Here is a 72089-nt window from a genome sequence, read left to right on the forward strand (position 1 = left end):
CTATTTCTAAAATTAACCAAAATAGCTGTTTTTTCATTTTGTGTTTCTCCAAGGCCTTTTGACGCAGCTCCAGAAGTTACATATTTGTTCTGGCAAGTCCAAGATGCTCTTTCTCAAATTATCTACCAAATCTTTTAAATGGTAATGTAGATCAGGGAATACACCAGCCCTTCTTTTCCAGCAGCTATTCTTCCAGCTAAAATGCTTGGTCTGAGTCCCTACCAAGATTATACTTAATTTTAAACGTAAACAGTGAAATGCATTTCATTCTAATATTTATTTTGCCACGACGCTCCCTCCTCAAAGTATTTTATTTGCTAAAAGCTAGATGTATTATTTTAAAAAAAATATGGGCAAGCAGTCAACGTAAACAATGTAAAACAGGCTATAATGCTCAAGGTGTTCAAATAAATTTTTATAACTTTGTCACTTGGAGCATCATTAGCCATTTATTACTTTTCTCTTACCAGATAATTAGGAGACAGAAAGTAGACAGAGAGGAGTATATAAGGAAATAAATGGCCTTCATAGAGGCTTAAATGCCAAAGGGAGGCATGACATAACTACAACCTTGTTTTATCACTGCTAAGAGTCCTTTCTTTGCCCTTAGTGGTGTGCTATTAACCGGTACGAGGAAAGGAAATTAACAGGAAATGCATCCTTAAGAAACAACAGAAAACAGTTGATTAGGTTAGAGGCTTCCTTTCTCTCTCATGTCTTTAAACTATATTCAAAAGTATAGGCTGCTTCATATTGGAGACAGTTTTTAATTACCCAGTAGAGCCATAATTATTTCTTTTCTTAAAGGAAGATCCAAGATGTTTTTGTTGCCTGTTATTAAAAAAATGCTATTTAGAACATAGAATAATAAAATTGGAAGGGATTTTGGAGGTCTTCTAGTCCAACTGCCTGCTCAAGCAGGAAATCTCCCCTACTCCATCTTCAAAAGTTGATTTGTTGCCTACTTATTATGTACCCTTATGTCAGGTTACCAACTACTACACCTAATGTACCATGTAATCATTCAGAGTCATTGGGAGTTAAGCAGTGTATACATTTAATAAATTACTATGTTTGGTCACAGAGATATTTAGCTGGATTTGGTATATTGGTCCACCTATTGAATCCTTCCCAAGGACCTGGGATAAGATTCATCTTCCTCTTCCTCCTCCTCCTCCTCCACCACCACCATCACCACCTCCCCTCCCCTCTTCCTCCTCCTTTCTTCTTCCTCGCCCTCATCATTTTCTATTGTCTATCCCCTGCAGGATGAAGACCTCTTCTGTATGTTTCCAACCAATGTGGTCCTGAGCTTTCTTTCCAATTGGGCGTACAATACTTGCTGATGTCATTGATCCATCTTGTTTTAAGTCTCTTTCATGGATTCTTTTTATCAAGGGGGATCCATTCTATGACTACCTTGATCCACCAGCCATCAGTTATTCTTGCTATGTGACCAGTCCATTTCCATTTCAATTCTTTAGCTCTCTTGATGATATTGTATACTTTCGTTTGTTCTCTAATTCATATGCTATTTAATAATATTAAATATATTGTCACAGGATGTAAAGCTGTTCCAAGTAAAGCTGCCTTTTGCAGTTGACTGAGGGGTGACTTTATCAATGCCCATGTTGTTCAAGTGGTATTCCAAGTGTTTTGGGACAAGTATTACTATTGGTACCGTCTTTGCTTTCTTTTGCCACAGTTGTTCTACTTCCATTTGCAGGTCTCTCTATTTTCTGATCGTCCTCTTCTTCCTTCATAGAATAACATCTGGCTTCTTACACCTGATGATTCCTAAATAGGATAAAATTGATAACATTATGTTTTCAAATACATTTATCAGCAATGTGTGGTTTTATAAGAGGTATTAGTACTTCATGTGATCTTATATCTTAATATTTTATTATATGCCTCTGTTTATACACCCCAGGATTGTATTAGCTTTTTTGACTGCTCCTGCACACTGCTGGCTCATATTCAAGTGATCATCTACTAGGACTCCAAGGTCCCTCTCACATTTACTGTTTTTGAGCCAGGTCTCGCCTAATCTCTTCGATTTTTCCTGCCTAAATGTAAAACTTTGCTTTTGTCCACATTGAAATTCATTTTAAATACCGTCATCATCTGCTATTATTCTTGAAGCAACTACTGGTTGGTAGGATCATCCCTGCACTTTTTTGGTTTTTGCATTTAGGTAATTGTATGCATCATTGTTTCTTCCCATTGGGTTGGCCCTTTCGTGGCACGACAAAACCGCGGTCCACTAAAGTGCGCCCGATTAAAGCGCGTACCTGACGTCATCAGCAGCATGACAACAGCGACCGCGGAGAAAAAAGGGTGCTTTAAAAAGCGATTTGAAAGCAAGCCGATTCACGTTAAGGTAAGGGTTAGGTTTAGGGTTAGGGTTAGGTTAAGCGTTAGGGTTAGGTTTAGGGTTAGGGTAAGGGTTAGCGTTAGGTTTAGCGTTAGGTTTAGTGTTAGGTTAAGGGTTAGGTTTAGGGTTAGGTTTAGGGTTAGGTTAAGGGTTAGGTTTAGGGTTAGGTTTTGGGGGGTTAGGTTTAGGTTTCGGGGTTAATTTTAGCTTTAGCGCTCACAGCGTATTTTTTTCATTGCGCTGTGATGACGTCAGGTACGCGGTTTCATCGAGCACGCTTTAGTCGACCGCGGTTTTGTGGTGGAACTGGCCCTTTTTCTGTCTGTGTGCACTGACAACATGCACTGAAAAGCTCAGGACAGGCTGCAATCAATTCAGCCTAGATCAGGTGTGTCCAACCCATGGCTCTCAGGCCACATGCAGCCCCAAAAAGCTGAGTAATGCCGCCCCATAAAATTGTAAACTTTTAATATTATTATGTGATTAATTACTGTATTTTTCCAAGTATAAGAAGCACTCCCCCCCCCAAAAAAAAGAGGGTGAAAATCTGGGTGCATCTTATACACTGAATACAGCATTTTAGCCTCCCCAAACCCAACCCTCTTCACAAAAATGGACATGCAGAGGGTTTGGGAGGCCTGCAAAGTGCTCCTGGGGGCTGGGGAGGGCAAAAGCAAGCACAAAAAATGAGATGTGCAGAGGGTTTGGGAGGCCTGAAGAGTGTAAAAACTTTTTTTTAAATTTACCTCTTCAAAATCTTGGTGTGTCTTATACTCTGGTGCGTCTTTTACTCCCAAAAATACGGTATATTAATGTATTTTATATGTGGCCCAAGAAAATTCCTTTCTCACTCATTGTGGCCCAAGCAAGCCAAAAGGTTGGACACCTATGGTCTAGATCAGTGATCCGCAGACCCTAAGGGGGTGTGATGTCATCCCCCTTTGAAGATTTGAAGAAATATTTTGATTTAAATCTGGAATTAAGTCTTGGTGGTCCATGGCCACAAAAAGGTATTTAAAGAAGGTCTGTGGCAAGGGTGACATCCTACCAAATTTCACAACAGGTTTGCTGAGCGCATACTTTGCGTGCATGCATGCCTGGCGTCAGTGGCGGGATTCAATTTTTTTTCTTGGTCTATCGCTAGATGGTTCTGTGGCTTGGTGGGCGTGGTATGGTGGGCATGGATTGGTGAGCGTGGCAGAGGAAAGATACTGTAAAATCTCCATTCACTCTCCACTCCAGGGGAAGGCAACTGCAAAATCCCCATTTCCTCCCGATCAACTGGGACTCAGGAGGCAGAGAATAGATGGAGACGGGGCCAGTCCGAGGTGGTATTTACTGGTTCTCTGAACTACTCAAAATTTCCACTATCGGTTCTCCAGAACTTGTCAGAACCTGCTTAATATCAACTCTGCCTGATGTGTGCTGTGCGCGCATGCACAGTCCACGGGAAAACAGCTGAGACGTAGCAATCCATTCTACCATGACGATCAGCTGGGCTAAAAACAAGGAAATATAGGTAAATATAACCCAGGGGTGGATGGGTGGGTGCACCTGAAGGTCAAAGCAAACCGATTCACTCTCAGCAGATCTTATAGGCTACCAGTACGCCTGAACCGGGCGGAACCGGTAGAATCCCACCTCTGGTCTGTGGTGAAGAAAAGGTTGAGAACCACTGGTCTAGATTATATCATCAAAAGTATTTTCTTCTGTCTACTGCCACTTTCTATCTATTTTGCCAACATTTTCTTGCATATATTTACCTGTCCTTTCCTCTCTAAACCCTGCTTGTCAGTTTTAGAAATTGATATATACGTTGATTTCAAGTCCCAGAGTTCCTCAGTCAATGTGTTGGAGAATTAAAAGTCCAAACATCTTAAAGCTGCCGTACAAAAAGTTGCTCTACGCCGATATTTTAATCGAAAATATCCAAGGTTACCTGATGGTTGGCGTGCCCTTTTCTGCACCATGCCTCCACGTTTAGAACTGGAAGATTTATTTGATAGTTTCCTTGTTATGCTTTGCTTAAGACTTACAAGCTCAGCATACTTCAGGAGAAAAAAAAACAGAACTGCAATCTCAACTCAGTTATTTGATTGATGGATTGGCTGCCTAGGTCCAGTGGACTTTAGGCTACCTGTGTTTTTGGCAAAGATCTTGTGTCCTTTAACTACTGCGAACCCGCCATCCTAGGCCCAATGTTTGGGAAGCCAGTCTCTGCCTGTCACAAGCCAGGACAAAGAGTGAGTGATGAAGGAGTAACACCTCCTTAAAAAACCTTGGTCCAGCTGGCCCGGGCTGGTAGCACCTCATATGGGCCCCTTTCCAGGGTTACAGTTTGAAGGCGGAAGAGGGCTCTACGCCCCAATGGCAGATAAAGCGGCAGAACCATCTTCTAGGACAGTGATGAGGAATCTTTTTTGGCTCGTGTGCCAAAAGTGGAGTGCAGAGGGGTCGTGCATGGGCGTGCCACACATGCACATGCTTCCCCGCTCTGCATGCATATGTGCACAACCAGCGCTCCCCCCACATGTTTAGCACTCTTTTTTCGCTCTCCCCAGGCTCCAGAGGATTTCTATGAGCCTGAGGAGGGCAGAAACAGCCTCCCCGCATCCCTAGAGACCCTCCCTAGAGACCCTCCAGAGACTTCAGGAAACTTCCAGTTTGCTCGTAGGGCTGTTTTTCGCCTTCCGGAGCCTTCAAGGAAGCCTCCTGAAGGTTCCAGAGGGCAAAAACTACCCTTCAAGGAAACTGGAAGTCAGTTCCTGAATTTCTGGTTTGCCCGTAGGGCTGGTTTTTGCCCTGAAGCCTTCGGAGGGTGGAAAATGGCCTTAAAAGAAGGCGAAAGTCAGCTGGCCAGCTCGCGCATGCGTGCTGGAGCTGACAGAGCAACGGCTCACATGCCCTGACAAATTGCTCCGCGTGCCACCTGTGGCATGCACGCATAGGTTTGTCATCACAGTTCTAGGAGAAGGGAAACTCTGATTACAAACCTCTACTGCTTTGTGGCTATATCCACTACTGGAAAAGGCTTCAGGAGTCAACCTCGAGGCAAAATCTGGAGCCGGAATCCCGGAAGCAGTTCATGACTGTGTACAACCATGTTCTGGTAACTCCTGTGACACAGCTGGAACCAATCATATGGGCTCTGCCTTTCCACTGGACTATTTCAGTGACGTGGAGAGCGGGGGGATCTGCTGCTTGGGTAACAGTCTATCTTCCATATTAATCTATCCGGTCTCGTGCTGGAGAGGACGCTCCAGCTTTGACCTCTTTCCAGAGCACGATACCATGGTCTTTTTGAGACTGATGGATGCCAATGCAAATAACTACTGCACTCCTGTATCCTGCAGATATATTAAGCCAATTCTTTAATGCTCCAGTTAATTCCACATTCACTATACCTGGTTTGCATTTCCCCCCCTCCCACTTAAAGACATAACAACTAAGAAGCACTTGCCTATTGTTCCATATGTTGCTCAGCATTGGCAGTCTCTTAGCAGCTTCTGTGAACCTGATTCTGAAGACGGTTCAGGGTTAGCTGTGAGCAGGACTGCTTGCTTCATAAGTGGAGTTTGACATTGTGAGCATCTGGAGCCCGTCAAACAGACTACCAGATAAAAACCTGTAATGGCTTCTGTTCACAAGCAATCGAGGAATTGCTTTGCTCCATTAGGTGGCATGGTGCTCCAATTTATATGGGGTAGACTTCTATGTAAGATGTCACGAAGCTGATGAACCATGAAAAGGGAGATGTGAAGATTCTTGTCTGTTAGGATTAAAACAGACAGCTCTGCTGTTTATCTTATTCTGTGAAGGAGAAATGCTTTTCAAAGTTTAAATTACAGCAATTATTTCAAAACCTCTAAATTAGTACGTACAGGTAGTCCTCGATCTGTGACATTTAAACACAATAAACAGAAACAGAAACAAACAGACCGCAAATGGGACCAAAATTTATGTTGTTAAGTGTAACATGTGTAAGCGAGTTTTGCCCCATTTTACAACCTTACTTCCCGCAACTGTTAAGTGAATCACAGCAGTTGTTAAGTTAGTAACCTGGTTTACTGTGAAGGAAGTGAAGGAAACGAAGTGAATCTGGCTTCCCCATTGACTTTGCTAGTGAGAAAGTCACAAAAGGTGATCAGAATAGAATAGAATAGAGCTGGAAGGGACCTCAGAGGTCTTCTAATCCAGCCCCCTGCACAAGCAGGAGACCGTATACCATTTCTGATAGGTGGCTGTCCAGTCTTTTCTTGAACAACCTCCAGTGATGAAGCACCCACAACTTCTGAGGGCAAGCAGTTCCACTGGTTAATTGTTTTCACAGTTAAGAAGTTTCTCCTTAATTCCTTGTTGCTTCTCTCCTTGATTAATTTCCATTCATTGTTTCTTGTCCTGCTTTCTGGTGCTTTGTAGAATAATTTGGCCTCCTCTTCTTTGTGGCAGCCTCCCAAATACTGGAATACTACTACCATGTCGCCCCTAATTCTTTTCTTTAGCCAAACCCAAATCCTTCTTAAATATGTTTTAGTCTCCAGGCCTTTGATCACAGGATCTTGAGACACAGCAATGGTCATAAATATGAACCAGCTGCCAAAAGTCTGAATGTTGATCACGTGATTATGGGAATCGGTGGTGGGTTCCGGACCCCATTGCAACTGTATCGGGGCGTGCAATGGGGCCCGGCGTCCACCACATGAATGTGTGCAGCACGCATGCACATGCATGCAGCACCTCTTCCAACACCTCCACAAGCTTTTGCGATGCTTCAGCTGCTCAGCGGAGCATCGCGCAGGCGCCGTATGTTCCATGTGCATGTGCAGAAGCACTGAAGAGCTCAAATACAGGTAAGGAGCTCGGGCAGGCAGGTAGGCCCTCCGGAGCACCGTACTGGAACGGTACCTGATGCTCCAGGCAGGCACCGGTATGCCCGTACCGGGGCGTACCGCCTGCAATCCACCGCTGATGGGGATGCTACAAAGGTTGTAACTGAAAAACAGTTTGTAGCTTTGAACGGTCACTTAATGAACTGTTGTAAGTCAAGAACTATCTGTACATATTTTATATACATTCATCTCCACCTTTTTCTTTTTTTGATGATATACTTTTTCTGGAACAATCTGATGGGTGAAGGATTTTGAAGCAAAATGTAACTCCTGAGTAGAATCTAGAGGAGGACTATTTCTTGATGCAACATTTGGGCGTTGTATTCAAAAATGTTTTGCATCAAAGCAGTGATCTGTTTCCCATCATTGTCATGGGTTCCAAAAATATTTTCCAATGAAAGATTGAGACTTCATCTATGTGATCTTTGGAGGCATTTCTCCTTTTTGTTTTGGGAAATATTTTCTAACTATCCTTTCACCCAGTTCCCAAAATAATTTATGAAATGAATTAAATGGTCAAAACGTAAATAGAAAACAATTCAACAACAACAACAAAAAATCCTAGTCATACAGCCACAATAAAAACAGCAATAGTTTTAGAAGGCAGAGATACAATGAAGAAACTGCTTTATGCCATAGAGCATTGATGTTTTTGAACATTGATGTTGGAAAAGACTCCTGCAAATACTGTAGACAGTACAGTACAGAAAATAAACAAATGGATCATTGAGCAAGTTAACCCAGAGTTCTCATTCAAGGTACTGTAGGAAGTTAGCACCAACCCTCTCCTAGAAAAAATGAAATATTTTAGGAAATATTAAAAGGGCAGAATATTTCCCTTTGTTAATGGGCCATTAAGGCCTGGACCAGTCTATTCTACATAACAAACATCTACTTCCTTCAGGCAGAGCTATAGTAGGCATTGCCCAAAGCCTTTCATTACATCATCACCCAGTAAGGCTCAACCAAGCTTGGGACTCAAAACTCAGCCTAGAGAGTTGTCCCTGCATGGCTCCATAGGAGTCTGACAACCAATCAGAATACAAGCTCAAATTCAAAAGCCCAGAGAGGGCATAAATCCCAGGCATTCTCAGCATCTCTGCCCTTTTTTTTCTTTGCCCAAGATCTTTAAGGAATGTGATGCTGTCCACCATTAAAACCATCTTTCCAAGCAATTTCCATGTTTCCAGTGTCTTTCTCCCCACTTAGAACCGAACCCAGGAGGTTTTTTCTTCCAACAATACAAGTGACAGAAGTTAAATTACCCTACTTCAGATACATTAAGTGAAGATCTGGTTCTCTGGAGAAGACTGAGAAAGTTGGAAGGAAAGTGAAGAACAGGAAAACTCGGACCACAATGTATGGAGTCACTTATAGTGGTGAAGGACGCATCACTGGAAGACCTGAAAAAACCAAGTTTGAGAGTGATTGCCATGGAGAAAACAGAGTTAACATTGACTTCGTGGCACATAATCAATTGCCCTTCTACTTTGCTCTGCTAAAGAAAAAGATTTTGTTGATAGCTTCTCCCCGGTTTCATACTACCCAAAATAACAGGTTGGATGTTAATCCATTGCATTACATATTCTCTTTTTTTTCTTTCACTTTTTAAAAATAAAAGTGGGCATTGGTTTTGCTCAGAATGTGTGAGGATTTGTATTCGATGTCTCTTGGCAGAAAGAAACTGGCAGGTGATTTGGGGTTTTTTTTAGTTGACTTGTTGGAAATGGCAAAAGATGCTAATGCTGGTGATGTTTCTTCGGTTACACCTCTCTCTGCACTTGGAAACTCTCGACCTGACTATATTTCTTCAATCTGAAAAGCCTATAGGGAGGACCTTCTCCTAGAACTTAATTGGGACGTGGGAGACTGCAAATTACAGGAGAAAGGACTGCATAATAAAAGACAAGCTAATTATATATCTGGTGCCTCAATAAATGCAATTGTCAATTTCTCCCTGATCATTTTCTCCTTTAAAATAATTTCTGAAGCATCCTCTCTTTCATTAAATTAATGTGATAGGAAGAAAGCCAAGAAACGTTTTCACATAGCATTCTCTGTGTCTCCCTAGGATTGGGAAGTTTATTTATTTTTATTTGTTATGTATTTATTAGTTTGTCAAACATGTACAAGATAGCAGGTATGAGTATGAACATGGTCATGAGCTCTACATGGGGCTGCCCCTGAAAAGTGTTCGGAGACTACAACTCGTCCAGAATGCAGCCGCGCAAGCGATACTGGGTGATCCAAGATACACCACATTACACCTATCCTCCACGAGCTGCACTGGCTTCCTATCGGTCTCCGAGCGCAATTCAAGGTGCTGGTCATTACCTTTAAAGCCCTACATGGCCTAGGACCCGGATATCTGTGAGACCGTCTTCTGCTGCACACCTCCCAACGGCCGATAAAATCGCACAGGGTGGGCCTTCTCCAGGTGCCGTCAGCCAGACAATGTCGGCTGGCGGCTCCCTGGGGGAGGGCCTTCTCTGTAGCTGCTCTGACCCTATGGAATGAACTACCTCCAGAGATCCGGACCCTACCCACTCTCATGGCCTTCTGAAAGGTTATCAAAACCTGGCTATTCTGGCAGGCCTGGGGCTGTTGACCTCAGGACTGAGGTCCAGCCCCGATTAGACTGGGTGCATGATGTGGTTTCTTAATCTGTTTTCCTCCGTTTTTTAACTCTTCGCTTTTTAAAATTTATTTTCTGTAAGCCGCCCGGAGTCCTTCGAGATTGGGCGGCCTATAAATTTATTAAATCAAATCAAATCAAATCAAATCAAATCAAATCAAAAGAAATGAATACAAGTAAATGGGGACAGTGGTACAGGGACGATAGGCATGCTGGTGTACCCCCTTTACAGACCTCTTAGGAATGGGGTGAGGTCCACGGTAGACAGTTTGAGGTTGAAGCTGTGAGGGTTTGAGGATGTAACAACGGAGCCTGGTAGAGCATTCCAAGCATTGACCACTCTGTTGCTGAAGTCGTGTTTTCTGCAATCGAGTTTGGAGCAGTTTACCTTGAGTTTCTATCGATTGCTTGCCTGTGTATTATTGTCTCTGCTATGAGGTGTACACTGTAGATTATGGAAGAACCCACAAATGTTAGTTTCTGCCATTTCATTGATTTTTGAGAAATTAAAATGAAAATCCTGGACGCCACTGTAAGCTCCTGTATTATACAAATTGAAGTTCTAGATCTTCTTCGAATGACCTAATTCAATAATGATATATGATATTCTCTTCCGGGTTATGTACTCAGTATGGACTTTCATTTATATTGGGGAATTGCATAAGGCTGAGGGGTGCATTCCTAGGTTAGGCCCAAGTTCTGGAAGGTTGCACAGAGGGGTAACATGCTTGGCTTATGTCCTGCATGAATTCTCTGGATCCGCAGAACTTGGGTTAAAGGGCAATAGGGTGAAAATTTTAGAATTGCTGTCATCAGATAAAAGGAATAGAAGACATTTGTGAGGCTGGTCTGGAGTTTTATTACATAGAAAACAGGTAGTAATAGTGGGTATCCCAGACCTCAAACGTAGAAACTCAGTCATTGCTGACTGTTATATTGAGCCAAACCATTGACCGCTAGATATGTATTCTAATCATGAATTATCATTTATGGTTCTAAATTCTGACTGGGATTTATGGAAGCTGAAGTACAGCCAGGAGTTTTGGAGGTGGGTGGGTGAGTAGTGACCATGTTATATTATTGTGCAAATGATGTGACATCGATATGGATGCACTTGGACGGCAATAAATTTGCCATGTTTGGGGGATCAGATCCAAAACCCTTCGGGTATTTGGAAATAGCAATTCACCTAGTCTTTTTTGTATTATTGTTCTTTTTGTTTCATTTTAGCTTATTTCTGTTCTTCTATCTTCAGTAAAGAGTAGAGGCTACTTTTGAGATCTGGAAGACCCACTGTTCTAGCCCTTTATTACCTGTTTTCCATATAATAAAGCCTCACATCAGCCACAGAAACATCTTCCACTCTTTGAGAAGAAATGATGGTTGCCAGAAACACAATGAGTCCATATGGCCAACACATTATATGCACATTATTTGCAACATATATATGCCCAGTGATCAGACTGAAATCAGGTTAAAAAATATGTACAGATAGCCCTTGAATAACAACCACAAACTTGCTAAGCAAGGTGGTTTTTGAGTCATGTCCAAATTTATGACCATTTTTGCTATGGTGTCATTAAGTGAATCCAGCTTCCCCCGCTTACTTTGCTTCTCAGAAGTCAACTCAGAGGTGGTATTCAGTTGGTTCTGACTAGTTCTGGAGAACCAGTAGCGGAAAATTTGAGTAGTTTCGAAAACCGGTAAATACCACCTCTGACTGGCTCTGCCCCTATCTATTCTCTGTCTCCCGAGTTCCAGCTGATCGGGAGGGAATGGGGATTTTGCAGTTACCGTCCCCTGGAGTGGGAAGGGAATGGAGATGTTACAGTATCCTTACCCTGCCACACCCACCAAGCCATGCCCACCAAGCCACGCCCACAGAACCGGTAGTAAAAAAAATTGAATCCCACCACTGAGCCAACTGGAATGTCATAAATAATGATCATATGATCCTGGGATGCTGCAATCATGATAAATATATGCTAGTTGCAGTGGTGGGTTCCATACTGGTTGGTGGTGTCCACATGGTGGTGTTCACATGGATGCGCGCAGCGCGCACATGCATCTTACTGCCTCTGCGAGTCTCTGTGATGCTCCAGCTGCTCAGTGGAACATCGGGCAGGCGCTGTACACGCCACGCATGTGCATGGAAGCACCAAAGACTTAAAAGACTGGTAAGGAGCTCGGGTAGGCGGGTGGGCCCTCCGGAGCACCATACCGGAACGGTATTTGGTGCTCTGGGCAGGCTCCAGTATGCCCGTACCGGGCGTACCACCTGCAACCCACCACTGGCTAGTTGCCAAGCTCCCAAATTTTGATCATGTAACTGTGGGTTGCTGTTACAGTTGTAAACACAAGGACTGGTTGTAAGTTATTATTTTTTTAGTACTGTTGTAACTTTAAACAGTTGCTAAACAAATGATTATAAATTGGGGACTACCTGTACATAAAAACTGTGGAATAAATTTTCCCCACAATATAGTTAATCTTGAAGTGCAGTAATATTTTACACTGACAGAATCAAACATTCTACTGGTATCACACTGTCTATTAAATTAAGAATCACACCTGTAAGTGACATGGCTTTGTAGTTCTTTTTAATGGAATTCAGGTAGACCCAAAATAAGTTCTTTAGATTAAATAAGTTCCTTGCTAATCAATCATCTAAATAACTTGAATAACCATTAACTGAACCAATGAAAGGTTGTCACTGCAAGTTTTCAAAATTTCTTATCACCCCCTCCTTTTTCTGTCATAAAAGACCAATTGAAAATATGGCTTTAGCCATAGATAATTGTTAGCCTGAACTCGCAGTGGGCTTTTTGAAATAAATCACTGGCTATTTCTTTGAGAAGTGATGTTTTTTAAACATGACCTATTCCAGCATTGCCCTTTATCATTAAGGATATTACTTCTGGGCTGCAACAAACCTGAAGGCAGGACAAGAAGTAATGGATGGAAACTAATCAAGGAGAGAAGCAACCTAGAACTAAGGAGAAACTTCCTGACAGTTAGAGTAAGAACAATTAATCAGTGGAATGACTTGCCTCCAGAAATTGTGGATGCACCAACACTGAAAGTTTTTAAGAAGAGATTGAACAGCCATTTGTCTGAAATGATAGGGTTTGCTAGTAGGGGGTTGGACTAGAAGACCTCAAAGGTCCCTTCTAACTCTATTCTGTTAATCTGGGTTGACAATACATTTCAGTAGATTTTTATTCCTTGAGCCACCTAATGGATATCCAGATTCTTATACCCCAAATCTGAAATCCATCTTTATACTGAAAACCATTTTCTGAATTTCTTGCTCCTATCTCTTGTTTCTGAACCTGTTTATAACTTGGAGAATTATATTTCCACCAAAACGAAGCTACATTTTTATCACATTCCAGTACTTTAAATCTGCTTTTCTGTCCCATATTAGTCTGAGAGAGGCTGGCAGGCACTATCATTATTTCTAACATGAATTAGAATATGAATTTAAGTTGGATATAATTCCATAACCTGTCCTCTGACAATGAATACATATTCATTTTTACAAGCCAGCAGCCTGTAATTTTACTCTGGTAATTACATATTTTTGTGGTGATTGCAGATTCTAGGTTTGTTTATTTGATGCTAGAGAAGGGTGGAAGAGACCATTAACTATTTTAATGCTATTTAGCAGAGTAAATGTTAACTTGAATGTAAGTTATTATATAGTAAAACTGGTTTGGCCAGTTTTGTTGAATATAACTTTAAATCAAACTTTCCTTAGCTTTTTTATCCCGTTTTGTTTTCAAAGGAAAAATTTGTCTTTTCTTTGTATATTTTAATCCATCACTTTTCATATTTTAGTCAGTTGCTTCTTGTTTATTTCTTAACTCAGCAGAATGGTCGTTCTATTTTTTTTTTTTTTGGCCTGAGTTTTGTAAAAATAAAAATACATTCTGCTTGATCCTTTACCTCAGAGGTGGGTTCCTACCGGTTAGGCCCCGTTCAGCCGAACTGGTAGTGGTATGACGGCCTGGGTTGCAGCGACCCAGGTCTGCCACCCCCCCCAAACCGGTTCCCCAGTTGCCGCCGTCACCATCGCCATCTTGTTTTTGAGTTCTGCACATGTGCAGAACAATTTTAATTGAACTGCACATGCACCTGTGTGCATGAAGTGCATGCACGAGCAAACTGGCAGTAAAGCCGGCCAGAACCCACCCCTGCTTGACTTCAACCAGTGGTGGGATTCAAAAATGTTAGCAACCGGTTCTCTGCCCGGTTGCTGGGTGGGCATAGGCTCGACCTCCTGCACCATGGCGGTCTTTCCTTGAGCCTCCGGGAGGGCGAAAACAACCTCACCCCAGGCTCTGGACGTCCTCCAGAAGCTGGAAGCAGACATAGCAATAGCAGTTAGACTTATATACCGCTTCATAGGGCTTTCAGCCCTCTCTAAGCGGTTTACAGAGTCAGCATATTGCCCCCACAGTCTGGGTCCTCATTTTACCCACCTCGGAAGGATGGAAGGCTGAGTCAACCTTGAGCCGGTGAGATTTGAACCGCCGAACTGCAGCTAGCAGTCAGCTGAAGTGGCTGCAGTACTGCACTCTAACCACTGCGCCACCTTGGCATGTTTTCAAATTTCCAGAACTTCTGGAAGGCCGTTTTTTTGCCCTCCCAGACCTTGCATGGCGGCCCTGTACTTACCCGACATGATGAACAGGGTGTGTGGAAACTCCTGGGAGGGGAGGGTGGCCTGGGCGGAGCCAGCCACTTCTTGTAACAACCAGTTTAGCAAACCAGATGCAAAAATAGCATCTGGGAAAACCGAATTGATTCGAACTGGTTGAATCTCACCTCTGATCGCGACGTTTTTCCCCTTCACAGAACTGGGGTGGGCATGGCCTGCCCGTGATGCATCAGGCCTGCAGGCTGCCAGTTTGACACCCCTGTTTTAAAAGGAGGCCTGTTGCCACATAATAGAGAAAAATAGGAGAAACTAGGCCTGTTGTTGCCATGTAGTAAAGAGAAAGTAGAAGGAACTAGGCCTGTTGCCACATAGTAGTGTTGGAAGAAATGTCCTGGGTTCGGCTCCAAGTGGGGAAAAAGACACGGGAGACATGAAGGCTGCTTGGAAATATGGTTTATTGGTGGACAGGACCACATGGCTTGAGTCCTGAACAGAAAAGGTGATCACATGCTTCAGTGTTGGTGGAGAAAAGAGAAGGAAGGACTGAGATGCTGAGTCCCTGGTTTTATGCTCTCTCTGGCCTTTGATCTTGAGCTTGTATTCTGATTGGTTGTCAAACTCCCATGCGGCCATGCAGGGACAACTCTCTAGGCTGCATTTTGAATCCAGGTTTGGTTGAGTTCTCAGATGCCATGTGGCGAGTTGGGTAAAGGGCCAATATTATCATGCCTTAATCCCATCCCATCCCCCTGGAGCTGAAATGGAGAACTCTTTATTATGTAAAGGGAATAGCTTGGCCTTCTTAATGGCCCATTGACAAAGTGGGGATGGGCAGGAAGCTACAGGGAGCTATTCTGTCTTTTAAAACATGTTTCTTCCTTTTCATATTCAGAGAAATATTCTGCCTTTTCAATATTTCCTAGGATATTTCATTTTTCTGGGAGAGGGCTGGGTGATAACTTCCTACAGTAGAAAGAAAGTAGGAGAAACTAGGCCTGTTGCCACATAGTAGAGAGAAAGTAAAGGAACTAGACAGAAACATCTAAAATGTGTTAAGGAAAAATTAAAACATTTCCAATATATGTCTATTGAGATTCTCTGTCACCCAGGTCATGGTTTTTCAAGAGGCAACTGGACTTTCTGGTTTTTCTTTGAAGACATTTTGTTCCTCATCCAAGAAGCTTCTTCAGTTCTGACTGGAAGGTGGGGAATGGAAGGATTTATACTTCTTGCAGACAGTTGGTCATTTGCATTCTTTTAGCGAGTCACTAAAAGCGCAGTTGCCTCTTGAAAAAGCACCTTTGGGACATTACCAATACAGAATATATTGATCTCTCTGGTCAGAGGCTTCACATGACATGTTGAGCCAAAACTACATTACCAACTACATTTTAACCTAGCATGTTGCATTAATTCAACCATTATGGCTATGTATGTATTTGGGTGTGCATGCATTTGTGAGGGAGGGAATGCAACGCAAAACAGAGGCCTCTTTACAGAAGATAAGAAACCATATTTAGTCCACTTGGATTTGCACAACATTCTGCCTCATAAAAGTTTGCAAAAGCTACTGCAGTGTGCTATCACAAACCACACACTCTGTAAATGTCTGTATTTATATGTGTGTGTATACATGCATGTGGGTGTAGAGAAGAGCAAAGATTAAAAGCTGGGAAAATTAGTAAGAAAATAGTGTTATGAGAAAAAGTGTCTCCTTTATCTCCTTTACACATTCCAATTTTTTATGGACCATTCATCACTTGATCTTGAGTAGCGCGGTGGCCTAGGGGTGGAGCTCTCGCCTCACAATCAGGAGGCTGGGAGTTCAATCCTAGATAGAGGCAGATATTTCTCTCTCTGGGCACCCTGAGAATATATCTGCTGAATATAACTCCTCATTAGTGACAGGAAGGGCATTCGGCCAGTAAACACTCAGCTCCATTCAATTGCCCAGACTCCACCCCGCAAGGGATTATGGGGTTGTTAAAAGAAGATGATTCATCATTGTTTGATCTTGTCAATAAACACATTAAACTTCTGAACCAGCCTGGAATGCCCAGCAGTTTAGGCATAAAACTTGGAAGCAGGGAGAAACATGGTTACAGTGCTATTATCTGCGGAATAACAGAGATAAACTGAGTGTGCAGCTTTTCCTCTGAACTGAACTCTCGTTTCTTGCATTTCTACACAAGGTATATAGTCTATCCTTGTGCTGAGCCCCAATTGCACAAATGATTTTCCAGTCTCCTCTAAAGGCCAGAGCCTGTCATAAGCAATCATGTGGAGAAAAGCAATCAAAATACACGAACCAGCTTTCCAGAGTGTCTTTTGTTCCGTTTGGTTCTCTGACCTACAACCAGATGAAAAAGAACAATTCCTGCTTTCTTGTGGCCAAGCCTCATACTCTATGGTACCAGCGCTACAAGCCAAAAAAATAAAAGTTAACTTCTGGAAATGGGCTACGGGTTGACAGAATTGTCCATGTGTTATCTATAGAGCTGTGGAATGTGCTCTTGTGGTGTTGAATTTCTTTGCCACAAACTGCAAGAGCAGAATTAGTGTTTTGTATCCATGACATACTCCGTTATCTCCCACCAACAGTGAGCTCATCCAGATGATACCAAGGGAATTCTTACATTTTATCAGTGGCGCCTTCTTGCACCATTTCCAGTTGCTTTCTTGACGATATAATAAAAGATTTATGTCTGGGGGACTCAGATGTGGTTTTCCATGGAAAAGCCAAACTATTTCTTATTTTTTTATTTTTTTATATATATAAAAAAAATTCCGAAAAGAATGCTTAATTGTAAACAGTGTCAATGCGTCTTAAGACCTAAAACCCTTCTCCTTCTCCTTGATTTTTAAATGTGCTTAATAAAAAAAAAAATGGAGGGACATGGTGGCTCAGTGGCTAAGACTCTGAGCTTGTCGATCAGAAAGGTCGGCAGTTCGGCGGTTCGAATCCCTAGCGCCACATAACGGAGTGAGATCCTGTTACTTGTCCTGCCAACCTAGCAGTTTGAAAACATGTAAAAATGCAAGTAGAAAAATAGGGACCACCTTTGGTGGGAAGGTAACAGCGTTCTGTGTGCCTTTGGCATTGAATCATACCAGCCACATGACCACAGAGATGTTTTCAGACAGCGCTGGCTCTTCGGCTTTGAAAAGGAGATGAGCAACGCCCCCTAGAGTCAGGAACGACTAGCACATATGAGTAAGGGGAACCTTTACCTTAATAAAAAAAATAATGATGATGTTTCTTGCTTTGCGAGCTGACATGTTATAGATGCGAACCCCTATTGACTTCAAGCCATCCTAAGGAATTCCCCTCCTCCCCTAATTTCATTCCAAATTCTTTCGAGTTATTTTTTTAAAATACCAAATTAAAACAATTTACTGCTAAGCTGCAGTTCTCATTATCAGACATCAAAGGCGCTGTCTTTCCTTTGTATGTTTGGGGCCATGTGAAGGATCGCAACAATGCCTGGAATGCTGCACATTTTAATTTCGGCTTAAATTTTCCCTCTTTCTATCCTCAGTGCAGATGTCAATTTAGACTGCAGCTCTTTCATATTTATCCACCCTCCTGGGAGCCTCCGCAAATTCCCATATTGGTATTAGTGGAAATTCTACCCAGAAAAATAATGCATCAAAGGCTTTTGGAAGACAATAGGATCTAGGCTAGTTCTCCCACAGCTTTGTTTTTTTCATTTGCCTACTCTAGGATTCTTCCCACTTCACTCCAGCACATAATCAGGAAGCCTGAGGCAGGGTAGTGGTTGGGTTATTAGATAGCAATAGTACTTAGACTTATATACCACTTCACAGTGCTTTACAGCCCTCTCTAAGCAGTTTGCAGAGTCAGCATGTTGCCCCCAACAATTGGATCCTCATTTTACTGAATTTTGAAGGCTGGAAGGCTGAGTCAACCTTGAGCCATCCAGTTCCAAGTGCCCTGAACCCCCAGCTGACTTGGCAATTAGCTGGCAGGGAGGCAGATGGGGGCTTCTGTCGCCTGAATGAGCCAACTTCGGCCTCCCTGGAGGTCAGATGAACTGGCTGATGGGATCTCTAGTCCATTTCAGGGCTGGTGAGCCATCTGTGAAGACCACGGCAGGACCAAGACAGGATTCTTCCTGCACTGTTCACAACACTCAGTTACAACCTCTACAGTTTGAGTTTTCCTGGGCCAGGTTCTTCCCAAGTAGTTGGACTAGAAAGAGGGCAGAGAAGATCCACAAAGAGGATTAGGGGACTGGAATCTAAAATGTATAAATAACGTTTGCAGGACTTGGGTATGTCGAATCTAATGAAAAGAAGGAGTACAGGTGACATGAGAGCAGTGTTCCAATATTTTGCTGCCACAAAATAGAGAGGGTCAACCTGTTATCCAAAGTACTCAAGGACAGAACAAGAAGCAAAGGATGGAAGCTAATCAAGGAGAGAAGCAATCTAGAACTAAGGAGGAATTTCCTGACAGTAAGAACAATTAGCTAGTGGAATAACTTGCCTCCAGACGTTGTGGGGGGCTCCATCACTGGAGGTTTGTAAGAAGACATTGGACAGCCATTTGTCTGAAATGGTAGAGGGTTTCCTACTTGAGCAAGTGGTTGGACTAGAAAACCTCCAAGGTCCCTTCCAACTCTGTCATTCTATTTATATAAGAAAAGAATCTAACTCCTGGCATTTACTAGCGAGTTAGCCTGCAATAATACTGCATTCTAATCACTGTGCCACCATGGCACTTATGGGCACTGGGAAAGCCAGATTCCAATCTGCTCTCAGCCATGGAAATGACTTTGGAGTCCAGCCTTTCTCCCTCAGTCCAACCTTCTTCAGAGCGAGATTGTAGGGAAAATGGGAGAAGATAATGTTGTAGGATCACCTTGAGCTTCTGAATGTGCATACGGTACAGTCAACAAATAAATAAATAAGGATCCTCATTTGTTCCCAAAAGGAGCAGAAAAAAGGGGAACAGATCCCAGACAAAGACAGTTTTGTAGCTCAACTACCAAGACAGATTCACATGCCAAAATCTCCTTGATTATTGCGCAATATCTTTCTCTCTTCCCAATGGATGGTCTTGCAGTCTAGACTTAAAGTCTAGATTCTCTTAATGTGGCCTTACATTAAAGTGGAGTTAGTTCACTTTGTCATGTTTCCAGTCTTTTTTATCTGAGAGGACTAACATCAATCTTGCAAGTCTGGAAGTGCAAACTTTTAACAGTTTAATTCCTTAGGGCAGGTCCTTCGCTAGGTTTCTTTCCTTGACTGTTAAGTCACTGAGAGGTAAAACATGGAATGAATAGAAATTCCCTACAGTGAAAAATGTCTCCTCTACATGTCTGCAAGGTCTATTCCTCACCACCACATTGTGTGTAGTGCAATGGTGGGAGCAGTCCGAGAAGATGCCACTTTTCTACAAGATTCCTCCCTCCATGAGAATTAACACTTGGTTTGTCCTGCTCTTCCCCTCCCCTCCCGCCCCATTTTGTTAGTCTGGCAAGACTCCACTATGCTTCATTAAGCAACTCTCAGGAGACCATTTCCAAACAAATGAATTTAGTTACCCTAGATGATGGTAGGTGAAATTAGAACAAAGTAATGGGAGTTTGATTAATGTGATTTCAAGATGTAACTCATACAAAAGACAGAGGAAGACCGGAACAGGTTGCAAATTGAATTTTACAAAGGGTTAGGGCAGGGAAAAAGGAAGAAAAGGAGAGTGAGAGAATCAAATATGGCTAGCAGATTAAAAGCGCACAATATTGAAAAGACTTCTAGGAAAATTAAAGGAACAGAGTAAATAAAAATGGGATTTAATGATGGCTTTCTTTCTTTCACATAATACCAGTACTGTGTTTTCCCGAAAATAAGACAGGGTCTTATTTTCTTTTGACCCCAAAATAAGCGCTTGGCCTTATTTTCAGGGAGGTCTTATTATTTTTGAGGTGCAGGAGGTGGCGAGCGTGGTCACCTCATGGCTGCTGCTGCGTTGCAATATTTCCAGGGAGGGCTTATTTTTTGGGGAGGGCTTATTTTAGCACATGCGCTCAAAAGCCCGACTGGGCTTATTATCCAGGGAGGTCTTATTTTAAGGGAAACGGGATAATTAAAACAGTAATTTTAAATATAAGTTTCTAAATGTTTAATTCAGTAATCAATAAGTCTTTATGAATCAATAATATTAAAATAATGGGCTGGAAAAAATAAGAGAGAGCCTGAATTATATAGTCATTCCAGTTTCAGCCTGAAAATGAAATGCCAATCATGTTTAATAGAGATAAGTGCATATTGTCATTTTGCATATTCAAAGGATTTACAAATGGGGATTCCTTGATGTAACCATGTTTGGCTGGAGATAGTGTTCTATAAATTTAGGTGGCATAGCAATTAAGAGAGCATGGTGGCCTAGCGGTTAAAATACTGGGCTTGTTGACCAGAAGGTTGGCAGTTCGAGACTCAAACATTGCACAAAGGAGGTGAACTCCATTCCTGACCCAGCTCCTATCAATCTAGCGGTTCCAAAGTATCCAAATGTGAGTAGATAAACAGCTTCCACTTCTATGGGAAGTCAACAGCATTCCTTGATCCTCTGTGTACAGTCAGGCTGGCCATATGATGATGGAATTATCTTCCAACAATGCTGGCTTCAGCTAGGAAATGGAGAGGAACACCCACCCTGTAAAGATGGACACAACTGGACAAGGGATATCTTTACCTTTTTGACTTTATAAGTTCAATAAATAAACACACAAATAAATAAATTTTAAACAATTAAAAAATCCCAATGTCTTTTCTCAAGGCTAATGTTTGAAGAATAGAGTAGAGTAGAGTAGAGTAGAGTAGAGTAGAATAGAATAGAATAGAATAGAATAGAATAGAATAGAATTCTTTATTGGCCAAGTGTGATTGGACACACAAGGAATTTGTCTTTGCTGCATATGCTTTCAGTGTGCATCAAAGGAAAAAAGGAAAAAAAGAATCATCAAGAATCATAAGATACAACACTTAGAGATAGTCATAGGTTACTAATAAGCAATCAAATCATATTAGGAAACAAACAGAACAATATAAATCGTAAAAATACAAGCAACATGGTTACAGTCATAAGTGGGAGGAGATAGGTAATCATAAGATACAACACTTAGTGATAGTCTTAGGTTACTAATTTATAAATTCTAAATTAAGAATTCATTCATAAATTATAAATTTATAATTAATAAACTTTACAATTGCCATTGTTCCAGTTTCTCCAAATACTTTTTCAGATGTGGTGCCCCCAAACATAGTATTTGGCTATCATTAATATCTGGCTTATAAGTTTGGTAGCATTGGTTGAGTCAGTCCTTCTCTCTCTGCATCTTAGATTAGACCCGGGCATTTTACATCCCTTGGACCACATCTGGCCCTTTAGATGTTCCTGTTCAGCCTAAATGAATGAATGTATGTATGTGTGTAGTGTCTTACTATTAACTTTCTGATTTTAACCACAATGCATCACATCTACATGTTTCCTTCTATGGTACAAACTCAGTCCTCAATCAAAATATTGAAGTGGAACAAGTCCAGTCCTCTAATTTATATTTAATTTAATTTAATTTATAGTCATCAGTAATTATTGGAAATGGCAGGAATGTATATAATGCAATTATATTGGAAATGGCAGGAATTTACCTCATATAATTTTTAATTTATATAATACAAATCTTTTTTTAAAAAGAAAATTAATGCATTAGACCTTCATGAAATCTCCTGGAGGTTTTTTCCCCCCATGATTTGAGAAAAGGAATTTATATCTGAACCATATCTGGCCTGTTGCAGGTCAAAAATATAATATGAAAATCAAAGGAAATATATTACAATGAAACATCTCCTCCCCCCCCCCACTAACTCTTTCCAGATCCATGAGCCACAAATCCATTAGTGCTGAGTGATGACATTATTTGTGATTTAAATTGTTCATGGTGGGGTATAGCAACTCACATGTGGAGTTTGAATGAGAGGAATGCAAATAACCCGAAGTGGTGGTCCTTGTAAGCAAAGTCTCTGTTAATGGCTTCTATTAGCCATTAAGAAAAGATAGGAAAAGCACGTCCATCAGCGCACTTTATGGATAACTAGCATTTATTAACATTGTGTACTGAATGTACATAATAACATAGTGCACGGGATAGCGGGGGGTATGTATTATGTGAAACACTTCGTCAGTACATTCGGTTCTGATCTTTTGCATACAAATTGGCCAAGGTGCTATTACTTATGGTGCAGCACCAACGTAAGTGGGAATGCAATTGTGTCTATTTCTAACAGGTACAAAGTCCTACTCATTTCACAATATTTCCAAACAACTTTTGAAAGCATGTAGTACAGAATAGAATAACAGAGTTGGAAGGAACCTTGGAAGTTTTCTAGTCTAACTTCTTGCTCAAGCAGGAGATCCTATGTGAGGGGTGTCATTTAGGGCTCCATCGAGATTGTGTTTGACCTCAGGGGCCAGGGTGTCAGCGTCCCTAAAACCCCAATTCCAATGAAACTCCGTGACAGGCATTTTCTCAAAGCTCCCATTTGTTAGAGTAGATATACAGGGACATCTGGGAAAACCCAATTCTGAGAATTCCGGGCTTTCCCTCAGTAAGTCAAAAGTCCAAACCCATCCCCTGCAACCATCAGTCCATCACCTCATTCAATCTCAATCCGTCCCAACTCGAGACAGCACTCCAACCACTCCTCCTCCTCCAGGTGCAGAAATACCACGACCTTGACCGAAAAGAAGAATGCTCCTTTGTCTAACTACATTCCCTCTACTAAATCCCCCCTCCTGCTTTCCCAGGCACAAGAATGTGGCAGCATGGAAGCATCCAGTGTTAATATGGCTCCCAAAGCTGACACAGGGTGGGCGTGGCCAGCTCGAAGTCACTTGTATCTGTTTAACTGTTTAATAAATTTATAGGCTGCCCAATCCCGAAGGACTCCGGGCAGCTTACAGAAATACATTTCAAAATAAAAAATTAAAATAGAGAGAATAAAAACAGATTAAAAGATCACTTCATACACTCAATCTAGGCGGGGCTGTATCAGGGGTGCCTGTAGTGGCCTAAGTGCTCTGCAGTGAAAATGGGCTCCCGAGATCCATTTTTAGCTGCGATGGCTTCCTGCAACCCTCTGATAGTGAAAATGAAGCTAGGAAGGGCTGCCCGGGGTCCTTGCAAACTCCATTTTCAGTTGTGACAGCCACCTAGAACTATCTGCCAGCAAAAATGGAGCTCAGGCGGGTGACTGGCAGCCCTCCCAAGCTCCATTTTTGCTGGCAGAGACACCATGGGCCGAGCCTTTGCAGAGCGGCCCCACAGGCCAGATCTAAGCACCCTGTGAGATGGATCCAGACCCAAGGCCTTGAGTTTGACAACCCCTGACACTGGTTACTTCTTTTCACTATCAGGAAATTTCTCTTTAGGATGGATCTTTTTAAAAAAATAAGTTTCCATCTGTTGCTTCTTGTCCTGCCTTCAATGTTTTGGAGAATAGATTGAATCCTTCTTCTTTGTAACAGCCCTTGGAAAACTGCTAACATAGAAAGCTTTTTTTCTTTGAATTTTGGGATTTTTGGGGTGTGTGTGTTGCAATGAGTCCTCTAAATCTGCCTCCCTAAACCAAACTGTTGACTGTTGACAACTTTAAATAGGCTAACAGAGATAGTTTTATAAAAAAAATAGGGATGCTGGGTACCATTGTGGTCTAGTCAGTGGTGGGTTGCAGACGGTATGCGCTGGTACGGGCATACTGGTGCCTGCCCAGAGCACCGAGTTCCGTTCTGGTATGGTGCTCCGGAGGGCCCACCCGCTTGCCTGAGCTCCTTATCCGTATTTGAGCTCTTCAGCGCTTCCACGCATGTGAACTGAGTGCACGGTGCCTGTGTGACGCTCCGCCGAGCAGCTGGAGTGTCGCAGAGGCTTGCTGAGGCGTCGCAAGAGGTAAGGACGCATGTGCACGCTGCACGCATTCATGAACCCATCATTGGTTGGAGTTTAGTCTAAAATATGGAAGATCTCACAGGGTTATAGGTGGTAAAGTTGTAGGAGGAAACCCTTCATATGCTGGGAAAGTAAATGTAACAAAAGAATGAAGAACAGAAGGACTGGGGTGACATGATAGCAGTGTTCCAATGTCTAAGGGGTTGCGATAAAAAAAGAGGGGATCAATCTATTCTCCAAAGCACCTGAAGGCAGGACAAGAAGCAATGGATGGAAACTAATCACGGAGACAACCAACCTACAATTAAGGAGAAATTTCCTGACAGTTAGGCAATTAATCAGTGGAACCACTTGGGTGCTCCAACACTGGAAGTTTTTAAAAAGAGATTGGACAACCACTTGTCTGAAATAATATGGTGGTTTTTTTTGCCTAATCAGGGTGTTGGACTGGAAGACCTCCAAGATCTTTTCCAACTTTGTTATTCTGTTATTCTGTCTCTTTCTTTATTCTGAGGGTGGAAATAATGCCTTTGGGGATGAAGCAAAGTGTTCATTTCAAGGAATGTGTGCAAACGTAGCCTCTCTCAAAAGTGATTAGAAAGTAGTGGCAATGAAAAGCTCACTGACTGACTTCAAACAATATGCTACTTTTAAGTTCACATTGGGAAAACACAGTTCCTGGTGCGCTGGACATACTGTGCCCCATCAAAAGAATCTTGTCTTGATGGTAACAGAGGAACAGAGTCATCCACAGGCTCTGACACTTTAATCAAAATAAGGAAAACATGCTCCTGCCTTCTTTCCCTTTTAAACATGTGCGAGATTTGGCTCGAAGAACATGCTGTAGTAGTTGTGAAAAAGGATTTCCATGCTTTCTATTATTACCAAATACCTATATTACTTAGTTTGGGTAAAAGGGATTTTATAGGCTTTATAGTCATTCTTAGAAAAATATAACTAGCAGGCAATACCCCATTGCTTGAATTTGGAAGTGAACCATGTTTAGATAACCAAAATAAAGCTCAGGGGGATGACAGTAAAGATTTTAAGGGGAGGTCAAGAGGGCTAGTGTCTTCACCAGTTGACTTTTTATGAGTTGGGGGGATCCAGATTGCAGAAGAATAAAATAATAACTAAATAGGAAATAGTTGTGTTATTGGTCATAGCCAATATGGTAACAGTGGTCAGAGTGTCCACAGCATTTTTGAATATTTCAAATTTGCCCATCCAACTCAAAAGCTTTCCTATCCCTTCTTGGCTTTCATGGAGTTGTAGACAGTTTCTTAATACTGGTACAGTTAAAAATATATATATATATATATATATATATATATATATATATATATATATATATATATATATATATATATATATATATATATATATATATATATATATATATATATATATATATATATATATATATATATATATATATATATATATATATATATATATATATATATATATATATATATATATATATATATATATCCTGCAGCGGTGGGTTTCAAAAATTTTACCAAGGAGTTCTCTGCTTGGTTGCTGGGTGGGTGTGGTCATAGTGGATGTGGCCTAGTCAGACTCCTGTACCACGGCAGGTGGGGCATTTTTGCTCTTCCCGGACTCTGAAGACTTTCCTCAGGCCTCTGGGAGGGCGAAAACGGCCTCCCTAGGCCAGTGGTGGGTTTCAAAAATTGTTTGAACCTACTCTGTGGGTGTGGCCTCCTTTGTGGGAGTGGCTTGCCACCCATGTGATCGGATGGGAGTGGCTTGCCGCCCATGTGACGATGCCGATGACACTTGTCAGAACCACCTTAAATTACCTCACACACAGCACTGGCATGCATAAGAATATGATGTAAACTTGTTTTTTAAAAGGCTTCTTTGGTTTGCGTTAAAACAACTTCAACACACACAATGTTCTTATTGCACCACAAATGCAGTAGCCATCCTTACCTTTCACAGAGGCACTGAGTTTTATAAATATGAGCATGATAGTGTAGAATAATCATATCCGAGGACCAGTGGTGGGTTTCAAAAATTTTTGGAACCTCTTCTGTAGGTGTGGCCTGCTTTCCAGGTCCACTGGTGGAACCTCTTCTAACCAGTTCGGTAGATTTGACGAACCGGTTCTACCCAATAGGTGCGAACTGGTAGGAACCCACCTCTGCCCTAGGCTCTGGAAGCCCTCCGGTGGTTGGAAACGGGCTCCAGTAGGCCCATTTTTCACCCTCCCCATGCTTCTGCACATGCCCTGCACTTACCTGCATCCAAAACAGGCTGTGTGGGGACTCTTGGGAGGCAGGGTGGGGTGGGCGGGGCCAGCCAGGAGTGGGATTTGAGTGTTCTCTGAACTGCACAGAATCTTAGCTAGAGGTTCTCCCGAACCCCTGCAAACCCCCAGCAGCCCACCCCTGATACCCTGCCATTCCTCTAAGAGCTTACGGTTCTGTGTAGCATTCCCTCCTCCCATTTTTTCAGTAAAAACCCTTCTGAAGTAGGTTGGAATGAAGAATGAATGACTGGCTCAAAGTCATCAAATAAGTTTCAATGGCTGAGCATGGACTTGAATCTATGTCTCTCCCATCCTACAAATAAAACTTTAATGAAGATCAATATACTGTAACTTCTGTTCCAATAAATGTAGTTATGGGGCTAAATCGGAACGAGACTTGCAAAGGTTCTGATTTTTTTTTACATTTTCCTGAATTAAAAAAACCTTAGCCCTCTTAAGGTTCAGCGCATATGGTCTAAATTAATCCCAACAATTAAAACCAGACCCTTTTGTCCAAAGAAGAATATGCAAATCTTGCTTTCAACTTTACAAACAGCCAGGCTAAAGGCGCTTTAAGTTCTTCAGGATGGAGATAACTTATTCCCAAGCAACAGAATAATAGCAATTGGCAAGGTAGGAGGTGCAGGGTGAAGTCCAAGGAAGGTCATAGTTAGGATAAGAAAGGCCCATTGTTATTGTGTTTGCAGGGCTCTGCTGAACAAAACACGAAAAAAGATCATTGGCACTTAGAAAGCAGCCTTAAAAGTAATCGTGTGTCCTCTGGAAGGGTTAGCACAACTCCTTTGAAGTCTTTCCCTTAGCTGGCTCTGTGTGTGTATTGGCCAGTAAAGCAGCTGTGCGTAAACACAGATGTGCCTACAGCCTTTGAAGAGGTTGCATCAGCCTTTCTGGAGGACGCAGCAACATTAATGCTCTGAGGAGTGCTTTCCTGATGCCAACATGCTTTGCCAAGCACACTTGTTCAAAGGCTTTTTGAATAGCTTGGGCCTTGGAGTCCTAGTGGACAATCACTTAAACACTAGCCAGGAGTGTGCAGCAGCATCCAAAAAAGCGAGTACGATCCTTGGTTGTATAAACAGAGGCATAGAATCAAAATCACATGAAGTATTTGAACCACTTTATAAAACCTTAGAAAGACCACACCTGGAATGCTGTATCCAGCCTTGGTCACCACATTACAAAAAGGATGTTGAGACTTTGGAAGAAGGGCAGAGAAGAGCAACTAAGACGAGTAAAGGCCAGGAGGTTGCAACATATAAAGAATGGTTGCAGGATTTGGGTTTGGCTAGTCTAGAGAAAAGAAGGGCTAGCGGGGACATGATACCAGGATTCCAGTATTTGAGAGGCAGGCACAAAGAAGAGGGGGTCAACTTATTTAGAGCCGAGGTGGCGCAGTGGTTAAATGCATCACTGCAGGCTACTTCAGCTGACTGCAGTTCTGCAGTTCGGCTGTTCAAATCTCACCGGCTCAGGGTTGACTCAGCCTTCCATCCTTCCGAGGTGGGTAAAATGAGGACCCGGATTGTTGTTGGGGGCAATATGCTGACTCTGTAAACCGCTTAGAGAGGGCTGAAAGCCCTATGAAGCGGTATATAAGTCTAACTGCTATAACTATTTCCCAAAAGCACCATCAGGCAGGACAAAAAACAATGGATAGAAACTAATCAAGGAGAGAAGCCACATGGAATTAAAGACAAACTTTCTAACAGTGAGAACAATGAACCAGTGGAACAGCTTGCCTTCAGAAGTTGTGGATGCTTCATCACTGGAGGTTTTAAAGAAGGGACTAGACAGTGATTTATCTGAAAGGGTACAGGCTCTCCTGTTTGAGCAGGGTTTGGACCAGAAGACCTCCAAAGTCCCTTCCAGCTCTATTCTGATTGATTGGTTGGTTGATTGAAACAAAGCTCTCAAGTTGCAATTTCCCAGAAGAACATCTACAAAAGTACTCAGCTCCTAGATTTTGGAGGACTTTGGGCAATGGAGCCACTTTGCTTGGAGATGTTACGTGGATGTTCTCGTGTGACTTTCTATCTGAATGATGCTGATACAGTCGGATTGGCCATTAGCTAAGCAGTAATGTTTGGCCAGTACCATACTTAGGCCTCCCTTCTACTGCCACTGCTTTTAACAATACCCTCTTGTTCCTAATGAACAATGACAACCTCCATTTGCTTCCTGTACATAGGGATGACCTCGTTTTCTGAGTCTTTGCATCCAGACTTCCACAATGCATGTCCCAGATCTCTTTTCCTGATAATCTGGCAAGAGAAGACTGAGATAGTTCTTTGTCCCGGATCCAATAGATATTTTGCAACCACATTTCTAGACTGCTGTTTTGTCCCATTGCACCTCCAACGATGGATGGGAAACAGGTTTGAATTAACTATTAGCCAGCTGGAATTTTCTTGAACCAGAACCGTTTATGATATTTTAAATGTCTGGCTGACTCCTCCACCTTTCCCTGGCGTGTCAGTACTTCTTCCCATTATCTGGAACGTCTAAGGAACATATTCTGCTTAAGGGAAGCGTCTACTTGCAACCATCGTAGTCTGGACATAATCAAGGAAAATTAAAATGCTTACTAGCTAATGTTACAGAAATGGAGAAGGCAAAATAGAGATCCTTATCTTTTTTTACTGTGAGTTTTGTTTTGTTTTAAAGAAAGCAATATTGCACTCTGGCTGCATCATGGTTAATGCTGAAGCAAAAAATGGTAAGGTTGATTGAGCATTTGAAATGTGTCAGAACAAACCTTATTGTATACATTTGGAATTAAATAGAGTGTTTTGTGGGATCTTGGTTATGGGGCTATAAATGGTGAAATTTCCCTCCTGTTTTTTATCTACATATAATTTGAGGACATTACAGAAAAGTCACCATACTGTTTCATGAACTGGTTATCATATTTACCAATTAAACATTTCTTTCTCCTTGTTACTAAAGATTTTTGTAGACTATGCAGCAGTATTTATCTTGTATTATTTGTAGATATTTCATAAAGCATAACACGTTCTTCATATGTGTTTTACAAATCCCATAATTCCCAGTGGTTAAGGATTATGGCAGTTGTAGTACAGCATCTGGAGAGGAAGAGCGAGAACAAATTGGCCATAGTAGTGTAGAGATTATTTAAAAACAATCTTTTAACTGTTTAGTAATTTGCATAAAACATGCTAGTAAACATGTTAAGAACTCTAAAAATCATTTAAAAAGTAAAATCCAGGAATTTTTTTTCTTTATTTGTGGAATATTCATTTTTAGTTTGGAGGCTTTTGAGGATCAAAGACATTCACTTTTATTGTACTTATTTTGGTCTCTGTGATGGAATAAAGAAAATCAAATTTGATTGATTTTTTTTTTTAAAAGAGCAATCTGAGGAGAAATGTTTGAATTACAGCTAAACTAGTTTCTAGAGAGCTAAAAAGGCACGTAGGAGCTGGGAAAAAAGCTTTATTCCAGTTCTTGGCTTTTTCCAATTTATATGAAGAGAAACTGAGAGAAACTCTATGTTTTACTTTGATTAAAAAGAGAGAAAAATCTTATTTTTATGCCTCTTAAAGGAATGACAGCATCTTTAAATATGGCCCAAAAAATCAAGAGGCAAAGCTGCATTCCTTTTGTGATGTCACAATTCAAAGGGGCATGGCTTGAATTATACTGCCATAACAAGAATGGGGTTTTCTTTGGACCCCTTCATGATAATGAATTTTTTTTTCCATTTAGACCAGAGCTATCAAACTCGATTTCATTGAGGGCCTGCATGACTAAATGCCGAAGGGGCACGGAACAGGATTACCTTCCCACCAAAGGTGGCTCCTATTTTTTCTACTTGCATTTTTACCTGCTTTTTAGCAAAAGCCTCAGAATATCAGTAGTTTAGGGATAAAATCAGCTAACACAAAGCATATTTTCCAACAATCCAGAGCAGCCTTAGTTTGAATAATTCAGAAAATTAATAGTTCAATGAAACTTGTAATCCCAAGTATTCAAATATGATTCTCTTATGTGAGGGAAGCACATGCATATTATTGCCATTAGGTGCTCTGTACAGGTAGTCCTCAACTGACAATAGTTCATTTAGTGACTGTTCAAAGTTACAACAGCACTGAAAAAGTGACATGGCCATTTTCCACACTTATGACCTTTGTAGCACCTCCCCCCCCCATGATTATGTGATCAAAGCTCAGATTCTTGGCAAGTGATTCATACTTATGACCCATTGTTGGGTCCCAAGGGCAAATGATCCCCTTTTGCAACCTTCTGACAAGCAAAATCAATGGGGAAGCCAGATTCACTTAACAACCATGTTACTAACTGATCAACTGCAGTGATTCACTTAACAAAGTTTGTAAAAAATGGGGCAAAACTCACTTAACAAAGGTCTCACTTAGCAACAGAATTGTTGTGCTCAATTGTGAACGTAAGTTGAGGACTACCTGTACTTAAACTCTATAAGCAACTTGTGTTAAGGGCACAGATCTCTGTAATTTCTGTTGTAAACAAAAAGCAGGAAAATCCACCTCTTGATTTTAAGGAGAGGGGAGGAAAATGAGACAAATTGTCCTAGTTGCTAATAAACAACGGAATACCGTACCAGCACAATTTTACTATTGTGCTAGAGGAGATTGACAAAATTATAGTTAATTTGACTTGGGGATGGAAAGGAAAGGGAAAGGGGAAAGGGGAAAGGAAAGGGACATTTAGCTTTAGCTGTTCCACTGGTAAATTTGAAAACATACACACATACATGCCATGGAGGATACTCACCACTGCCATTGTATGGCCTTAGTGTCACAGTGCCCAGTAGTCATCTACCACATGGTCAAAATTTAGGAAAATATGAAATCTGGAGACAGATTTATTAAATAGGTAATATTGTTCTGCACTGCAGAGAAATCAGAAATAATTGTCAATGATGATATAAGAAAACCTTGTGAGATACAGAAAGGGAGAGGATGGTCTTCTCTTCCATTTAATTTAGTTCTTGAAATAGTTCTTGAAATAAGTATAAAGATAAGGTAAGATCATTGTGGAAGTAAAGATTAAAAGAGAAACTTATAATTTAAGGTCATTGGCAGATGACTTCATGTTGATTTTGTATTACCAATAAAAGGAATAGAATTATCAACGAGAAAATTAAAAGAATTTGGTACACTCATAGATTTTAAGATTAATAAACAGAAGATAGCAATAGCAATAGCAGTTAGACTTATATATCGCTTCATAGGGCTTTCAGCCCTCTCTAAGCGGTTTACAGAGTCAGCATATCGCCCCCAACAATCCGGGTCCTCATTTTACCCACCTTGGAAGGATGGAAGACTGAGTCAACCCTGAGCCGGTGAGATTTGAACAGCCGAACTGCAGAACTGCAGTCAGCTGAAGTAGCCTGCAGTGCTGCATTTAACCAATGCACCACCTCGGCTCAAGATGAAGATGTTAATAAAAAGTACAAAAATAGAGAAACAAACAAAATTGATGAAAAAACAGGTTTGAAAACTGAGAAAAAAGTAAAATATTTGGATATCACCATGACAAATGTGAACTGTATGTTTTTCAAAATAATTATGTTAAACTATACATGAACTTGGTACACAGATAATTTACTCTCTGGAAAAAAATACCCTTAGGGTGAGTGTTCTGTTAAGATACAGCTTGTTGTGTCTTAAAATAGCTTCTACTATACTGCCGTTAAAACAGCTTCTATTGTACAGCGCAGTGGATTTGCCAAGGTAACGGCTTCACAGTACTTCACAAGGGGGCTCCTTCTGGTAAGGGGGAAAATCCAACATTAGAAATTATGTTTGGTCCGAAAATTTTCCCCCTATAAATAAATACCTGGGCAATGCCGGGTTATCAGCTAGTCTGTGATAAAAATAAGTATTTTTGCCTAGAAAAAGTGCTGCTTTTGCCAAAAATAAAGGCAAAATGATGTCTTTGTTTGATACAATACCAGTCTGGACTATTATTTAAATAGTGGCAAAAGGCAAAATAAAATAAATATTAATAAAATAGTAACAAGTAAGTTTGTATGATAAGAGAAAAAACCTTGTTAAATATAAGGTGTTGCAAGATGCAAAAGAAAGAGGATTTACCTGATTTGAAATTGCATTTTGTAGCTTGTAATTGATTTGAATGAAAGAGACGGTGTTGCTGACAAATAGAAGACTTTTAGGGTTTGAAGAACAGGACCTGAGATTTGGATGGCATAGATATTTGCCATCCAAACTCAACTAAAGTTAAGGTCAATATACATTTTAAAAAACATTACAGTATATTAGAATAGAATAGAATAGAATAGAATAACAGAGTTGGAAGGGACCTTGGAGGTCTTCTAGTCCAACCCCCTCCTTAGGCAGGAAACCCTATACCACTTCAAACAAATGGTTATTAGATGTGCCATATTGAAAATATGGAATAGATACAAATACAAGTTGTGCCTGCAAACACCCCTTGAAAATACAAGTACAGTACAAGAAGCATTTATAGATTAAAAATAAAGAAGGCAAATACAAATGGTTAACTTATAGTGAGATAATAGAATTCTGTCAAGGGGAATACAAAATAAAATCAAGACAATAATTGATTGCAGCAGGACATAATTGTCAATGGTTTTTCTATTTACAATAATCAAAAGATACAAAGAAGACAAAAGAATTTATGGTACTGAATATCCTAAGACTGACTTTGAAATGGAATTGTACATAAATGATAAACATGTGATTGCTAAAATGTATAAACTTTTATTGAAATTTGAAACAGAAGAACAAATGAAAAATGTATGATAAAGTGAGTTAAAAATGTTGGTTATAATATACAGATGAAACACTGGGAAAATATGTGGTTGACAGCTAACATGTACACTACGTTATAATCTTAAAGAGAACTTTTATAAAATAATGTACTGTTGTTATATGACACCCAATATCTAGAATGTACAAAAGTATTTCAAAATTGTGTTTAAAATGTGAACAATATGAAGGGTCATTTTAATCATGATTGATAATGCAAAAATACTAGAAGATTTTGAGTTCTGATGAATACATTGCTTCAGAAACTTTTAAAGATTAATATGCAGCTAAAACCAGAGCTTTTCTTCTTGCGACTGATGGATAAACAGTTGGAAAAATGTCATGGAACTTTGTTTTTATGTATGACTTGCTGATAACCCGGCGTTGTCTGGGTATTTATTTATAGGGGGAACATGTTCAGACCAAACATAATTTCTAATGTTGGATTTTTCCCCTTACCAGAAGGAGCCCCCTTGTGGAGTACTGTGAGGCCGTTACCTTGGCAAATCCACGGCGGTGTACAGTAGAAGCCGTTTTACGGCAGAATAGTAGAAGCCATTTTAAGATACAACAAGCTGTATTTTAACAGGACACATACGTTGAGGGGTGTTAGGGGTGTCTTACCTCCACAGTATTTTGTTTTCCAGAGAGTAAGTCATCTGTGTACCAAGCTTGGTTGAAATTGCTCAAGGCGTTCCAGAGTTACGCTGAATCTCTCTCTCTCTCTCTCTCTCTCTCTCTCTCTCTCTCTCTCTCTCTCTCTCTCTCTCTCTCTCTCTCTCTCTCTCTCACACACACACACACACACACACACACACACACACACACACACACAGGCAACCACTATGAGATTATTGTAAGCAGAATGAGAGAAATAGTTGGCAATGCCTACGATCGAGGAATGGTTGGTGAAGTTGATGGAACTTGCTAAGATGACCAAATTGACCTGCTTGTTTAGAGAAAAGACATTATCTGTCCATCTAACCAGACCACCCCATAGCTTGACAAAGGGTAAAGCCAATTAAGGGCAAAGGCAAAGGATCGTCTATGGGAAAGTTGGTGTCTATAACAGGATGAACATTCCCACATCCTGTTTGTTTCAGTAGCCAACCAAATGTCCCTGGGAACTTACCAGTACATGTGACATGAAGATCATCATTCTCTCCCACTCACAGGATTTTAAAGAATTTATACTTTCATCAGAACTCATGACGATTGCCCCTAAGATTTTCTTTCATGAATTTGTCCATTCTCTTGACATTTATCAAGATGACATTTATTGTTATGTAGAGTCTACAAGAAACTGGATTCCACAGTTAATAAATAACGTTTTTATGGAAAAAAGGTTTTCTATAGTTTTAAGCTTCTTGAGGATTTCTTTTTAAATCCCCATCATGGCATTTTTTAAATGTATTTCATTGTTCGCAGGAGTGAAGGGAACTACTGCTAATATTGCTTCACACCTTCCAAACACTTGGGAAAGTTCTTGGCTATCCAGTTTTCTGAACATGGAAAAGAAAATCCACAAGAGAAATGGCCTCCCGATAAACTGTCATACTAGATGTTGGAATACCTAGGGGCTGGAGGCTCCTGGAGAGGTGATTGACATGAAAACAGGACATTTACACACATACTTTGTCTATAATGTAACAAATGAAGTGCAGGAACAGCACACTCTGCCTGTAAGAACTTCACCACTAAAAATGAAAAGAAACATCGAAATTATCTTTCACGCAATTAGATAGAAATTTTACTGAACAGTATTGATTCTGAAGCAAAAAGGGAGACAAGATCAACATAAACCAATAAGATACAACCCTTGACACTGGATAGCAGAAATTATATCTTTTCCCCAAGACAGCAATCTCTGAGTTACTAGCAGAATATTTTCTGATTCTTTGAATTCTTTATTGTCCACATCAAACAAGCTTTGCACAGAAGTTGTTTCTATCTTCATCTGGCCTCTAAATGTGCTCCAGTCTCTCTAAATTATAAGTTTTTACTAAATTTAGGATTGTTCTTTGCTTGCTAAGGTTATGCTCAGCGATGCTTCCACCAATACAGCTAACTGGCCTGGAATAAAGGCTAAATTTGAATTTATTTCATTGATTTTTGAAGGCTATTAAAATTAAATTATATATATATATATATATTATATATATATATATATATATATATATATATATATATATATATATATATATATATATATATATATATATATATATATATATATATATATATATTGCGTGTGTATGTATGTATATATGTATGTGTGTGTATATATATATATACACACATACTGTATGTATGTATGTATGTCTGTATGTACGTACGTCTGTATGTATGTATGTATGTATGTATATATATATATATATATATATATATATATATATATATATATATATATATATATATATATATATAATATAATATATTATTTATGAGCACAAATACAACACAAATATAACAAAGGCAACAGTAAAAATATTGGGTTTCTGTCGTGATGGACTCTTGTGATGAGCCGATTGACAGATAATGGAAGCAGTTAGCTTCCTCCCATAATTGGGGCATACCAGGGGTTGTGACACTAAATATATACCTTCTTCCCCAGCTTCAGCTGATAAGGAGGAGGACCTGTGGCTTAATGGCTAAGACGTCTGCCTAAGATGTAATACAGCACAGGTTCGAATCCCATTAAGCCTATGGCTAGCTGATGAGAGCTAAATAGCTTGAAATAGATCTATACTAGTCTCCCTTTATTTATTTATCAGCACAAATACAACACACACACACACACATATATATGTATATATACTGTATATATATTTACCCTTCTGTCATTTGTTTAATTATTTTTCTGAAGCCTTATTAAACAATATATTAGTTGTTAAGTTATTCCAGTGTTATTATTAACCATATATTAGTTGTTAATAACAGCAATAACTATCTCTGGTAATAAGTTTTGGAGGCCAAGGGTGGTGATATCTAAAGCTTTTGAGGCTAAGTGCAGTGCTATTTTATATTTGGTAGATTGCTGTTTTCAGGAAGTGATAGAGCATGTTTGACTTCAGCAATAATAAATAGACTGAGAAAATTATTTATTTGAGGATTCATCCATAATCAAGGCTCACGTCCTGGATTTCAATGTCACCTCTCCTCTTTACAAAGAGGATAGCAAAAATGTTTCATGAAGCAGTACAAATTTGGATAGTTAATATCACTGAATTATTTACGATGGTAATGAGAATGCTATTGGTGCAAATCTTAGTAGAGCCATATATTTTGTAAGGAAAAGAAATAAAACCCTCTGCAACACGAGGTCTCAATAATGCCTCTTGCTGGCTGTCATTTTTGCTTTTGAATTATGAACTGCAGATAGATGAAGCTTTATTACTCTGAAAACAGAGGCAGCAGAAGATATGGCCTGAAACGATATTGGTCGTGATTTTTGTTTTTCATCTTGAACGGCAGACAGATTTTTAAAGAATATGTTATTAAAGTCTCCCAACATGCCTGAGAGACAAGTTGAGGGAGCAGCATTTGTTTTATTTGAATAAGAGGAGAGCACACTAAAGAATTTTTTCTAGGATTGGCTTTCTTTACAAGGGAATGTACAAATGTAGAATATAGTGGAAGCAATCTTGTTCCTTTAGTAGCAGCAGCATCTTCAGTAAATCCACCAAGAAAAGTCAAAATGGAGGTTGTGATATAGATAGTCCTCAACTTACAACCATTCATTAGTGACTCGGCCATGCCTTGCTTAGCAACGGAAATTCTGGTCCCAGTTGTGGGATATATTGAGGACTGTCCATATGTGATCAAAGCAAGGCACAAGTTCAAAAGAGGTGGAGCTTTGATCACACAGTTGTGGCGGCCATCTTGATTTTTTCTTTTTCTCAATATGTCTTTGTAAGAAGCAAAACTGCTGAACTTTCAGCAAATTCACAAAGAAGTTGTTTTTCTCTTATTTTGCAGCCTTTCCATTCCTTCTACTTTGGAAAAACTGTGATGTCTATTTGCACATTTTGACATCACTGAAAAATGCTCAACAAATTAGCTGCTTGCGATGATGTTTCGTCAAAAGAAGAGGAAGGAAAGAGGTGTCAAGCCATCAAGAATGATTAAGGTTCTTTTGATATGATCTTGGTTGGACCACTTCTTGCTTGCCCATATCAAATACATCTTCCCCATTATCCTGTATCCCCTTCTCTGATCTTCATGAAGCGCTGAACAAAGAATTATTTATGTATGATTAAATACAGGAGCTGCAATGGCTCAGAGTTAAAAAGATGCTGAACTTGCCAGCTGGAAAGCCGATATCCTAGACACACAACAGGATGAGTTCTGGTTACTTTCCCCAGCTCCTTGTCCACATACCATTTTGAAAGCATGCAAATGTGAGTAGATAAATAGGTACCACTTTGGTGGGAAGGTAACAGTGTTCCATGCACCTTGGCATAAAGTCATGCTGGATGGAAATGTACTTGGACAATGCTGCCTCCCTCAGCTAAGAAATGGAGATGGGCACTGTCAGACACAACTGGACAGGGGAAATCTTTATCTTTTTAAATGCAGGTGTCAGCTTTGGAAGCCATATTAACACCGGAAGCTTCCACACTGCCACATTCTTGTGCTTGGGAAATTAGGAGGGGGGGATTTAGTAGAGGGAATGTAGTTAGACATAATAGCATTCTTCTTTTTGGTCAAGGTCATGGTGTTTCTGCACCTGTAGGGAAAGTGGTTGAAGTGATGTTTTGAGTTGGGACAGATTGGGATTGGATCATGTGATGGACTGATGGGTACAGGTGCTGGGTTTGGGCTTTTGATTTACTCTCAGATTCGGGTTTTCCCAGATGCGCCAGTATAGCTACACTAATAAAAGGGAACTGAGAAAATGCTCTGAGTTTTTAATTGTAGTTGGGTTCTTCTGGAACGCTGACAGCAGGAGTAAGTATGAAGTTATATTAGCCACCACTTTAATCCAAAACATACCTTCCAGAATAGTATTATCCATAGTGGCTGTAAACACGGCTATTGAGCATGTAGGCAATATTGCTTATTGATTGTTTTTTATTAGCATGATAACTGCATCAATCTGGATTTTCTTTCTTTCTTTTTAAATGACTGAAGTGGTTGGCTAAAGCACCAGTTAGTCTACAATAAAATTCTTAGAAAAAGGGAACAAAATACACACAAATATAGCAACACTACTTGCACTGTTGCATATGTTGCTGCAGCTTTTTAAAGACATAATAATTAAAGAAAGCCTTACGTTTCCATTTCCAAAATTACGACGATATCTTTCAGGCTGTTCAACGAACAGACCACAATTCTCCGAAGAACCAGCTTTTTCTTTTTTTTTTTTTGAAGAAAAAGGTTTTATATTTGAAACTGCCATTGAGTGTCACTCTCATTCCACTTCTTCCAATTGACTATTGATCTTGCTGTTGTTATTATGGGATGTGAGGGAGGAAAAGAAAATACCTCATAGAAAACACTGTTCTTTGTTGTTTTTCTGCTCCACTTACTTTCTTAGATGTAGCGATACATTGTTTTAGTGCTGGAAATTACACTGAGAGCCCTTACAGGTTAAGAACGCTTCTTTTAAAGCACTTTTCGACATCAAAAAGCATAGAATTCTAATTATGCATCAGGTGAACTGCACAACTTCTTTTTCCCCCAAGAATAATTATTTAAGCTATGGCTCCTTGCTTCATTTATTTTGCTTATTTTCAGAATAGGGTTAATAGTTATTGTTGCAAAGAAATACTGGATTGAATCTCTGAGTTCAGGACTAAACAACTTTCAGGCAGCAAGCCATACACGATCCTCATAAACCACCCTCCGAATATTAGCACCAGGAACTGAGGTTATACTCTATTACACAGGGGTGGGTTTCAAAAATTGCAACAACAGGCTCGCTGCCCCATTTCTGGGTGGGGTGGCCATGGGGAGCATGGTCTAGTCGCCCTCCTGCACCACGGTGGCACCCTTCCCAGGCTCCGGAGGCTTTCCTTGAGCCTCTGGAAGGGTGAAAATTGCTTCCCCCAGGCTTTGGAGTCCCTCCTGAGGATGGAAGCAGGCCTGTTTCCGGACTTCTTGAATTTCCGCTAGGCCTGTTTTTCGCCCCTCCCCAGAATCATACCTGTAACACAGCAAAGGAATTTTGCTGAGCCCCTCCCCAGGCTCTGGAGGCTTTCTCTCTCTCTCTCTCTCTCTCTCTCCCTCTCTCTCTCTCTCATCTCTTTCTCTCATATCTCTCTCTCATCTCTCTCTCTCATCTCTCTATCATATCATATCTGTCTGTCTGTCTATCATCTCTCTCATCTCTATCTCTCTATCATTCTCTCTATCATATCTATCTATCTATCTATCTATCTATCTATCTATCTATCTATCTATCTATCTATCTATCTATCATCTATCTATCTATCATCTCTATCATTCTCTTTATCTCTCTAACTATCGGCAGAAAGTCACCCAGTTGGCTTTCATGGCTAAGGTGAAACTTGAACTCATGGTCTCCTGTTTTCTAGCCTGGTGCTTTAACCACTAGACCAAACTGGCTCTCTGATGGTAATCTTTCTAATGGTAATTTGGATAAATTAACATTTGCAATAGAAGGGTTTGGGATCTAATCAAATACTTTTATTGAAGGGGGAGCACATTCCTTAATTAATACTTCTTAATATGCCTTAAGCATTCAGGATTATTTATAGAGACATACTTACTCCACACATTAAGTTGAACTGCATCCATTTTTACTTGGAAGTTTGAATCTAGCTAATGTACCTTGTAATGAGACATTAATATTGTTCAGAGAATTGGATATATTTTGCAAAAATATCACCGTATGTGAGATCATTTAGAATAAGTCCCTTTCTTGGGAAAGCTGATGGCTTGGTGTACATAAACAGAACATAATAACATATGAATTATGGATTAATAGAATAAATTAATTATATGTTTTGCATTGCAAAACTTGGATGTGGGAGAGAGGATGCGTACCAGCTCCTATCAACAAGGATTGTGCTATTCTAAATGACAGTGTATATGATGGGATACTTTAAAAATATTGAGTTCTTGTAATGTATAGTTACAAAACAAATCATTCTTCTTCTTTTTTTTAAAAAAAAGGACATCCTGTATTTATGTTCTTCTAGTAAAAAATACAAATACAGCATTGCCCGCAAGAGGTCATTTAGTTGGGAGAACTTCAAGTGATTCTACTTGAAGGGGAGAATATATGATATAATGAAGATATATAAGCTAGACATAATGACAACAGCCCTTCTTCATTTATGCTCCCTTGTAACTAGTATTTTTTTTTTAGTAGGAAAGAACTTCAGCTTTCAACAGAGTTTAGAAACTCAGCAAAAGGGGTAAGTTAAAGATTGTGGGTTGGGATAAGATCACTGATAACAAATAAGCAGACCAAGAAATCAACCCCATAGGAAGACTTCAGTTACTTTTATTGAAATTTGCTATAGTCACAACAGTCAAAAATTGCAGCAAGGGGTTTGCTGCCCCATTGCTGGGTGGGCGTGGCCATGGTGGGCATGGCCTAGTCAGCCTCTTGCACCATGATGGGGGGAGTGTTTTTTGCCCTCCCTGGGCTCTGGAGGCTTTCCTTGAGCCTCTGGGAGGGTGAAAACTGCTTCCCCTGGGCTCTGAAGGCCTTCCAGAGGCTGGAAACAGGCCAGCTTCAGGACTTCTGGAACCTCCAGGAGGCCCATTTTTTGCTCTCTCAAGGCTCCAGAGGCTTTTCTCCAGCTTCTGGGAGGGTGAAAACTGCTTCCCCTGGGCTCCAGAGGCCCTCTGGAGGCTGGAAACAGGTCCGTTTCTGGACTTCCAGAACCTCTGGTAGGCCCATTTTCCCCCTTCCCTGAGCCTCCGCGTGGGCCCTACCATACCTGGCATGATGAATGGGCCACATGGAGACTCCTGGGAAAAGCATGGTGGGGTGGGCATGGCCAGCCAGAGACAGAATCCTAGCTAGAGGACCATCTGAACCCGTGTGAACCCCCAGCAGCCCACCCCTGGTCACACAGTCTTCTATATCTTGTCTTATTGTGCTGAACCTACTTCTCCTTCTTATGCTCCATTAAATTGGGAAGATGGGTAGAGAAGCTCTGCTTGATTCACTTCTGAATGTTATCTCATTGTTCTGGACTTAAACATATTTTCAGATAATGATTCCTGTAGATTTCCAAACGCCAGCCACCTCTCTTAATTCAAGCAGCATTATTAGCTACCAGAACCTTTGAATCTAAAAAAAACAACAGCAACCAAAAAACCTCAGGACTTTCCATTTTCACATGAGGAGAAACCTATTGTCTAAGGTTGACTCATTATGACTCATTAGGAATGCATGCCCATAAAGCAATTAGGAGCAGCTTTCTTCAGGAACTGATGCTCTTTTCTGAAGTCATTTAAGAGCATCCTGAAGTCATTCTAAACCTAGTCTTTCTAAAACCCTTCTAAATGTACTAGCAAAGTAGACAAAGAGATTGGCTGGTCAAAGAGTATTTCTCTACCTCTAATTTTAGTGACTGGAAAGAACGCTTAACATAAGAGGATTTGCTGTAGATGCAGGCTTAGGCATGCCTTATTTACTGCTGAACTTACTGCCGGATTTATTGGCTGGTGGGAGATAGCAATTTGAGAACTCCCACCTTCCCCAGTATTCTGAAATGAAAGTTCATGATTAATATGGAAGGACTGAGATATGAGAAATGTTTTGCATTTGCAGAGTGTGGTCCTTTCCATCACTGAGATGCATTAAAAAAATAACATTGCATTTAAAGATTTTTATTTATTTAGTTAGTTAGTTTGTCAAACATGTATGAGATAGCAGTTCTAAGTATAAACATGGACATGAACACGGGAAATGGGTACAAATAAATGGGGACAATAGGACAGGGACAGTAGGCACGCTGGTGCACTTATGCACACCCCCTTACAGACCTCTTAGGAAAGGGGTGAGGTCCACGCTAGACAGTTTAAGGTTAAAGTTATGACGGTTTGAGGATGTAACAACAGAGTTGGGTAGTGCATTCTAGGCATTGACCACTCTGTTGCTGAAGCCATACTTTCTGCAATCGAGTTTGGAGCAGTTCACCTTGAGCTTGTATCTATTGTTTGCCCGTGTATTATTGCAGTTGAAGCTAAAGTAGTTGTTGACAGGTAGGACGTTGTAGCAGACAATTTTGTGTACTATGCTTAGGTCAGACCTTAATCAGTGTAGTTCTAGGTTGTCCAAGCCCAAAATTTCAAGCCTGGTGGCATAAGGGATTCTATTGTGAGCAGAGGAGTGGAGGACTCTTCTCGCGAAATATCTCTGAATTCACTCGATTGTATTAATGTCCGATATACAGGATTCCAGGCAGATGAGCTGTATTCGAGAATGTCTGGCAAAAGTTTTGTATGATCTAGTTTGCAGTACAATGTTACCGGAGAAGAAGCTTCGCAAAATTAGGTTAACAGCACTTAATGCTTTGTTTGGCAATGCTGTTAAAGTGAGCTCTGGGTTTTCTAATAACATGATTTTCATCATGTTTTCTAATGTGGTCATGTTTTTCAGACTGGAGATGCATTGTGTTGCATTCTATATTCGCCAAATGATGCAACTTACGTCCTTGGCAATCATTGCTGTTGTTTCTGTTTCTTCTTCAAACTCTCATGCCTATCTACAGAATACACTGAACCCTATGTGGCTCTTCTCCTTTCCTTAAGTCTACAGATATGGGTTAAGATAAAACCTTCAAAACAACAGAACAATAAGCTACCATCGTTGCAGAGTAAGAAGACATGGTTTGAAGCCGCAATGGGGCAATACCTATATGCAGATAACTCAATTGGATTTTTTTTGAACATCTTGTAGATACATTCATAACATTCATCTACTATGAGGGGTGGGGCCAGTCCCAAAAATATCCAAATGCCCTGAAAGCAAAATGTGAGTTCATTTTCTTCAATGCATCTAGCTGTCCAGCTGTTCTCTACAAACCTAGATTACTTGAGTCTTTTTTTTTTAAGGACAGAGACATAATTTCAAACAAAGGTTTAGACTTCAGCAGCCAGGGATGGCCACAGAGTATGTCTCCAAAATTCAAGTAGCTGACTGCAATGGGGTGATTTATATTTATATTATTTATATTTATTTATCCTATTTTTAACTGCCATCCGCCTTAGACTCAGCGTCATTTCTGTGAGATCATAATTCCATCTTTTTTTATGGGCATCACAGCCTCCATCTTGACTTTTTTGACTGTATCCTGCAGTCTTCCTAGCAGTCACCCTTCAATTTTTTTTTTCCAAGGATGCCTAGAGTAATTACAGCATAATGGCATTACTGGAAATAAAAATGATAGCAGAATGCAACATCTTGCTTGGCAAAACAATTTACTTCTGTCTAAATAAAATATTTTTTAAAAAAATAATTAAAGTTATGACATGTTCTAAAGCTTGGTAGAAAACAAGACATGAATGGCTAGAAGCCCATTATTCCATGCTCATAATTTGTAAGGCTCCTTTAGAAGATTAACTGTGTGGGCTGCTGTTTTCTCTTTGTTTCATCCCTTTTTACAAAATCTGCATAATATGATATACTCCTGCAGTAAGCGGCATGAGGGTTAATTATTAGTATCCATAAAAGATTCAGAATCTGCCAGGAAAAGCTGCAGCAGATGGATAAATTATTATTAATACTAGTCTCACTAGAATGGAAGTCTGAGTGTTTTTGCCGAATGCAGCACCAGGCAGAATTTTCCATATGTTATGATTTGATTGAACATTTAATCTGCCTCTTCTCTTTAGCATCATTAACCTCTTCTGAAAAAAGAAGAAGAAAAAAAATATTTGGAACGCATATGAGAATTTAGCCATCTCTGGCCCTTAACTGCAGTTTGTAGAGCATTTAAAGTGTAAGCTTGTCCTGAAATAATTTGGCAACTAGTCAAAAATGACTATTTAAGCTCTAAAACAGGGGTATCAAACTCAAGGCCAGCGGGGCGGATCTGGCCCACAGGGTGTTTAAATCTGGACTGCGGGGCCAGCCTGGAAATATCAAAGGACCAGCTCCTGGTGCCTCTGCTGGACAAAATGGGCCATGTGTGGGGGCCCCACAGCCTGTTTTCTGCCTCCTCGACCTCCTGCAGCACTCTGCTGAGGCTGCCCTGTGGCCTATTTTTGGCCGGCAGAGTGCTGCTGGAGGCCAGAGAGACTGAAAACAAGGCTCAGCGGGGCTCCCCCATGTGCAGTTTTGGCCAGTAAAATACATCAGGAGGTGTCTGTCCCATCTCTCTCTTTCATAAATCAAAATTAGGAAAATTATGTAGGTCACTTCCTTGGTTTTTATTTGTATAACTGATATCAGTCAGTTTCCTTTGTATGCCCAGTATAGCATTTTTCTCCATATCATCCTTGTAGCCTGACATTTTAAAATCTACTCTCAGATCCATCTCAGTCTTGTCACACTGAGATAAATGCAATCTATGTTTAGACACACTTAAAATTAATTTCTGAGTCAATTGTTCAATAATATCCTTCAATATGTCCAGTGTTAAAAATAGTCGGCTTCATTCTGTATTATCAGGTCAAATTTAAGTGTTCTCCTTTAATTGTAATTTTTAGTTCTTTAAGTTTAGCACATTGGGGGCTGCACAATTTTCTTGCTTTATTCAGAGTAGCAAAACTATTTTAATTATGCATCAAGCTCTTCCCCTTTGGGATAGACATGTGGCATGGAGGCATATGTAGAAAATGAGTTGCTTGAAAGATGGTTGGCTGTGTAAGTGTTTTAAATAAATAAATGTGAGGTTTGTCACACCATGCCCCTAATACCACTTTACAGAAAAATAGAGTTGGAAGGAACCTTGGAGGTCTTCTAGTCAGACTCCCTGCTTAAGCAGGAAACACCACACCACTTCAGACAAATGGTTATTCAATCTCTTCTTAAAAACTTCCAGTGTTGGAGCATTCACAACTTCTGGAGGCAAGTTGTTCCACTGATTAATTGCTCTTTCTGTCAGGAAATTTCTCCTTAGTTCTAGATTGAATCTCTCTTTTATTAGTTTTCGCCTGTTGCTTCAGTGGTGGGTTCCGGGTGGTATGGCCTGGTACGGCTGTACTGGTAGTAGCTGGGAGCAGTGGCCATCGTACCAGTTTGTACTGGTTTGGCCCAACAGCCCACCCACATTCCATACCTGTTTATAATGCATCGAGCCAATTGCACACGTGTGCACAACATGTTGCACCCGCGCAGCCTCTGCCAAACAGCTGGATGTTGCAGAGTGGTGGTGTATGCATGCATGCACAGTGTGCATGCCCAACTAGAATGCCCAGCCCCGTGTGCAGCATACCAGTTGCGACGGGATCCGGAACCTACCACTGTATTGCTTCATGTCCTGCCTTCTGGTGCTTTGGAGAATAGCTTGACTCCCTCTTCTTTGTGGCAGCCCCTGAGATATTGGAACACTGCTATCATGTCTCCCCTAGTCCTTCTTTTCATTAAACTAGATATACCCAGTTCCTGCAACCATTCTTCATATGTTTTAGCCTTCAGTCTCCTAAACAGTCCCTTGACAATTTCATCAGTCTGACCTTCCTTCCATCCACCAGGGATACTGATGGAAACATTGATATCTCAATAATAAGACTGAATCAGGATAAGGCAAAAGCCACATATGAAATTAAGGACAATCCATAGTTGTGGATGTTAGAACTCAGATACTCAACCTCCTTACTTCAGCTCTCAGATGGCTTCTTACCAACTCTTGAAAACATGTCCTCATCTTGGCATCTCCATCATCACCATTTGCTGTTGTGAGAGGCTGAACCTGGATTAAGAAGAATCAAAGCAATAATTAAAAAAACCCAGTGCCATCCCTTCTTTATGTGAACTTTCTGATTTGCATGGTAGAAAACTCTGAGGGAGTTTAGCAATCTGCAGAGCTTCAGTTGACCTGCTGGCATGGAATCCTATAGCAGGCTCTTTCCAGCCAGCTATAGGATTCCATGCTTCCACTTCTGGTTTGGCTGCAAGAGAAATTAGTACTTTGCCAGCAACCAACATTTTCATGTATTTTTAGGCTTGGGCAGTGTAGCGACCTCACAGAAGGCATTCCACGTGATTGCTGCACTTCTCTCCAAATTTCCTCTGTTGGCAAAACTTCTCTTTCTCTCTCTGTGTGAAACCTTTTCGTATGTCAGGTGATTGGTAAACTAGTAAAATCGTGGACTTCTAGATTTATGTATTGAAAAAAAACAGAAGGGAAAAATTAGTTACCAGGAAAACAAAAATTCAAAACTTGAATAAACATTTCTGATGGGTTTCAAACTACAAACCTTCATCATGGTAAGTTAAAATTTTTGTGCTCTTTCAGCTCTTCTGTAAGGGAAAATCTAGCAGCTTTTAGATTGCACTGTAAGCATCATTGGCTCAGCTGAAGGAGGTGGTCATTCCCCTGCAGAGCGAATTGCCGACATCAGTCTAAACTCTACTGAAGCATTCTAGGTGAAACATACAGGATCTTTGGAGGCAATTTAGGAAAGAAAGATGTACTTCTGGAGCAGTAGTGGGTTGCCAATTATTTCACTACCAGTTTGGGCATGCTCCTGCGTGCGCTTGTGCGCATGACACTTCTGCAAATGCACAGAAGCGTCTTGGTAGGTGGGTGGAGCCTCCCTCTGCTACTACTGGTTTGGCCAAACTGGGCTGAACTGGGAGCAACCCACCACTGTTCTGGAGTAGAGCAGAAAAATGTGTGCTGAGGTCATTTTGAAGGTGAATAGGAGATGGATAGAGGACAATACAAGTAGTCTTTGACTTATTACCACAATCGAACCCAAAAATTCTGTTGTTAAGTGAGTTTTGCCTCATTTTACAACTTTTCTTGCCACCGTTGTTAAGTGGATCACTGCAGTTGATAAGTTAGTAACCTGATTGTTAAGTAAATCTGGCTTCCCCCGGGGCAGGTATAAGAGAACACCTATAGCAGAACGGGTCTGTATATGTGGTAAAGGAGAAGTGGAAGATAATGCACGTGTTCTATTACACTGCGAGCTATACAGAGCTTGTAGGTCTGCACATATTCTCCCCTTATTAGAGAGATCGCCAGGGAGGGCAGACAATTTTTATCTAGGCTTTCTCCTCCAGGACACTAACCCAGTTACCACGTATGCAGTGGCAAAGTTCTGTGCTGCTGCAATGTCCATAAGAAAAAAATTGGCTACAGAAGTATAGTACCATCTTGTACCAATTATCTGGACATCCCTCTAATAATCTCTGGACCATTGTGTTATTATCCACTTTTAATGTCAATACTTTTTAATTATATCTTAATGTTAGTATTTTTTAATATAGTGTAAAAACTAATGTGTATTGCTGGTCTTTGACCGTAATAAAGATTTTACTTACTTACTTACTTACTTACTTACTTACTTACTTACTTACTTACTACTTACTTACTTACTTACTTACTTACTTACTTACTTACTTACTTACTTACTTACTTACTGGCTTCCCCGTTGACTTTGCTTGTCAGAAGATCTCAAAACGTGTTCACATGACCTTGGGACAAAGCAAAGTTCATAAATATGAACCAGTTGCCAAGCATCTGAATTCTGACCAGCTGATCATGGGGATGCTGAAAAGTTTGTTAACTATGAAAAATGGTCATAAGTCTTATTTTTCAGTGCTGTTGTAACTTTGAACAGTCGCTAAATGAAGTGTCATACGTTGAGGACTATCTGTATTGCCCATTTCTCCACTCCAGAGTTACAAACCAATCCACTTTGTTTCTGCCAAAAATCTCGTTTTTTCATGTGTTGCCTTATTGCTAATTCTTGTGACAATTCCTGCTATCTCTCCCAATGAAAGTTTTGGTTCAAAGTCCCAAGGTTTTACCTCATTAACATTTTTATTGAGTTATAAGATAAAATAAGATACAAAATTATGAAAGAAAATAGGAAAACAATGGGGGTGGGGGAAGAGGGGGAAGAACAGTGAGGAAGGATTAGAAAAAAGAAAAACTTCCAATTCTCTGTTGTAGTAAAATAGGGCATTGGCATTAAATCACACCTTTTTGTTTTTTTTCATAATAATATAAACTAGCCATTTCTATAAGGGTCTATCAGTCTAATCCATTGGTGTCAAAGTTGCGGCATCATCTTGCTATCACATGACGTATTGCAATGTTTTCCCCTTTGCGGAACTGGGATGGGTGTGGCCTGCGTGTGACACATCTGGCCCATGGGCCCTCAGTTTGACACCTCTGGTCTAATCGGTGAAACCCAAAACCAAAATTTCATTCTTTTCCACTTCAAGCACAAAGTTCAGAAACCGTCTCTATGTGGAAACAGAAGTATTCATATTCTGTTCTTTAATCAAATTTGTCATCTCAGCAAACTCCATCAGCTTTAAGCAAAGTCCCAAAGTTTTGAAGCATAAAGGTAAAGGTTCCCCTCACACAAATGTGCCAGTCATTCCAGACTCTAGGGGGCAGTGCTCATCTCTGTTTCAAAGCTGAAGAGCCAGCGCTGTCCAAAGATGTCTCTGTGATCATGTGGCTGGCATGACTAAATGCCAAAGACGCACAGAATGCTGTTACCTTCCCAGGTGGTCCCTATTTTTCTACTTGCATTTTTACCTGCTTTCGAACTGCTAGGTTGGCAGAAGCTGGGAAAAATAATGGGAACTCTGTTACGCAGCACTAGGGATTCAAACCACCAAACTGACGACCTTTCTGATCAACAAGTCCAGTGTCTTAGCATAAGAAGGTTCTACCCAACTGTACAATGTCAAACATCAACAAAATCTCCCAAGAGTACTTACAGAGGTTTGATTGAGACAACCTGCAAATTCTTGATTTCACATCTTATCATATTTGAACATGGCAAGAATATTTGCCTCTTTGATTGAAGGATAATAAACTTAGCAGACGATAAGGCTGTATTGATCAAAGCTTTCCTTTGGTTATCACTTGAGGATGAGAGTAATTGGTGTAATCTGCCATTTGTCAAATGGCAGAGGGCTAGAAAGAATTATATTTGGATAAACAGACCACAAATGCTTACAACAATAGTTGCAACCATTTTAAGATGCTATCAAAGCATGCAGCAAGACTGAAATAACAAAAATACAATGGTTGCAATTCACTCAGAACATCCCCAATGCCTATTGCTGTATGTGAATGAATATAGACGTAAACTTTAAAAAAAATGTGGGATGGAAAATGGGCAAGCAAGAAAAATTGGCTCATGTTTTACCCAAAGGCTTAAGTTTTATGTTAGGAGTGCCTTGAATAGTAATTTGAAACTTACAGGTAAGGAGCCTTGTTTTTAGCTTGTGATTTAAAAAAAAACTGCACTGAGCAGAATCATTATTTGCATTAGAAATGCCTCACTATGGTGTAAGCATAAATGATCAGATGAATAGCTTTAGAATTGCATTCAACTACAAATGAGCTGTTTTCCTGTAACATGAAAATCCCTTCTCCACATGCGATTCCTATTTTGAGAAGAATATAAAATACAGAATAACAAAGTTGGAAGGGACCTTGGAGCTCTTTTAGCCGAAACTCTGTTCAAGAAGGAAATCCTACACTATTTCAGGCAAATGGTTATTCAATCTCTTCTTAAAAACCTCCAGTGTTGGAATATCCACAACTTCAGGAGGCAAGTCGTTCCACTGATTAATTATTCTCACTGTGGGGAAATTTCTTTTTAGTTCTAGTCTGGATATTTCTTGATAAGTTACCATATTTTTCAGAGTATAAGATGTACCTTTTTCCCTCAAAAAAGAGGGTGAAAATCTGGGTGCGGCTTATACACTAAATACAGCATTTTTGGCCTCCTGAAATCCTGCCCCCTTCACCAAAATTGCCATGCATAGCCTTTAGGAAACTTCCAGAGTGCTCCTGGGGGCTGGGGAGGGCAGAAATGGACCATTTTTTTGCTCATTTTTGACCTCCCCAACCCCCAAGAGCACCCTACAAACCTCCTAAAGGCTATGCATGCCTTTTTTTTTTTGACAAAAATGGGGCCATTTTTGGGAGGTCTGCAGAGTGCAAAAACTTTTTTAAAAAAATTGCCTGTTCAAAATCTTGGTGCGTCTTATAATCTGGTGCATTTTATACTCTGAAAAATATGGTACTTCTTGCCTTGTCTTCAGATACTTCAGAAAATAGGTTGTCCCCCTCGTCTTTGTGACAGCCTCTTACATATTGGAAGACTGTTATCAGCGGGTGCTCAGAATCAACATATTATTTTTTCTTGTTGTGTCACAACCATTTCAACGCAGAGTAAGAGTCTGAAATTTGAATAATGGCCATGTATTAGATTGCCATATTCCAAAGGTACTTAGAGATATTTAAACTGGACATTTTATTATTGGCCCTTTAATTCACAGGACATAAATAGGAAACATTTCTTCTCTCTGATGGGACACAAATTGGATTTATTCTGCTGAGCTACCTCAGATCATAGCCATATGATTAATTACAGCTGCTAAAATGAATTCAGATTCCTACTGATATAATAAATCCTCCTCAAGCTCAGTACACAATCCTTCTAAAGGATTTTTATCAGTTCCTTTAGGGCTAAATAATCTGTTTTGTTTAGAAATGTACAGAAAGTTAGATCTATGTAGGGTGGATTGTTTGCATCAAATACTCTCCCTGCAGGTTAACAACAAAATTAGAGATAACTAGACTGCTTGGGTGTTCTTGGCTGCCAGTTCGAGAATATTTCAAAAAATGTCATTTTCCAGTTTTCAGGGAAAACTGTATTTGTCATTAAGCATGTTTCATACAAAATGATATCTAGAGGATTATAGGGTTGTTTTTTTTGGGGGGGGGTATACCAAAGAAAACACATTTTAATCAAATCAAACCTCTCTCTTTGACAAACACTCAAAACAGCACCTGCTTCCAGACACATAAACCATTCTGGATCTAGCAGTATTTGCTAATTTGGATCTCTCTGCATCTGTTTGGGATTGCAGTGCCTAGAATTCCCAACACAATGAACTTTCATTGTAAGGGTTGCCTTCCCAACACATTTGATGGCTAACGGTTGGGGACAAAACTATTGGGAATACGCAGGAAGCATCAAAATGAGCAAGATGGCAAATGGGCCCTTTTGTATGCGCATTGATGTTGCGGGCATGTAAACCAGAGGCTGACCTTGTATTGTGATGATGCTTCCATGAACATGTTAACTTCAATCAAATAAACCAACTGTATTCCATCCCTTTGCTTTTAACAGTCTTGATCTTTAATCTTTTTAAATTATATATCAGAACTTGATTGATTTTCATTTTGTCTTAGTATGTTCCCAAATTGCTTTTATGACTGAAAGGGAAGGTAGCATGAGGGCTATCCAATCAAACCTGTGCATTGTGAGGTGTGCTACGAAATTGAAGGATCGCGCGTTTTACCAAAGTCAGAGGAGAATTTGAACAGAATTTTTTATAATGAGGAACTGAAGAAACCTGCAAATCAAATCCACTGCTCCAAGCAATGTTAAATCTATCTTTATACTATAATTTCAATAAGGAAATTCTACTACACAGGTAGTCCTTGTCTTACCATCATTCATTTAGTGACCATTCAAAGTTACAACAGCACTGAAAAAGTAACTAATGGCTATTTTTCACACAAATGACCAGGGTCACCTGATCAAAATTCGGAGGCTTGGCAACTGGTTCATATTTATGACGGTTGCTGTGTATCACCTTTTGCAACCTTCTGACAAGCAAAGTCAATGTGGAGGTCGGATTCACTTAACAACCATGTTACTAATTTAACAACTGCAGTTATTCGCTCAGCCGTTCCATTAGACTATTTCAGAAACGTGGAAAGGGGGGAATCTGCTGCTTGGGTAACACTCTTATCTTCCACATTAATCTACCCAGGCCTCGTGCTCTTGAGAGGACACTCCAGAATACCTGCGAGATGACCTACTGCCACCAGTAGCATCCCACCGTCCAGTGCGATCCCACAGAGTTGGCCTGCTCAGGGTGCCGTCGGCCAGACAGGGTTGGCTAGCGACCCCCAGGGGGAGAGCCTTCTCTGTGGGAGTGCCTTCTCTCTGGAATGAGCTGCCTCTGGAGCTTCGCATAATCTCCGACCTCCGGTCCTTCCGACGCGCCCTAAAAAGTTGGCTTTTCCAGCAAGCCGGCCTGGCCTGAATAGAATAAAATATAGGATTAATTTGGTTGTTAATTTTAATTTAATTTTTAAATGTTTATTGTAAATATCAATTGGGGTTTTTTTTTTTATACTTTATTTAATGTCCCTTTTAATTTTTGTAATATGTGTTTTCTTTTATGTTGTACGCCACCTTGAGTCCTTGGGAGAAGGGGGGGCATATAAATCCAATAAACCTATAACCTTCGGCAGGTTGAGGCAAAGAGGCAGTCCTGGAACTAGTGAAAACTGGGGGCTGGGCAGGGGACAGAATGCATCTGCCCTCAGTGTGGAAGGAATCATGATGCCATAGTCTTTTGAGATTGAAGGATGCCAATGATTCACTTAACCACGGTGGGAAGAAAGGTTGCAAAATGGGGGCAAACATTACTTAACTTCACTGTCTCACTTAGGAACAAAAACATTTGAGCTCAATTGTGGTCCTAAAGGATTACTTGCATGCTCACTGTCTGCTTGCAGCTCAAGAGTCACATCGAAGGATAGTTTCCATAAAGAAATTATGTTCAAAGATAGGACAAATTTTTCTTTTTAATCTTTATTTTATCTTTATTGTTCTTCGTGTGAGACTATATAAATATAAACAGTGAATACGAACAATGAATAAAGATTTCCCTTAAACAGTGCAGAAAGAATTAATGATACAATATCTATGCCATAAGGAGGGTTCTTTTTAATTGCAGTACAGAACTTGCCAGGAGGCAGAAATCTCTAGTCTCCATAGCCGAAGAACTTGACAACTCAAGATACTACACTAAACAAGTCATTTCATCCTGGCAATAAATGGAAAAGGTGGGTGTTTGTTTAGGTTTAGGCAATCCCATAATGATTTTAACACTCAACCGAGTACTTTGCCAAGACAAGCAGTTGGAGGCCAAGTCTGTAGTGAACTCTCATCTCAGACTGGACAAAAATGATATCCAATATTCCATCTTCTCCTGGAGCCAAAATTCAGGACGTGCAAACAGCATAGCTACAAATGGTGTCCTTTTGTTCAGAGAGCCATTTTATAGGGAAAGATCTCGCGTAAGAAATTCAGCAAGAAGGGAAGAGGTATGAGAGGTTTGCAAACAGCTTGAGGATTGGGCACAGTTCTAGGCTGCATAAACAGAGGGATAGAATCAAGATCACATGAAGTGTTAATATTACTTTATAATGCCTTGGTAAGGCCACACTTGGAATACTGAATCCAGTTTTGGTTGCCACGATGTTAAAAAAAAGATGTGGAGATTCTAGACCGAGGGCAGAGAAGAGCAATTAAAATGATTAGGGGACTGGAGGCTAAAACCCATGAAGAACGGTTGCAGGAATTGGGTATGTCTAGTTTAATGAAAAGAAGGAGGTGACATGATAGCAATGTTCCGATAACTCAGGGACTGCCACAAAGAAGAGGGAGTCAAACTATCCTCCAAACACCTGAGGTCAGAACAAGAAGCAATGGGAAAAAACTAATCAAGGAGAGAAACAACTTAGAACTAAGGAGAAATTTCCTGATAGTTAGAACAATTAATCAATGGAACAACTTGCCTCCAGAAGTTGTGAATGCTCCAACACTGGATGTTTTTAAGATGATGTTGGATATCCATTTGTCTGAAGTGGTGTAGGATTTCCTGCCTAAACAGGGGGTTGTACTAGAAGACCTTCAAGGTCCTGTCCAACTCTGCTATTCTATATTCTACATGGAGGAGACAGGAGGGGAGATGTTTGGTGCTCTATGGGCTTAGTTGTTTTCTTGTAGACATTTCATTATCCAAACTAGGTAACATCATCAGTACTGCCGTAGTGAAGAGGACAGGTATTTTTTTGACTTACAACAGTTCATTTAGTGACTGTTTGAAGTTACAGTGGCACTGAAAAAAGTGACTTAGGACAATTTTTTTGCACTTATGATCTTTGCAGCATCCTCTTGCTCACGTGATAATTACAAAGCACATGCTCTTTGTAATTGTAGGACAATCCTACAATACTGTTCAACTGTCTGGAATCCTTACCACACACATCGGGCCGCAATTCAATCAATGAGTTCAGAAATAGTCTTGCACTCTTTCATAACAGAATATCTTAGAGGTGGAGCTCTTGCCTCACAATCAGGAGGTTGTGAATTCGATCCTAGGTAGAGGCAGATGTAGGGTCTCCTGCTTGGACTAAATGACCTGCAAGGTCCCTTCCAACTCTGTTAATCTGTTAAATGTGTTATGCTACTAGGCTTGAAATTCTTAGTTTAGATAGTTTAGAACTGCAACGCTTGTGGTCAGATTTGGGTATTGCATACAAAATTGTACATAGAAATGTTTTACCTGTAAATGATATTTTTAGCTTTAATCATAAATATAACGTGTGTGAACAGCCACTTTAAACTTAATGTAAACCAATCCAAATTCAACTGTAAATTCAATTTTTGTAACAGAGTTTAGAACAGAATGACAGAGTTTTCAGGGACCTTGGGGTCTTCTTGTCCAACCCCCTGCTTAGGCAGGAAACCCTATACCAGTTCAGACAAATGGATGCCCAATCTCTTAAAAACTTCCAGTGTTGGAGCATTCGCAACTTCTGAAGGCTAGTTGTTAAAGCCCGGAATACCTTACCTGATTCAGTTATCTCAGCCATTAACCTGCACAGTTTTAATTCCAAGTTAACTTCTGTGGACCTTGTCCTATATTTAAGAAATCCCTAAGGGGGCTTGCATAAGGGCAACAACATACCTAAACTCCCTCTCACATGTAATTTCTTTTCTCTTCCTCCTGTTTGTTTGAATTCATAATTTTCATTTGATGAATAAACACTAAAATAATTACATAAATGAAAAAAATTGTGATAGGATTTCTTCAATTTTAACTGTGACTTTTGGTGCCTGATCTGGCTATGCTATTTGTTTGATATGAGGGGTGGAGCAAAATTGTGATAGATTAATGGAGCAAGGGTTACTATAATTGCAATAGTGTTGTAACCATTTTTGGAAAATAATTTGTTCGAAGTTGAAATAAAGCCACACATTTACAATCCATTTTCCTTCTGTGTTGCAAAATAAAAATAATTTATTATTCTTCCATATGCAAAAGATTACAGAGGCCATAAGAACATAGCTTTCAGCCAGATATATACCAATTTTTTTTTTACAAGTGTGGTTTTAAGCTGTGTATAAAAGAGCTTTATTCTTGTATCACCCAGTACGAAAAGATGAGTAATAGTGATTACTCTGGAAAAATATATGCTGAAATAGAAAGAAGCAAAATATATACATATTATAAGGGATATTTTTAAACATAATTGTGCAAATTAGATACCATTTTTGGAAAAGACAAGATGAATTCACTTAAGAAGTGACCTACTTCTTCAGCATTAGAACTGCTACATCACAGTAAAATTGGATTGTTTTTGTAGCTTTGCTGAAAATATGCATAATGTTGCTTTAGATTGCAACTGGATTCACATATATCTCTGCTTAAAATACTATCCTTACATATAATTGGATGTATATAAATTATTATTATTACTGTTAATGTCGCATGTAACTTTTTCAAGGGAAAATAAAAATATATTTAATTAAAAGATAGGTCGCTAAACAGCTAAGCAGTTAAAAAGATACCTTTAAATATGCAAAATTACAATCTATTGCAGTCTCTAACTGTACATTAGCACAATCATGATAACATGTTTTTACATACATGCATATTCCCTCCACTATTCCCTTTGGAGGAAAGCGGTATTATGCAAAAGACAGAAATGGAATAATAAAAAATAAATAAAGAAATGAAGCACATGAAAAAAAAAGAGAAAGTAAAAAGAAATGTAACTAAATTAGATTATACCAATATGATTCACAATACTATATCCTTGTTTTTATACCATTCTATCATTGTAAACCATCCTGGCTTCCATCAAACCCCTTATATATCCAATTCATACCTTGCCTCTTGCTCATTAAATTTTTCCCCCTGCTTTTGTGGACCTCATGGAATCTCAACCTTTTAAGCCTTCCCCTTTCTTTTAATTTCCTTGATATATTTGTTTTGTAAGTGACTTTTCATTCATTCTTTTTCTATCACCAAGCAACCTTAGTTCTTTGCTCTCTTACTTTTGAACAGAATCTAATATCCATTCAGCATCCAGCCATTCTTGGCCATCCATTCTTAATCATTCTTGACTGTTCATTTCTAAAACTCTTCATGCACAAGCTTCCTAGGTAGCTTTTGCCCATTGTATTCAACTTACTTTTTTTGTTCCTTGTGACATACCCAATTCTCTTGTGTAAGGAACTGGCCAGAAGCGTTCTTTTATACACCATCATTTTCAGTTCTTTTGACAGAGTGATGCAGCAGCCTAGAGGTGGGGCTGCGGCCTCACAAATAGGAGTCTGTGAGTTCAGTCCTAAGTAGAGGCAGATATTCCTCTCCCTGAGCACACTGAGAATATATCTGCTGAAAAAAACTCCACATTGGTTACAGGAAGGGCATCCGGTGAGTAAACACTCAGCTCCATTCAGTTCCACAGACTCCACCCAGTAAGGGATTATGGGGGTGTTAAAAGAGGATGATTTTCAGTTCTTTTGACAAGCACTAATTCTTCCTAACACACTCTGTATTGTCTAATGTTTTTCTTTCAAACTTTGCACATTTTGAAATTTCTTCATCATTTCACTATCTTTAGTACACATTCTACTTAGATGTACAAATCCCTCTAGTTCATAAGTTGAATATGTATGGTTGCAGGAATTGGGCATGGCTAGTCTAGAGAAAAGAAGGACTAGGGATGAAATGATAGCAATATTCCAATATTTGAGGGACTGCCACAAAGAAGAGGGAGTGAACCTATTTTCTAAAGCACCAGAAGGAACAATGTGTCAGGCCTGTAGTTATATCCCTTTTAGGATCTTTGGCCTGCCACACTCTCTCTTATTTCATTATGCTGTTCATTAGTGTAGTAGTTGGGAGGGAGGAATAGAAAGGAGTAGAATTGTGGAATGTGTTGTTGTCATTCTTTTCTAGAAGCCCAAGGTCATCTTTTGTCTCCGCACCTCTGCACCTGACCAGAAGCAGCTGGGTGGAGATCCCAGTGTGGAAGAAGAAGATTGGACCATGTGATGGATTTGTGGGTGTGGGGACAAGATCATGAACTTTCAAGTGGGTGGGAATCTGATGTAACTTCCAGAATTGGGATTTCACAGATGTGCTAAGATGTCTGACTTATTAAATTGGAACTTTAAGGATTGTTTTGCCTTTGACTCTGATTTAATTCTGCATGATACATGGACACAATGGATGGAAACTAATCAGGGAGAGAAGCAACCTAGAACTGAGGAGAAATTTCCTGACTGTGAGAACAATTAGCTGGTGGAATGGCTTGCCTTGAGAAGTTGTGGGTGCTCCATCACTGGAGGCTTTTAAGAAGAGACTAGATAGTCACTTGTCTGAAATGGTATAAGATCTCCTGCTTGTAGGACTGGAAGACCTACAAAGTCTCTTCTAACTCTATTATTCTGTATTCTGTGCAATTCTTCAGTGTATTTTCTTATCAAATGTTTGTCTTTGACATATTAATTTTCAGATCCACACTCCTCTTTTCTTCAGTCTTTCTTTGCTGCAAACATTTGGATTCTCAGCCAATAGCCTGACTTCATCAGCAAACAAAGCATATGCAAATTCAGTCTCCAATGAACATATCTCTAACACCATCAAAACATTTCTTATACATTTATTCATAAATGTATTAAACAACAAAGAGGGCATCGTATAGCCTTGCCTTACTCCCTGCTCACACATGCTTTACTTCCATCATGTATAATTCATATCATGTTCATCAACCAACTTTCAGCTCTACGTTCATGAAGAACTTTTCGTCATTCAAAACTATCCATATGATTTCTATAAAACAACAAACAATACATTTTCTCCCTCAAATTCAGATTCTTCTAAAGAGGAAACACATGTTCTGTAACCCCCATTTTTTCCCCTTTGTTCTTTCATCAAATTCTGACAAACACACTCCTCGATACACTTAAAGATGACCCATTCTGAAGTTCTGACATTTCCTGTTACCAACTTTCTTCATATAGGGCAGGGGCAAGGAAGGATGGCCCTTTTTTGACTTGTGGACTTCAACTCCCAGAATTCCACAAGTTATAAAGGAGCCATCATTCCCCCATCTCTGATGTAGGGAAACAATACCAGTATTCTTCCAATCATATGTGTAGTCTTTAAACAGATGTTAACTACATGACACTTCAGTAAACTTTATGCATGTTTTAACATTTCTTCAGCTTCATAATCAAAACTTGCAGTCTTACTGTTTTTCAATCTTCTTGTAGCATTTATGACTTCCTTTGCACCATTTTTTTTCTTGTATACTACTAGTTAATTTCAATTCCACTGTTTGATATATCTCTAACATTCCCTTCCAAAAATATTCCTTCCACTATTTCCTCACTTCACTTTTATTCCAAATCATGTTATTCCTTTTAGTTTTAATTCCATTTGCTTTCCTGGGGGCTCCTTGTTTAGCTTTCTTTGCCATTTCTATTCCCTCACCATCAAAATTTGCATTTTATCTGACTTAAATATATACCGTATATATTAAATATATTAAATACACACAAACACACACAGATAACATTTCTTTCCGCCTTTGATTATATTTCTTGCAGCTCTCTTTTTCTTTATAAACATTTTGTCCTTATTTCAGTGTAGGGATGATGCACAAAAAAGGCATGTTCTTTCTTTCTTGAAACCGGAATTATCAAGGGAAGCTAGTCATGGAAGATTCAGGTCAGATTTTTTTAAAAAGAACAAATTTATGCAAGATGTAGTTACTAATTATTAATATACGTAGTGAATACTTCAAAATGGGGTAGCTGTAACAAGTTAGACATCTTAATGAAGAAAATAGCTATCAAAGGTTCTTCATGCTAGCTGTATCTTCCCAATCCAAGTATCAAAGGTAATTATAATTATTATAATCTGCTCCTTCAATGAATCTTGTTTGGTAATAAAGCATCACTCCACAATTAATTTTGGCCTATGCTAGATTTAATTCTCTATTTATCTTGGGACCTTATAAACTAAGGAGAGAGAAAGATATTTCTTGGGCAATTTAAAATGCCAGGTGTCAGAAATAACACATGTAAAGGGGGAAAATTCATGATTTACAGTAAACCTCCTGTCTGACATGAGATTCTTTCATGACTTTTCTCCTAAATAATTGCAACTGGATTTTTAAAAAAAAAATATAGCCAGAAAATGATGGTAGATTGAAGGCATAAATAATTCTATTTTTGTTTCAATTTGCTAAAAAATGGCAAAAATGGATGTTGTGGTAGTCCCAGATTTCAAGAGCAAAATTAGCTGAATGTAGTGAAGAGATCTCTTGAAAGGAGGAAGAATAATATAATTTTTCTGGAGGGCAGGGCTGATTCGCTTCGACACGACATCCAATCTTGGAGCTCCAGGATTGCTGTTGATATCTATGTTGCTGGACGGTCCTTTTTGGACCTAAACCATCCTGTAGGGATGGTGATAGAGAAGGGCACTTCCTGCTGATCTCAGGGGCATCGCAAAGCCCCTGATCGATCCAGGAGAAGCTCTTTTTTCCTGCTACAAGAGAAGCAGCCACTGAGGCTGCAGAAGGTTGGGAGAGACCCCTGAAATGGAAGCAGAACAGGAAAGAGTGTGTGTCAAAATGGTGAGAAAAATTTTACTATTAGAGAAGAGAAAACCCCAAAAGACTTAGAGTTAAATTAAAATTGAAGACAGAAGAAAGCAAACGGTGAATTAAGCCTGGATTAAAACTATTGTGTTATCTTTTCCACTTTAATTTCGTTTCTTTCTATGAATGGAATTTTTACAAATGCCTCTTACTTTTAAATTGGACTGGTCCTTTTTTCCTTTCTTCTATTTTTCCCACTTTTTGTATTTGTGGATTAAAAATCTCTTTCCTCTCAAGGCTCGGCTGGATCGTAACTTTTAAGCATTTTTTCTCTCTACTTGAGTTCGGAGCTTAAAGAGAGAGGTAAAAGCAGAGGAAAAAGATGTAACACTGACATCTAGAGGCTGGAGGCTTGGTAACAACTGATATTACAAGGCTATTGGCTTTGTTTACTGAAAGGGACAATGGGAAACATTTTGTCTATACAGGTGCTCCTTTGAAGTAAAGAGAAAGTCTTGACTTGAAAAACTACACTGAATTTGTTTTAAACCTAGCAAAAGCCTTGGATGTCTTAGTGGCAGTGTTCACAACCTGGAAAAATGGCGCAACATGAAGAAGAAAAGGAATTAACATTGCAAATAATTATGCTATAAATTCAAAAAGTACTAATAACCACAGAGATAATTGAAAAGAGACTTGAGATTATAGAACAAAATACAGAGACAATGGAGGGAAGAGTTGAGAATACTTACAAAACAATGATGAAATTTGAGGACAGAGTTCAAAAAATCACAGAGAAATATGAACAGTGATAAGAAAATTGAGAGTGGAGGGAAATGATACATGTGAAATACTGAAAGGAAAGATCGATGAACTGAGAGTGGAGGGAAATGATACATATGAAAATGAGAGTGGAGGGAAATGATACATGTGAAATACTGAAAGGAAAGATCGATGAACTGGAACGCTATCTCAGACTTCAAAACATAGATGAAGAAAGGGGAGAAAATTTGGCAGAAAAAATGAGAGTAATTTTGGCAAAAGCACCAGTGATAACTAAAGGCAGCTGATGGAAGGAACAGATGAAGGGTTTCGAGTCTTTATAAGATATGTAATGAACAATAAGTTGCCAAGAGAAGTCCACATAAGACTTGTCAAGAAAACACTTAGAATACAGATTCTACAAATGGCAAGAGATATTGGATTGCACTACTTCTGGAAGAATACAGGATGATGAAATGAAATGTCACAATAAAATTTAGTTAAACTTAGTTAAACTTTGAGTACTATGTATAAGTCAAAGTAATAATAGTTATAGTCAAATAAATGATTAACAATGATAATAAAACATTTATATATGCTAGATTGATAATATGAAATTTTATACAAATTGTAAGTGAGGACTATGGAGATGATGTTGAAAAGCTTTTTTTTTTATAAAAGATAAACAATTCTATATAGAATAGAATATAAATCTGTAATGTCATTGGATGATTTCAGGATGATGTAATGAAACACCATAATATAAATTTACTTTAAATTTAATATGCTTCATATAAAAAGGATGTAATAATAGTTATACTTAATTAATGCTTAATAATCATAATAATTGTATACATCTATATTAGATTGATGATACTAATAATGGAAAAAAAACATGGAATTGAAAATTATTAGAGAATGTTACCAATGCTACAATAATAGAATGACTTAGAATAGGATATAAAAATACTTTATTATTGGATATATTGAAGATGATATAATGAATTATTATAATTATTATTATAATTATAATATAAATCAATACATATTTAGAACCTTGTTTAAAATGAAGAAACAATAGTGATAGTCAAACAAATGAAGTATAATAATAATGTATACAAAGATATTTGATTGACAATATGTGGTTTTAGATAAAGTTTAAGTGATGACTATGGAAAGGATGTACAAAAACCTTGTAACCAATTGACACATTGTACATAATTGAAGATGTTTTTATGTTACATGTCTTGTTTGTTTATGTTTGTTTAAAAATAAAAAAATATTAAAAAAATAATGTAATTTTTGTCTTTAGGAAGTGCCAGCACCATTTCCCCCCCTTATCTTTCCCCAAAAGATTCACTCAAAAGTAAAAAGAAAGTGGGGGGAGGCAGGGTTCACGAACACCTACAGGACTTTAAATGCTGACTAGGTTTCTACAGTTTTGGAAGATCTGGATGTGGATAATTACATCAGGAACAAGTTGAAACCCAACATGCAATTCTGATTAGACCATGGACATTGTTGTTGTTGTTAGTTGTGAAGTTGTGCCCAATCCACCGCGACCCCATGGACAACATTTCTCCAGGCCTTCCTGTCCTATACCATCCTCTGGAGTCCATTTAAGCTCATGCCTACTGCTTCGGTGACTCCATCTAGCCATCTCATTCTCTGTCGTCCCATTCTTCTTTTGCCCTCAATCTTTCCCAGCATTAGGCTCTTTTCCAGTGAGTCCTTCTTTCTCATTAGGTGGCCAAAATATTTGAGTTTTGTCTTCAGGATCTGGCCTTCTAAAGAACAGTTAGGATATGGACATTAGGCAGGGGCTATTACAATTAACTTGAATAGTTCATAATCATACTTCCTGCTTCACAGAAGAAATAGCATGAGTGAAATCAAGCTTATTATAATACCTTTTTGTGGATTTATGCTACTCTGAGCTATGATAGTCCACATATGTAAAATTAAAACTCAAGGAAAATTATAGGTCCCTTGAATATTTTCCTATGTACCAAAAAGGACTCTAAATATTTGCTGCAATCTAAAGAAAATGTTACATTTTTTTTATCAATTTAGAAACAATTAATGTGGTAGATTGATCATGTGCCATCAAGTTGTTGATCCTTAACAACTTCACAGACAGATTTGCTCACAATAATATATCCTTGACTTGTTCTTTCAAGTCTTCCAACAATGGAATCATCATCACTGTAAATTACTCCATCCACCTTAATTGCTGGTTGTCCCCTTCTCTCTTCTTTCACCTTCCCCAGTACTAGAATCTTTTTTCAGAATGCTGAGCCTTCACATTATGTGCCTGAAGTAGGAAAATTTTAGCCTGATCATCTGTGACTTGAGTAGGAATTCTTGCTTGATTTATTCAACAACCCATCTCTTTTTTTTTTAGCTGGCGATGGAAGTCCCCGGAATCTTCTCCAATGCCAAAAATCAACTCTTTCTGTCCTGCTTTGTCAATGTCCAATGTTCACTTCTATAGAATGCAATGAAGAAAACCATTGCTTTTACCTTTTTAATACTTCATGTCAGCAACTAAATATCTTTTCCAAGGCATTCATTGCTACTCTAACAAATGCTAATGTAAAACAGGGGTGTCAAACTCAATTTCATTGAGGACCACATCACAGTTGTGTTTGACCTGAGTGGGATGGGTGTGTGTGTGGCCAAGGTAGGCATGGCCAGGATGGGCATGGCCAGCTTGACGTCACTTGTGTTGGGGACACCTGTGGGAGCCTGAATGCTCTGCCAATGAAAACAGGGCTTGGGAAGGTGGCACACGGCCCTCCCAAGCTCTGTTTTCTCTGGCAGAGGGCTGCAGGAGGCCGTCACAGTTGAAAACGGAGCTCGGGTGGGCCATGCGCAGCATTCCCTAGCTCCATTTTGACTGGCAGAAACATAGCAGGCCAGTCCTTTGCTGTTTCCATGGCGGCCCTATGGGCCAGATCTAAGCACCTCATGGGCTGCATCCGGGCCACAGGTCTTGAGTTTGACACCCCGGTGTAAAACATTTCTTGACTGCTGGTTCTTTTAGTGTTGATAATTGACTGTAAAGGTGAGAAGTTGAGTTACTTATAAGGTAATAAAAGTGAGATAAAAATCTAATAAATAAATAAACGCTCTCTACACAATTGATAGATCATGCTGACAATATGGACTCAGTTCACTTCTTAGCTCATCAATTCTAGCTTTGAAAAGTGTAGGAGAATCTCTGTTGTCAAGAAGGCAAGATCTAGTTGTGTCTAAAATATGTTTGCATGAGTATAGGAACAACAAAATCTTGGTGAAAGGTGAAATTAATAGTTATTTAGCAGGAGGATGCCTGCTCATTCTTCTCAGAGATAATCAATGGGATATGCTATCCATCTTTTTAAGATTCAGCACAAAGGGGGCCTAGAATTTCCATACAGGTTCAAAAGAAATGGACCACGGGGAACAAAGCTTTGGGAAACTGGTAAATATGCATTGAGTCGTTCCATGGCCCATTCCAACTCTATGAATATAAAAAAGGAAAAAAAGAAGAAAGGCAGGAGAGGGATGGAGCACGAGCATGAGAGAAAGAGAGTAAAGGAAGCATTGTGGAAAACTCAACATCTCCCAAGCTTGAAAACTAATTTGGGCAAAGTGGTTTTTTCCCCCCCTTCAGCCTCCGTGAATATTGTTTAAAATACAGTTTTATGTTTTCTGCGATCCAATTACTGTATATGATCTGGCAGTGCAAAACAAGACCTGCCTGAGCAGTTGGTGAGATGCCATTCATTACTGTTTCACCTCAGGGATGGGGATATTCAATCTGAGAAAATAAACTTTCTACCTAGATTTTAGCAAAGCTACATGCTTTGCTATTATGACTTTCCTGATATACAGCTTCTGTCTCCTGCTTGTAGCAATATGAAACCCTGTCAGACTTACTTTAGCTAAAATACCATATCTGTCTGTCTGTCTGTCTGTCTGTCTCTCTCTCTCTCATTCCCCCCTCTCCCTCTGTCTCTCTCTCTGTGTGTGTGTCTGTGTATGTTTGCATGTGTGTGTATGTATGTGCATGCATTTATTACTTTATAAGTAACTCAAGGTGGCAAACATACCGTATTTTTCAGAGTATAAGACATATCTTTTTCCTTCAAAAAAGAGGCTGAAAATCTGGGTACATCTTATACACCGAATACAGCATTTTTTTTGCCTCCCCAAACCCCTCCCACTTCACCAAAATGGCCGTGCATAACCTTTAAGAGGCTTATAGAGTGCTCCTGGGGGCTGGGGAGGGCAGAAATGAGTGAAAAACGGGCCATTTTTTACTCAATTTTGCCTCCACCCAGCTGCCAGGAGCACCCTATAAGCCTCCAAAAGGCTATGCATGCCCTTTTTTTGACAAAAAACATGCCTGTTTTTTGCTCATTTTTGCCCCCCCCCCCCCCCGGAGCACTTTACAAGCCTCCTAAAGGCTATTCATGCCCTTTTTTTGAAAAAAAAATGGGCCCATTTTCGCGAAAAACGGGCTGTTTTTGGGAGGTCTGCAGAGTGCAAAACCTTTTTTTAAAAAATTGCCTCTTCAAAATCTTGTTGCATCTTATACTCCAAAAAATATGGTACATAATATTCCTTCATCCTCCTATTTTCCCAGCGAGGTAAGAGGGGCCAAGAGATAGTGTGCTTATTTCATTTTTAAAAATCTACAGAATATTTGTTGTTGTTTGCCAAAAACAAGTACCACACATACTTAAGCTAAAAGACTAGTCATGCTTCTGCCACTCCATTAAAAAAAAAACAGAGTCAATTTACCTACTCTACTAATTTACTACATCTATAGTTATTCAATAAGGCTGAAACCTGAAAATGAAGAAAGGGAAAAACAAGGATGAGAAATCCTAGGATAATCCTGAGGCAAGATCATAGAGTGAGTTCTGACCTTTGAATGGCAAAGTGATCATGTTGGGTAAGCATTGACTTCAGAAGTCTGGGATTCAGGTTGAAAAGTCTTCTTAGGGTTCCATCAAGCCAGAGGTGGGTTCCTAATGGTTCGGACCGGTTTGGCCGAACCAGTAGTGGTTTGCCAGCCTGGGTCACTGGAACTGACAGCAATCCAGGCCTGCCATGTCCCCGAACCAGTTCCCCGGTTGGGGCATCATTTTTTTTTCATTTTTAAATGTTCTGTGCATGTGCAGACCTATTTATGGGTAACTGTGTATGCATGCGGAGCGTATGTGCATGGAAAATTGTGCATGCACCGAATCGGCAGTAATGCCAGCAGCAACCCACCCCTGCATCAAACCTATATGCCAAAGAGTTCATGCTTTCAAATTGTCATGTTGGAGAAGACTCATGAGAATCCTTTGGACAGCAAGGAGACCAAATCAATCGATCCTAAAGGAATTTTACCCTGACTGCTCTTTGGAAGGACAGATTGAGAAGTTGAATCTCAAATACTTTGGCTACCAAGTGAGAAGAGAAGACTCATTGAAAAACACCTTGATATTGTGAAAGATTGAACACAAAAGCAGAAGGGTATGGTAGAGGATTAGATGTTTAGATAGTGTCACAGACACAGTGGACATGGATTTGGACAGATTCCAGGAGACAGTGCAGGACAGGGGGGGGGGGATACCGTTCTATGATCCATGGGTCACAAAGAGTCCGAAACAACTTGGTGACTGAACAACAACAACACAACCAGGGAAAGATTTACATCCATTCCAGAGTTGGATATTACCACATTTTTCGGAGTATAAAATGCACTTTCCCCCCAAAAAAGAGGGCAAAAATCTGGGTGCATCCTGTACACTGAATACAGCATTTTGTCCTCCCGAAACCCCACCCCCTTCACAAAATGGATGTGCAGAGGGTTTTGGAGGCTTGGGGGCTGGGGGGCTGGGGAGGGCAAAAATGAGTGAAAAATGGGCTGCTTTTGCTCATTTTTGCACCCCCAGCCCCAGGAGCACTCTACAAGCCTCCTAAAGACTATGAATGCCCCTTTTTGGGGCAAAAACCAGGCCTGTTTATGCAAAATAATGGACCATTTTTTTGCTCGTTTTTGCCCCCCCCCCCAGCCCCCAGTAACACTGTATAAGCCTCCTAGAGGCTATGCATGCCCTTTTTGTGGCAAAAAACGGACCAGTTTTTGGAAAAAAATGGGTCGTTTTTGCTCGTTTTTGGCTCCACCCCCAGGAGCACTTTACAGGCCTCTCAAATTCTCTACATGCCCCATTATTCACAAAAAATGAGGCCTGCAGAGGGTTTGGGAGGTCTGCATTTTTTTAAAAAAATTTACGTCTTCAAAATCTTGGTGCATCTTATACTCTGGTGTGTCTTATACTCCGAAAAATATGGTGCTTTTCCCACATTGCAAAAGATGCATGGAAGCTTTATTGATGAAGAAATGTGAGGGATATGACTTCTCTGCTTCTCCTTGACTGAAAAAACAAATGGCTTAAGAGTTTAGAACTGTTTCCATAAATTTTATATTCTGTTTTTCTGTCATGCACCGACACCTTGCTTGTCAAAAACAGCTAATAGTTAAATCATAAAAGAGCAAAATCTCCCACTGTGAAGGACTTGATGTAGTAGAAATAGATGAAGATGAAACAGCATGGAAAGGCAGCAGAGGACAAGAAGACCCCTATAGTTCACAACATTGTAGGAGCCTTAGTTTTATTTTACCAATTAATTAAAGGAGTCAAGCTACACATCTATCCCATTGAACTAATTAAGAATTCTTCCATTTAAAACCTTACAACTAGGCTGCACCTTTACAAAATAACTTACAAGATTAAAATGCTTGTCTGCCAATATAAATCTACTAAATTAACTGGGAAACCTCTTAGTTCTTTGTGTGATCTTCAGGAAAATCCATACACAAATATTGCAGTTGGTTGGAGGAGCTTGTAAGTGTACACACAGAGATAGAAGCCCACTTTAGCCAAACCAGAAGTGAAGCATGTTCTGGGTTTGAGGTTCTTCAGCAGCCCTTTCTTCAAAACAAAAGTGACCACTATATAATGTAGTTTTATCCTCAGGAGAGAGATGTGGTTTGGTTGGCACTCTTCCTTTTTCCAAGGAACTTTAACCATGAAAGCAGCGAAGAATCTCTAGATACACCATTGAATTAAATTGTTCAAGAGGGCCTGGGAGAAACTATTTGATACAAAAGCATTGCTGGTGAAGTTTAGTTTAGTTTAGTTTATTGTCATTGCACCTCATACAATGAAAGTAACTGCCACCTTCAGTTTACATTATAACTATAAAAATAAAACACAAACACACATCCTTCAAATTCTATCTACACAATTGAATTGAAAACCCGATATTCCTTTAATCTTGCACCATACAGCAGAATTCAATATGATTACTGGGATAGAAGCTGTTTTTCAGGATATTTGTCCTTGTTTTTATTATCCTGTACTGCCTGCCAGATGGTAATAGTTCAAAAAAAGGGATGCCCAGGATGAGATGAATCTTTAAGAATGTTTTGAACTTTCTTAAGGCAGCAGGAGCTATAAAGCTGTTCCATAGAAGGGAGAGGGCAACCAATGATCATCTGGGCAATGACATTAACCCTCTGGAGTGCTGTGCCATCTGCCATTGTGCAATTGGCAAATCATACACAGGTGAAGTAAGTTAAAATACTCTCTATGGTGCAGCGGTAGAAGGTCACCAGCAATTTTCCATTCAGTTGTTGTTTCCTGAGAAGTCTCAGGTAGTATACTATCTGCTGGGCCCTTTTGACCAGTGCTGCAATGTGAGCGCCCCAAGTCAGGTCCTCTTTTATGATAACACCCAGAAACTTAAAACTGTCCACTTGCTCCACTCAGTCTCCATTGATAAACAAGGGCTGGATGTCTGATCTATTCCTTCTATAGTCCCCTATAAGCTCCTTGGTCTTATTTGTGTTAAGGACCAAGTTATTGTCTCCACACCACAAAAGCAACCGGTCCACCTCATCTCAACAGGCAGACTCATCCCAACCCCCACCCCCGTCTATTTACATCTGCAAATAGTATTACTAGCATGAGTGGGAATGCAGTCATGCACAGGTATAGAGGACATATGGGGATTCACAGCTCTAGAAATGGATTAATCATCTTTGGATTGATCTGAAAAATACCTAATTTGGATCAACCTATGGACCTGGAACTCTGCCCAAAAAATGGAGTTTCCATTTTCTCCAAAGCACACCATGCTATAACCTTTTATTTTTCTATGGAATTGGATGTAATTTATTGGCAAGCTGTCTTGTTATGAGGCGATAAGTTGTCAAATTTCACTTAAATTCGTTCAAGCATTTTCAAGCTACATTCCGGCTTTTTCCTTTAAGTGCACAGAACTGTTGATCTGAGATATAACCGGTGAAATTTACAAAAATAATAACCTCTTCAGAGGGCAACAATTATGCCAAATTTCTGTCAGATACATTGAGAGGCCTTTGGGGAGAAAAGAAAAGGTGTTTACCTCCTTGCCTGAAAGCAATGGATTTTATTTTCTGCGGATCAGTTATTTCACTGCTCTTTTCCAAATATATCAGGCATGGTCAGCTAGCTAAGGCACTCACAAAATGTCATTATCACACAATTGTCCATTGCAAACACTGACTGATCATGAGATGGAACAAAAAAAGGGGGAGGGATTTTTAATTATCCTTAAAGATCTGCCTACCTGCATTTCCAAGACCCTGACCTGAGCAACAGATACAGAGGTGGCATTCAGCCGGTTTGGACCGGTTCACCCAAACTGATAAGTCAAAATTGTGGATGGCCCCGCCCATCCGCCCCAGCTCTATGCTGTCCTATTTAGGCAGGTTTTCAAACCACGTGCATGCATGCAAGCCATGTGTATGATCAAAGAGCATCTCCATTTCAAATAGAGGTGCTCATCTCCATTTCAAAGCCAAAAAGCCAGCGCTGTCCGAAGATGTCTCCGTGGTCATGTGGTCAGCATGACTAAACACCGAAGGCACATGGAACACTGTTACCTTCCCACAAAAGGTGGTTCCTATTTTTTCTACTTGCATTTTTACACGCTTTCAAATTGCTAGGTTGGTAGAAACTGGGACAAGTAACGGGATTCTAGCTGCTGAACTTCCAACCTTTCTGATCAACAAGCTCAGGGTCTTAGCCACTGAGGTGGAGGTAAACAGGTACTTCAGGTGACAGAGGAAATGTTCAGAAGCAGGACTGATAGCCATTCCAGCAGACCTTCTGGAGAGCTTCATTCATTTTCCTTTGTTGTAAAATAAAGCTGGTTGTGGCACACAGCCCACCTGGAGTTTCTTAGTTAATCCATGCCTGAAGACCATGATAAAGAATCACATTGCTTGGCCATATTTTGCATATTCTATTCCAGTTATGTTGGACCTCAAGTTCCAGAATCAGAAAATCAGAAATCAGAAAATAATGCTGAAGGGGACCTAGTTGCTGATTCTTCAGGTGGAGTGGTTGTGGTGGGGTGGTTTGTTTTCCTTAAACTTGCAAAATAAAATGAAATCCCACCCTGGGGTCCCTGCAGTTCTGCTCCACTTGAAGCCAACAGCAAAACTCCCAAGATTTCAGCGGAGCAGGATTGAAGCCTTGGGAAAAACAATAGCCGTATTCAGAGATCCCTGTGCCAGCACAAATGAGCAAAACCTTCCACGGCCTCTCTCGCCGTCCAACAAGTACAATTTTGCTAGCGATATAGTAATATGTAACAGCTTTCCCCGGATGGCTGTGTTAAAACAAAGAAGTGGTTGTCAGGCTTTCGGAATCAGATGTTAATGATATTTCATGTCTTTGTTGAGTCTGTGAAAAGCAGCTACTGCACCTACAAGGGAAATGACTTCCATACCAGGCTCCTCCAGCCAAAAACTCTACAGAATGGGAAAACTGGACCCCGTCCATATTTATGCTTTACAAAAGAGGTGCAAAAGAGGAGCGTTCGAGGCAGTGTTGATGAAACTGCCTCCTGCTTGCTTAGTCCTAAATGGAAAATGTATCATTGGGTGTGTGTGTGTGTGCAGGAAACTTCAGCAAAGGGCATGTATGCACTTGTGTGTGTTTGTGTGTGTTTGTGTGTGTGTGTGTGTGTGTGTGCTTGTGTTTCTTTGCAAGAGCGTGGGGGGGGGGGCTTTAATTGTCCATTCAAGTATATTTTCAAATCTTTCCCAGGAGATAAAAAAATATAAAGTAAACTTTTGTGTGCCTTTGGCAAAAAAGAAGATTGAATGAAAACAGAAACAACAACTCAGCCATGTACACACACAGAGAGACACAAACACACACACACACAGGCACACCCAGTCTCTCTCTCTCTCTCTCTCTCTCACACACACACACACACAGACGTACACAGGCACACCCAGTCTCTCTCTCTCTCTCTCTCTCTCTCTCTCTCTCTCTCTCTCTCTCTCTCACACACACACACACACACACACACACACACACGGGCAACCTTCATATATTTTGGGAAGTGCTGCGTTCCAAAAGGAATGCTTCATTCCAATTTTTTTTTAAAAGGTGGAGGATGCAGAAACAGCTGCTGACCAAAATTGTAACAAGCAGTTGGCTTGATATTTTTTTTCACTGTTGTCTTTTTCCCTCCCCTCCAACCCCAAAGTTGTTTAACTTACTGTAGAGATTCTAGAGAATAATACATTTTCCTCGAATGCTATTGCTTGACACCCTTACTTTGGCGATGCTGCAGCACGTCTTCACTTCTGCAAAAAAACCAAACCCATTTCTATTTTCAGGGGAAGACTTTTACAGCTAATTCAAACTTCTTTGAGACATGAACAGCTTTTCTTGCCTGTATTCCAGCTGGTGGGGATTATTTTAGTTCCTCTACTGAATATATATCATTTTAATCTTAAGACT

The sequence above is a fragment of the Thamnophis sirtalis genome, unplaced genomic scaffold (assembly GCF_051295495.1).
Source record: "Thamnophis sirtalis isolate CommonGarterSnake01/CBP01778 unplaced genomic scaffold, rThaSir2_p1.2 scaffold_2, whole genome shotgun sequence".
Classification (NCBI taxonomy): domain Eukaryota; kingdom Metazoa; phylum Chordata; class Lepidosauria; order Squamata; family Natricidae; genus Thamnophis; species Thamnophis sirtalis.